Genomic DNA, 72,089 nt, shown 5'->3' with positions numbered 1-72,089 from the left:
GGGGGTAGAGGGAGAGAGAGAGTACAAGTGTGAAGTCTTTTATCTGCTGGTTCACTTCCCAGATGGCTGCAATGGCCTGGGCTGGGCCAGGCTGAAGCCTGGTGCCCAGATCTTCATCTGGAGCTCCCATGTGAGTGAGAAGGACACAAACATTTGGTCCATTTTCAGCTGCTTTTCCAGGCCATTAGCAGGAAGCTGTATTGGAAGTGGAGCAGATGGGACTTGAACTGGCACCCATATGGGATGCTGGCATTGTAGGTGGTGGCTTTACCTGCTATGCTACAATGCTGATTCCTATAGTATTCCATTTTTTGTAAGAAAAGAGGTGAAATGATAATATACGTTCCTATTTTTCTTATATTTCCATAAGGAAATGTTGCAGAAAATAAATAAGCAATGGATAGAGGCTGCATGAAATGAGTGAATTGGGGCAAAATTGAGAAATAGACTTCTCCAATTTATGAACTGCAGCACTCAAATTGTAAAAGCATCAAAATATTAATAGTCTCATGAAAATCCTGCCTAAAGATATAATTCCTTTAGATGAAGCAGTATGGTTCAGGGACAGGAGATCTGGACTTAGAGACACAGTATCTATGAAGAGATGGATCGCTTTAAGAAATTACCAAGCAGTGCTGGCATGTACTGATGTTCAGCAAGGGCTTTGGAGATCAACTGCCTGGGATAAAATCCTAGTCCTCCAGGTACTGACTATGGAATAAATGAGATAATGTATCCAAAGAATCACCTGGCATAGAGTATTGTAAAATATATGATGTCCTTAAATTTCTAAAAGAATTATGGGGACTCTGGATCCTATGGAAGAACATAATAATAATTTTGGAAATTATTTTGAAATGAAAGTTCCTAAATATATGTAGCTTCAAAAATTAAGGTTTTATATAAATTGTTAAAGATGCTATAAAACATAATAAAAGATGCCCAAGCTCATTCATACTCATGGAAATGCAAATTAACACAAACATGCATGTAAGCGATTTACTGCTGTTTCTGAGATGGATACTGTATACACAGTATTTCTAGACTACAAAATTGCACAGGGACTTTGTTCTCACTCTGGTATTCTATAGAGATAAATGATATTCTCTCTCTCTCTCTCTCTCTGTCAATAATTTTTTGAGGTGGATGTTTAGCCTCGTACTTTAGACGCCTGTATCCCATGTTGCAGGCACGGGTTCTATTTTTGGCTCCAGGTTCTGATCCTGCCTCCCCACCAGTGAAAACCCTGAGAGGCAATAGTGAAGCCTCAAAGTGATTGGGTTCCCGCCCCCCACCTTGGGAGACCCAGATTGAGATTCAGGCTCTTGGATCTAGCCCCAGCCCAGCCCCAGCTGTTGCAGCATTTTGAGAGTGAACTAGCAGATGGGAGCTTTATCTCTCTCCAGGAAAAAAAGTTTCCAACATTTTTTCAATAGGTAAATGTCTTCTTCAGTAAACATAGAATGGCTTGTGTCTGAAAGTGCCATTGCTATTTTGACACATTTTAAAGATTAATTTCGATGTAGTTTACAAAAAGCCGGTATTAGTGTGAATAAGATCAGTTAATCAGTGGTAAGAAAGATAATTGCTGTAGTTCTCCAATAATAGTTTCCCTTTTGTAAGTGAATTTTTATTCAGGTATACCAGAAGTAATCTAAATATTGTCATTTACATTGGAAGATATGGATAAAACCATGATTTAAACAAATGGAAATCATTGAAATGGGGGAAAAATCTCATTAAACTAAAATAGTATCTACCAACTGTGGGAATATTTCCAAACATTCCCAAAGACTCAGAGAACATTTTCAAGTTAACAGCAGTCATAATAATAACAGCAATAAAATATACCTGGATTTAAGTTTAATTGAAATGCAAACTTTGAATAGGCATCTTTATACTTCTGATCTCCAGGATTTCATCCTCTGTATAGGAACCTGCTTTTTCTTCAGAGGAAATGTGAAAGTGTATATGGATGGCTATAATGAGAAGGACTCACTAGTTCTTGATGTCTGCTTGATTTTAATCTCCTTTCTCCCAGAGATGCTCAACCAAGGTCCTCCCACTTACTCTCCCTTTTTCACTTGTTTCTTAGGTAAAATCCCAGATACCTCATGAATGTTAAGTTGATAAGTGTCCCTTATGGCATCATTTGTAAAATTTTTGCATATACAACCTTATTACATATCCATAGGGTACAATATGATAATTCTATACATGTATACAATATGTAATGATCAAATAAGGATAATTAGCATTTACATCTCCTCAAACATTAATAATTTCTGTGTGCTAAAAAACTTTCAACTCTTCTATTTTGAAGTATAAACTGTTGTAGACTTCAGTTACCCTACTGTATTATAGAACATCAGAACCAACTACTCCTATCTAATGTATTTTGGCGACCTTTATCTAACTTCTTTTTTTTAAATAATAGGATGTTATATTTTCTAAGACTTGTTTATTTATATGAAAGATAGAATTATACAAAGAGAGGGAGATGGAGACAGAGATAGTGATAGAGCAAGAGAGAGAGACAGCCATCAGCTGGTTCACCCCCCAAATGGCGACAATAGTCAGGGCTGGGCCAGGTGGAAACCAAGAGCCAGGTCTCCAGTGTGGGTTCAGGGGCCCAAGCACTTGTGCCATCTTCCACTGCCTTCCCAGATACATTAGCAGGGAGCTGGATAGGAACTATAATAGCCAAGACACGAACTGGTGCCCATTTTGGATGCTGGCATCACAGGTGATGGCTTTACCTCCTATGCCACAATGCCGACTCCTTATTTAACTTCTTTCTGTTCTCCTTACCCCACAGTATTACTTCATTCTGTGTGTGATTGTGTGTGTGTGTGTGTGTGTGTGTGTATCTCAATTTGTCTTTGTCCATTCATCCAGGTCACCTGGATTTATTTCATAGCTTGGCTATTATGAATAGTATTGTAATAAAATTGGAGTACAGATATCTCTTTGATATTATTTCATTTTATTTAAAATTTTTTTTTATTATTCCATTTTCTTTGGATATATAGCCAGCAGTTGGATTACTGTATCATATGGAAGTTATATTTTTTATTTGTAAATGAATCTCTATGCTCTTTTCCATAGTGCTGATATGAATACACATTTTCACCTACAGTGTGTAAGAGTTCCCCTTTCTCTGCATCCTCATCAACATTTGATATTTTTTATCTTTTTAATAATAGCTGCCCTAACTGGGGTGAGATGATATCTCATTATAGTTTTGACCTGCATTTCCCTGATGATTAAGGATATTGAGTAGGTTTCATAATCTAATGATTCTATTCAGATTGTTTACATTATTAAAATATTTTTCTTTATTTAAAAATTTTCATTTATATGTAATACTTGTACATTTTATGGTATAGTGAAATATTTCTATATATGTGCACAACATAAATAAAGCTAGACGACTAGCCTTTCAATTAGCTTGTCCTTATTCCATGTTTGGAATCTGTCAGCTCTTCCTTCCAGTTCTTTATGCAATATATACATAGTTCATATTTTTTTAAACTATAGTCACTCCATTGTGTGTTTGGAATACCAGCACTTCTTACTTCTGTATGACTGTGCTTTGGCACCTGTTATCAGATATTGCTCTATCCTACCCTCAACCACTCTCAGCCTATAATAATCACTATTCTAAGTCCAGAACAAGTATTTTTAACTTCCACATGAGGGAGGGCATACAATATTTACCTTTCCTTTCTGTGTCTGGCTTATTTCATTTAAAATAATTATCTCCAGTTCCATCCATTTAGCTGCAAATTTCAGGATTTCATTCTTTTTATGACTGAATATTATTCCATTATATATATGTGTGTGTATATATATATATCAGATTTTTTATCCATCCATATTTTTATGAGCATCTAGATTGATTCATTATCTTAAGTTATGTGAATAGTACTACAAGGAAAATGGTAGTGCAGGTATGTCTTTCACATACTGATTTCAATTCTGTCAGATATATTCCCAGAAATAGGGTAGCTGGATCAAATAGATCTGTTATTAATTTTTTGAGGACCCTCCATACTGTTCTCCATAATGTCTGTACGAATTTTCATTGCCACCAACAGTTTATAAGGGTGCCCGTTTCTCCATATGCTTCGCTGCAACTGTTTTGTGTGTGTGTGTGCATGTTTGATATAGCCATTCTAACTGGAGTAAGATGATACCTACTTGTGGTTTTGATTTGAATTTTCCTGATAGCTAGTAATGTTGAGCATTTTTTCATGCATTTGTTGATCACTTGTATTTCATTTTTATTTTTTTTACTTTGATTTTTAAAGTACAGCTTATGGATTACAATGGCTTCCCCCCCATAACGTCCCTCCCACCCGCAACCCTCCCCTTTCCCACTGCCTCTCCCCTTCCATTTACATCAAGATTCATTTTCGATTCTCTTTATATACAGAAGATCAGTTTGGCATACATTAAGTAAAGATTTCAACAGTTTGCTCCCACACAGAAACATAAAGTGAAAAATACTGTTTGAGTACTAGTTATAGCATTAACTCTCAATGTACAGCACACTAAGGACAAAGATCCTACATGAGGAGTAAGTGCACAGTGACTCCTGTTGTTGACTTAACAAATTGACACTCTTGTTTATGGCCTCAGTAATCACCCTAGGCTCTTGTCATGAGCTGCCAAGGCTATGGAAGCCCCCTGAGTTCACTGACTCTGATCATATTTAGACAAGGCCATGGTCAAAGTGGAAGTTCTCTCCTCCCTTCAGAGAAAGGTACCTCCTTCTTTGATGACCCATTCTTTCCACTGGGATCTCACTCATGGAGATCTTTCATTTAGGTTTTTTTTTTCCCCCAGAGTGTCTTGGCTTTCCATGCCTGAAATAGTCTCATGGGCTTTTCAGCCGGATCTGCATGCCTTAAGGGCTGATTCTGAGGCCAGAGTGCTGTTTAGGACATCTGCCATTCTATGGGTCTGCTGTGTATCTCACTTCCCATGTTGGATCATTCTCTCCCTTTTTTATTCTATCAGCTAGTATTTGCAGACACTAACTGAGCACCAAAGGGGAAACTTGTTGAAATGAAGTGGACACTATGAGAAACAGTGACTTGATCAGCTCTTGTCCTGACGGTTGATGTAAAATGTATTTCATTTTTAAAGAAATGTCTATTCAGGTCTTTTGTCCATTTCTTAATTGTATTGTTTGTTTCTTTTTGTTGTTTTTTTGAGTTCCATAAGTATTCTGAATATTAATCTCTTTTATCAAACTTTATTGATTTTTATCTGAAAAGGCAGAGAAATAGAGAGATAGATGGATCTCCCTCCACTGGGTAATGCCTTAAGTTCTTGCAACAGCCAGGGCTGGATCAGACAAAAGTGAGGAGTCAGGAACAGGTCTCCCAGGTGATTGGCAAGGACTCAAGTACTTGAGTCATCATTTTCTGCCTTCCAGGATTCACATGAGCAGGAAGCTAGATTCGAAGGAGAGTGGGACTTAATCCCAGGCACTCTAATATGGGATGTGGGCATCCCAAATGGAGGCTTAACTCTTTGCACTATGACACCCTTGGTGTTCTTCCCACTATGTTGATTGTTTTACTGTGCAGAAGCTCCTTAATTTCATATAACCCTATTAGTTTATTTTTGCTTTTGTAGCCAGTATTTTCAGGATTTTATACAAAAAGTCATCACCTGTAGTGATGTCTTGAAGAGTTTCTTGTATATTGTCTTCTAGTAGTTCCATAGTTTCAGGTCTTATATTTAGATTTTTGATCTATTTTTAGTTGACTTTTACATAGAGTGAGAGGTAGAAGCATTGTTTTAATCTTCTGCACAAGGTTATCCAATTTTCTCAGCACCATTTATTGAAGATTATCCATTTAAAACCAGATTAATTGTTCTTTTGACAAATGTACCAAGAACATATATTGGAGAAAGGATTGTCTCTTCAAAAATAATGCTGGTGGGGTGAGCAATTTGGCCTAGAAGTTAAGATGCAAGTCAGGATGCCTGCTACCTCTATTGGATTCCCTAAGTCTGATACCATTCTCCAGTGCCTGGATCAAGCTTCCTGCTAATGCAGACCCTAGGAGGAAGCATTGATAGTCCAAGTAATTGGGTTGCTGCCACATCCCTGGTAGACCTAGATTTGATTCTTTGCACCTAGCTTTAGCCTGGCACAATTCAGGCTGTTGGAAACATTTGGAGAGTGAACAAAATCAGTTTTCTATCTCTCTGCTTCTAAAGTTAGTAAATAAATACATTTTTAAAAAGAAACAACAAAAAAATCTTTAAAAAGGGCTAGTGTTGGACAAATTGGATATACCTATACAGAAGAATGGTACTAGATTCCTACCTTTAACCATATTCAGAAATCAACTCAAAATCGACCAATGACCTAAATGTAAAACCTGAAACTCTGCAATTAGTAGAAAACATAGGGGAACCCCTTCAAGACATTGATGTAGGGAAAAGTTTTCTTTTTGCATGATATAAAATTAGTGTTTTGAATTCATTTTTGGTGGCAATTTTGAGAATCCAAATATAATCAATTGACTGATGACTTGATAGCAATTCATGAGCTCCGTGATTAGCACATAAATACTTTCCTAATACTTTCCTTCCGCAAAACTGCCACTTATTATCCTATCACTATAAGCCTTTGGCTGGTGAAGTCCATGGTGTAGTAATAGATTTCAATCTTTAATAGTTGATATTGGACACATAATTATTGCAACTATCCAGTAGTCTCCTGGATAGGTAAGGAGGTATTTTGGGAAAGTTGCTTTAGGGTCAATTAAAGCAGAAACTGTTCTTCCCCACATAACTAGAATAACTCCTTTATCCTAGAGGGGCAATGGTTGTTAATGGGCTCTAGAGCAGACTGCCAGCTTACCACCCTTTCAATCCTATATCAACCACTTATTATCATTTTATTAGCTCATATTTTTCTTCATCTGTAATGTAAAACAAGGATGTTGATATTAAAGTTTTTGTGAAGATAAATTAATTAGTGTGTCTGTAGGATTTAGAACAGTTTCTGGCATATGGCTAACACTATTTAGGTCTTAGTTACCATTGTCATTACCATTATCACCTGTATTAACATTTAGGGCTTCCTGTTTAAACAATGCTTGAGAAAGATTTTCCTATTAATGTCTTTGAAAAACATTAGACTAACTGATGGCCTAAGGCTCTTCTTAGACTATAATATTCTATCATCCTAGCTTACTTCTGGCCACATGTTTCTTTTATGTTGAGCTGGTAATTATATTAAGATGATGTGATTTGGTGTGAGCAGCTTTCAAGCACAATAGTATTAATATGAAAAGATGAATACTAAAGGTTTGTTGCCTTTTAATTAAATTGTATAAATGAAATCAACCACTGAGTCACCCTGATAGCACATTTTAAACTACCTTCAGTTGGAGAATATATCCTGTTGTAACTGTTCCCCTTTGACTGATCACAGCTCAATCTAATGAAAGTTGGCTAACAGATATCTGAAATCTCCTAAATTAAGTTTGTATGATCCTTACTTAAATTCGTTACTTCAAAACATTCTCCATCATATTGAAAGTAAAGTGATAGCAGAGCTGAAAAGTTAATGAAAAACCTCATTAACTTGGCTGGGTAGCTTTCTGTTAATTTTACCAATGTAAAGCACTTACAGAACATCAGATAATGAAAGTCTTGATTTGGACAGCAGCACTCAGACAGGGGAGCATTAAGAAATGTCATGAAATAAGTGCCTCAGAATTCATCTCTAAAGCTCATCTATGTCAACCCTTGTTCCTCAACTTTCTGAATGCCACTGTTGAGCATGATCTTTGTCCCCCATGTGATTCCTGTATTTTAAATGCTAGAGATGCAATTATAAAAAGTGCAAAACATACTTTTTTAAAGTAAGAATATGAATAAAAATGTAAATCTGTTTTGTGCATTTGGAAGCAAGTGGATGGTTAACTTAGAAAAAGTACTGGCTGTTTTTCTAAAACCAATTTAATAGATGATGTAAAATCAGACCATCTGAAACTTGTATAACTTAAATAAAATTTTAAAATTTTAAAATTCAGTTAAAAAATAGACTATTACAGCAATCAACTCTTTTAAGAGTCTCATTGCAAATGATTCCCTCTGATCTTGATTGAGTTATTTACGTGCTGCAGAAAATTCATTATTGTTTTTCTTATGAGAACTGGACAGAATCATGATCAGTGTAAAAATTAAATTATTTGAATAATAACTTCTACTGAGACTGTATTTTCATTCTTACATAGTTACTTTATGTGTGGTTAATCAATACACATATTATGTGTATTCATGAAACACAAATATTAATATGAACTAACTTGTTACTGCTTATTTTACTTATTAAATCTCTAGACATACGTTTATTGGATGCCTGTTATGTGACAGGTGAACAACTTAATGAAATTTCAGAATAGTATGACCAAATATTAAAAAATAAGGAGAAGTTAAAAAGCTATTATATATAACAGAGTACTTCAAAAATATTGATGCAAAAGAATATTTGAAATCCATGTATAAAATAGGTCTTAAATAATTCTTGGAAAAACTGTATTGTGAAAAAAAACATGCATAGTTTGCAAAATATTTTTGCTCCAAAGTAGACTTTTCTTTTGAATCAATTCCAAAAACTTTTTGAAGCATTCTAGCAGAAGATAGATGATCTACCAAACAACAACAACATAACAGCTGAATTTTTCATCAGTACAAGGAAGATGCCAGAAGTCTATGGAATAATATATCCAGCTCAGCTACCATCAAAATGCAAAAATAAATAAATATGTTACAAAATACAAAGATTAAGATGTATAACCACATATAAAAAACTCTTGTCAAAAGGATGTCTTCAGCAAGAAGAAAAGTGAAAATAAATGTGTAGAATGCAAGACACAATGCCAAGCCACAGATGTTATTCACTACTGAATGGAAAATACCATTTTGCTATTAAAATGAAATACGGAACTAAAATATTACAGACAACACTAGTAGCAATGGGTTTTGGGTTCCTGCTCTTCAGTGTGTTCACTAGTTACTGAAAGAAAGCCAGTATTTTTTTTTTAATTTCTTGTGAAGTTCAGGAGGGATCTACTGAGTAATGTTAGACACTACTAGAAACATTTGTGAGGTAAGGATGTATGCACAATTATAAAGCCTAATTATTAATAAAATGAAAATGCATTTGTAGGTTTCAGGATAAGGAAGAAAGAAAAAAAACATAAAGCCAGTCCTAAAAAGACAAATACTATATGTTCTCCCTGATATGTGGTAACTAATAGAGTACCTAAAAGGTAATCTATCAAAATTAAATTGACACTTTGAGATACAATGACTTTGAACAGCCTTTGTTTTGACTGTTGAGGAACAGTTTTTTCATCCTATTTGTTGAACTCTGTATTTAGTGTAGAGTTAATCATATGTGTATAAAGTTAATTGAAAAATAGATCTTAGTGAAAAATAAGAATGGGAATAGGAGAAGGAAGAGGAAGAAGGATGGGAGTGCAGATGGGAGGGATGGGAGGGTGTAAAGAATCACCATATTCCTAAATTTGTATTTATGAAGTGCATGCAGTTTGTACACCTTAAATAAAAAGGTTTCTGGGAAAAAGAACTTTATAAATTGAAAAAATGATAAAGAGGAAATGAAATATATAGTAAAAAGAGGGCCGGCGCCGTGGCTCAATAGGCTAATCCTCCACCTTGCGGCGCCGGCACACCGGGTTCTAGTCCCGGTTGGGGCGCCGGATTCTGTCCCGGTTGCCCCTCTTCCAGGCCAGCTCTCTGCTGTGGCCAGGGAGTGCAGTGGAGGATGGCCCAGGTGCTTGGGCCCTGCACCCCATGGGAGACCAGGAAAAGCACCTGGCTCCTGGCTCCTGCCATCGGATCAGCGCGGTGCGCCGGCTGCAGCGGCGGCCATTGGAGGGTGAACCAACGGCAAAAGGAAGACCTTTCTCTCTCTGTCTCTCTCTCTCACTGTCCACTCTGCCTGTCAAAAAAAAAATAAATAAATAAAAAAAATAAAAAATAAATAAATATAGTAAAAAGAAAACACAAAAGAAAATGGATGAAATACTAAAAATAATAATAAAGAGAGGTAAATAAGAGTATCTAACTGAATTTATAAAAGTCTGCTATATTCTGCATACAAGGAAGAAACTTAAAACAACATCAAATATAAAGTTGGAAAATTCTGATATTAGAAAACATATATAAAACTGTCCTTATTTACACTTCATATAATTGCCTATGTTTAAAAACTGAGAGCATCCTCAGAATTTCTTGTGGCACTTCTTTCTTATATATTGTGGAATTAATTTCTTATATAATTAATTAGACAGGTTGGCATGTTTATTGGATATAAAAATCCACCAAGTGCATTTAAATTCACCAGACCAATGGAATATATAAACAATGATAGTATGCATGTAGGATAAAATATTTTAATATTAAAATTAAATTTTAGGCCGGCGCCGCGGCTCACTAGGCTAATCCTCCGCCTAGCGGCGCCGGCACACCGGGTTCTAGTCCCGGTCGGGGCGCCGGATTCTGTCCCGGTTGCCCCTCTTCCAGGCCAGCCCTCTGCTGTGGCCAGGGAGTGCAGTGGAGGATGGCCCAGGTGCTTGGGCCCTGCACCCCATGGGAGACCAGGAAAAGCACCTGGCTCCTGGCTCCTGCCATCGGATCAGCGCGGTGCGCCGGCCGCAGCGCGCCGGCCGCGGCGGCCATTGGAGGGTGAACCAACGGCAAAGGAAGACCTTTCTCTCTGTCTCTCTCTCTCTCACTGTCCACTCTGCCTGTCAAAAAATAAAAAAAAAAATAAAATAAAATAAAAAAAAATTAAATTTTAAATTTACATAGAAGAGCAAATACCAAGAAGAGTCAATACACTGATAAAGAAGGTCAAGGTATAGTCCTTCCCATACCAGATATCAGTAATTATTATGAACCTAGATTAATTAAAACGGTGTGGTATTTGCAAGGGGATAGATAACCTGATCAGAAGACTAGCATAATTTTCCAGAAAAAACACACATATTTTGTAGTAAACTGTTATTTTTTAAAGATTTATTTATTTATTTGAAAGGCAGAGCTACACAGAGAAAGAAGGAGAGGCAGAGAGAGACAGAGAGAGGTCTTCACCCACTGGTTCACTTCCCAGTTGGCTTCAATGACCAGAGCTGCGCCAATCCGGAGCCAGGAGCCAGGAGCCAGGAGCTTCCTCCAGGTCTCCCATGCGGGTGCAGTGGCCCAAAGACTTGGGCCATCTTCCACTGCTTTCCCAGGCCATAGTAGAGAGCTGGATTGGAAATGGAGCAGTTGGAACTCAAACTGGCACCCACATGGGATGCCAGCACTGCAGGCTGTGGCTTTACATGCTGTGTCACAGCGCTGGCTCCGTAAACTGTTATTTTTACCGTAAGTTACTCCATTCCTTCTAGACAGTTATATATCCTTACTCATAGCCATATAACTTGGAATGTCTTCAAGTCAGATAAGTGTATGCCACATTCCCTCCCACCTCTGACCCTGTCTTTGACATTGTACTTTGCCCACTTTGATTTGACCAACATCATGTAAGCAGAGGTGACATGCAGCACACCTGACAGTCTTAAGTATGTTAACTATATGGTAACCACATAATGATAATAACAAGAATTTCTTTGCATGGTTTGACAGTTCTTTTCCTTATGCCAAACAAAAGCTGTGTCTCGCTTAAGAACTGCTCTTTTAGTTTGAATCCTGAAAAAATAAAGAAATGTAGGTGAGACCCAGTAGTGACTTGCTGCCAATATGTACTGTGAGCAAAAAATAAACCCTGGGAGCTGACACCGTGGCAGAGCAGGTAAAGCAGCCACCTGCAGTGTTGGCATCCCATATGCACGCCGGTTCAAGTCCTGGCTGCTCCACTTCCAATCCAGCTCTCTGTTATTGCCTGGGAAATCAGTACAAGATGCCCAAAATCCTTGTGTCCCTGCATCCGTGTGGGAGACCTGGAAGAACCTCCTGGCTCCTGGCTTCGTTTTGGCCCACCTTTGGCTGTTGAGGTCATCTGGGGAGTGAACCAGTGATGGAACACCTATCTCTCTCTCTCTCTCTCTCTCTCTCTGCCTCTGCCTCTGCCTCTCTGTAACTCTGCCTTTCAAATAAATAAATAAATAAATCTTTTAAAAAAATAAACCCTGAACACCACCGAAATTTGAGGATTGTTTGTTACTGCATCATCAAGAACTTAATGTCTAATAGAGTTCAGTAGGGAAAGGATGGACTTCACAGTAGAAAAATATGAAATTGTATATATCACATTGTACATAAAAATAGATTACAAGTGTCTGAGTCTTTTTTGCTGAAATAACATAATATCACACACTGAGTAATTTATGAACAATAAAAATTCATTTCTCTTGGCCAGCACTGTGGCATAGTGGGTAAAGCCGCTGCCTGCAGTGCTGGCATCCCATATGGGCCCTGGTTCGAGTCCCAGCTGCTCTACACCCTATCCAGCTCTCTACTATGGCCTGGGAAAGCAGTAGAAGATGGCCGAAGTCCTTGGCCCCTGCACCTACGTGGGCAACCTGGAAGAAGCTCCTGGCTCCTGGCTCCGGATCGGCGAAGCTCCAATCCTTCCGGCTAACTGGGGAGTGAACCAGCAGGTGGAAGACCTCTCTCTCTGCCTCTCCTTCTCTCTCTGTATAACTCTAAATTTTAAATAAATCTTAAAAAAAAACCACAGAGTCACAATTAAAGAAATCTATGAATGACTTGGATGAGAAATTTTGTCAGGAAATGAAAATATTAAAGAACAATCAAATTGAAATGCTAGAAATGAAGAATTCAGTATGTCAAATAAAATTATAGTGAAAGCCTAAACAGACTGGAAAGAAAGAATATTTGAGCCGGAAGATAATTCTTTAAAAAAAATTCATTTCTCAAAGTTCTGGAGGCTAGGAAGTCCAAGACCAGGGAGCCAGCATCTTGAGAGCACATTCTGCTGTATCATTCTGTGGCAGAAGGTGAAAAAGCAAGAGAGCACACAGTTGTGTGTATGTGTGTGTGCGTGTGTGTGTGTGTGAGAGAGAGAGAGCAAGAGAGCACATTGAACTCACCAACTCATCCTTTAATCAGGATCCTACTTCTGAAATAACTAATCCACTCCTTTGATAATGTTATAAATTCATTCAAGAGCGAGCCTTCATAGCCTAACCATCTGCCAAAAATGTTGCACTGGGGATTAAATTTCCATCACATGAAATTTAGGGAACATGTTCAATCATGGCACCAGGTGTATTCAATACTTAAGGACAATATTAGAAAAACTTCTAGATAATAACATAAGGTAAAGAAGTGCATACAATAAAAGAGGAGGCATATAAATTAGAATAAATTAAAAGTGTATGTTGAGCAATCAAGACACAAACTAAGAAAATATGTGCAACACATATAACACAGAAGAGAATACTGTGCAGGGCATAAGAGATCCACTTGCAAAATGAGCAAGAGTGTTGAATAGTTCTTTCACAGAAGAAATACAAGAAGCCATTAAATGTATTAAATAATATTTGACCACATTCAATTAAAATCACAATGAAATACCATGTCATATGCTCCATATTGGTAGGAAAAAGTTTAACAGCCCTTCTATTCCTGGCTGTTTTCTCTTCAGGGGTTCGTGCTATGGACCACAGCCAAGTTTGTCCTATAGCCTGTTTTTAAAATTTTTAAAGGGTTAAAGAAAAAAGGATATCTGACTGAGGTCATATGTGGTCCCAAAGCCTAAAACATTCACTGTTTAGCTCTTTGCAGAAATAGTTTACTAAACCCTGAGAGAAACTATGTGTATCAAAAATTTCTCTAATAACTCATTGTTTCCTCCTAAATATTATATTACACGTTCTTCTCACAAAATATATCATTCTTTATAAAGCAAAGAAGTTCAGATATTATCTACCAATATAGGTACATTGCTTGTGGAAATATCTTAAAATTGCTATATTCTGGTTCATGCATACATAAACAGTAAATGTTTTAGGTAGTTAAAATTAGGAATATGAATTATTATGTCAACTCATTAGTTCAAGTTACTCTTCAAAAGAATATCATGGTAATCAACCATCAGTGGGCTCCATCAGTATCACTTGGGAATTGGTCATCTTCAGTTTTGTCCCCAGTGTATGTGGGCAGCCTGGCACACTGAACAGTCCATTTGAGCCACATTACGTTTTCAAAGATTCATGAATTTCACATAAGTTTGTAGCTTCAAGTTATTTTGATGCTATGGATTCTTTAAAATATATTAAAATTCTAATTCCAAATAATTGTTTATAAAATGCTCATATGTGCACTGTTTATTAATGTCCCCAATCTGGAAACAATATGAATATGTATCCATTGTGAAATAAATGGTTATATTTTCATGCCTTGGCCTATACACAGCAATGAAAATGAATGAATAAGGGGCTGGTATTGTGGTGAAGTGGATAAATCCAAGCCTGCTACTCCAGCATCCCATATGGGTGCCAATTTGTGTCCCAGCTGCTCTGCTTCCAATTCAGCTCCCTGCCACTGGCCTGGGAAAAGCAGCTGAAGGTGGCCCAAATTTGGGCTCCTGTTACTCATGTGGGAGACCTGGATGAATCTCCTGATTTTGGCCTGGCCTGGTGCTGGCCATTGTGGCCATCCAGGGAGTGAACCAGCAGCTGGAAGATCTCTTTCTTTCTCTCTCCCTCTCTGTAACTCTGAATTTCAAATAAATAAATATGTTTTTTAAAAAATCAACTAGGCTGTGCAACAATGTGGACGATTCTCCTTTTAATGTTAAATGATAGAATGAAGTTACAAAATTACGTAAAATGTGATTTTATTAATCTAACATTCCTGATCCATAAAATTGCATAATATATTATTTGAGGATTCAAACACGGTTAAGCAAGTTAAAACATGACTTGGAATTGAGGCTTCCTACAAGAACAGAAAGGTGGGCTGGCGCTGTGGCGCAGTGGGTTAACGCCCTGGCCTGAAGCGCCGGCAACCCATATGGGCGCCAGTTCGAGACCTGGCTGCTCCACTTCCGATCCAGCTCTCTGCTATGGCCAGGGAAAGCAGTAGAAGATAGCTCAAGACCTTGGGCTCCTGCACCCGCATGGGAGACCCAGAAGAAGCTCCTGGTTTTGGATCTGTGCAGCTCCGACTGTTGCAGCCAATTGAGAAGTGAATCATCAGATGGAAGACCTCTCTCTCTGCCTCTTCTCTCTCTGTGTAACTCTTTCATATAAATAAATAAGTCTTTAAATAAAAAAGAACAGAAAGGAGGTGTGAGTAAGGCTACTTTTGATACAACATAAAGCACAAAGCAGTCACACATATAAAGCACATCACAAGGATCAAGCCACCAAGAACATTTAATTGATACGAATGTTTATGCACTAAATAGTGTAACTTCTTGTATAGTATGAAGGACATACATACTACAATATACTAGGTGAAGTATACATAGTATGATGTGACAAACTTACAAATACAAATCAATAAAAATACACTACAGGGACTGGTGCTGTGGCTCAGAAGGTTAAATCACTGCTTGCAAAGTCAGCATCCCATGTGAGCACTGGTTCAATTCCTGGCTGCTCCACCTCTGATCCAGCTCCCTGATAATGCAACTGGGAAAGCAGCAGAAGATGTCCCAATACTTGGGCCCCTGCCACACGCATAGGATACCTGGATGAAGCTCTTAGTTCCAGTTGTTGTGGCCATTTTGGTAGTGAACCAGTGGATGGAAGATTCTCTCTCTCTCTCTCTCTAACTGCCGTTCAGATAAATAAATCTTTTAAAAAACACTCTATTGAGAGATTTGCACATACTTATATCTGAAACCAATAGATTTAAGCAGATAGAAAATCAGTTAAGTTCAAAATCTCATGAAATGCAATTAATAAGCTTGATCTAACACAAATATTGTTTTCAGACAAAAAGAATATATATGGTTTTCAAGCTCATATATAACATTTAAAAATTGTTGTGTGTTATATCCTAAAAGAAATTTAAACAAATTTTAAAGAAGCAATATCATTTAGGCAAATTTCTTAGAACACACTGCACTTAAAGGGTGGATTTAAATATTTGAATGCATATATGTGTGTAATACAAACATATTTAAGGTTTATATAGTGTTAAAACCATATATAAATCATAGATAAAAATATGAATTACTAAATAAGGAATAAGAAGAAAATCATACAAACTTAATACTAAGTGACAAAAAATTTAAAAATTCCTAAATGATATGCTCGAGAAAGTACCACTTATGTAAATATAAAGGTGACACATTAGCACATATTTCTGAGATAACTGCATAGTGTATCCAATATATGGAAACAGATTAGAATTACACTTAACTAACCTCAGTTTTGAAGTGGGGAATGAGATTTGGGTGATACAGACAAGGAGATGAAACTTTTTTTAAGATAGAAAAGAAATGGAAATAGTTATGATTTATTTGAGCTTGGTGGTGATAAAACACATATCTGTCTTTTGGTGTGTTTGAAATATTTAATGACAGGCTGGCGCCGCAGCTCACTAGGCTAATCCTCTGCCTGCAGCACCAGCACCCCGGGTTCTAGGCCCAGTTGGGGTGCTGGATTCTGTCTCGGTTGCTCCTCTTCCAGTCCAGCTCTCTGCTGTGGCCCAGGAAGTCAGTGGAGGATGACCCAAGTGCTTGGGCCCTGCACCTGCATAGGAGACCAGGAGAAACACCTGGCTCCTGGCTTCAGATCAGCGCGATGCGCCGGCTGCAGTGCACTGGCCATAGCGGCCATTTGAGGGGAGAACCAACAAAAAAGAAGACCTTTCTCTCTGTCTCTCTCTCTCACTGTCTAACTCTGCCTGTCAAAACAAAATATATTTAATGATAAAAAGCATAGAGCTGGCCGGCGCCATGGCTCAATAGGCTAATCCTCCGCCTGCGGCGCCAGCACACCGAGTTCTAGTCCCATTCAGGGCACAGGATTCTGTCCCGGTTGCCCCTCTTCCAGGCCAGCTCTCTGCTATGGCCCAGGAGTGCAGTGGAGGATGGCCCAAGTCCTTGGGCCCTGCACCTGCATGGGAGACCAGGAGAAGCACCTGGCTCCTGGTTTCGGATCAGCATAGCTCCAGCCACTGTGGCCATTTGGGGAGTGAACCAACAGAAGGAAGACCTTTCTCTCGGTCTCTCTCTCTCACTGTCCACTCTGTCTGTCAAAAAAAAAAATAAAATAAAATAAAAAAAATAAAAAGCATAGAACTAAAATAAGATAGCAAAGAGGCATTATACACAAAGTACATGTATTGATTTCTGGTGAGAATTAAGAGGTAATAAATGCAATTATTAGGATTTTACTTTTTCTGGTAACAAGAGATTGCCTTTGAAAATAGAAGCAACTTTTAACTGATGCATACTGTAAGAAGACAGCAAATGTGAGACATATTATGTATTATAGCATTTGTTGCTTTTTTTCTGACCTATGTTTCATGACCTCTCCGTCCTCCTCCCCTCCCCCTCCCTCCCCTCTCCTCCCCCTTCCTCTCCTCCCCCTTATCCTACTCCTCTTCCTCCTCCCCCTTCTCCTCCCTTCTCCCTCTCACTAGGCTGGACAATTTAGCTGGATATAGTTGAATATTCCAAATAGAATGGAGGTATTTTCTTGGCTTAGTTTGTGGATAGCTTTAGGTAAAAGTAAAATCCTGGCTACAGTGGGTGCTATTGTAAAGAAGGCTGGAAACTGTGGTCATGGGGAAAGGGCACTTTGAGTGGGTTCACTCTCCCATGCCTCTTATTATTGGTGATCAAATGACAAGGGCATGGGTTTAGGGGGATCATGCCAAAGGACAGGGAATTCAGCATGCCTCTACCTCATCCCTGGGCTGTGGGTCTAAAGGAGGTCTTCACATTCTACAGGTTCAGTGTAGTTCTTTGGGCAGTTCTTTTGGGCAGTTCACAAGGTGGCATTGGGTAAAGTCTTAGGTAATAATAAACTGTAAAATTTTTCCCAATATTTTGGTAATATGTATATGTATGTAGCTTGTAAATACACTGTGACAACAGATGGCTGAGGATTCAAGGATATAAAATCTGATGAAACATCTCTTTCCTTCCTTAGTATGATGAAGGGGAATCACCATCCCTTTCTTCTCCGAAAGTTCTCTCCACTCTTGGATGTGGATCTCCTTATTTTCCAGGGTCTCCTGCACTCTGCCAGTTCTGTTTCTGTCTCTCCTATGATTCTTCTTCCTCTAATCCCTCTCTAAATATTTATGTCCTCTAAAGGCTTTCAACCTTCTTCTCTCTATATACTTTTTCTGTGAGTGGTCTCACTCCCACTTCTTTTGACTTTTAAATTCCCTATTATTAGGCTATCTCTAGCTCTGTATATCTAGTTGTATGTTGCATGAATTATTCCAAACAGAATTAATTACCCTCATACATCTGACACAATACTCTTACTTACTTTGATTTTGATGATAAAGACACAGTTATCTAGTAAGTAAATCAAGCTGACGGCAGAGGTGTTCTAGTTGCTTGATTTCTTTCCCTTATTCTCAATGTGAAATTATTCTCCAAGTCTTGTTTCTATTTCTTGAAACTTTTGTGTTCCTTGTTTTCCATCTATACTCCTTCACTAGTTCAGATTCTTAGCCCTTCCTGACAACTTTCTAATTGGTGTCCGTATTTCTATTTGTCACTATCCCCAGTCAATTCTCCCTTTTTTGGCAGAGTAATCCTTCTAAAACATGGCTGTTAGCACATGATTCATTTGATTAAATATTTTTATAGCCTCCTTATTGTCTATAATATAAAGTCTGTGTTTCTTTGGCTTTAAAAATGCACAATATGGCCCTATCCTACCCTTGATTCTTGAATTTTAGTTTGCTCTTGCTTCTTTATCATGTAACATACATTCTACTATACTAATTGCTCTTCATTGAATACTTAATATACTTGGATATTCCTTGGCATTTGCTCATAGTATTGCATATGCTTGAAATTCCCCTGTGATTCTACCCAAGGAATCTTTTGAAAATTTACTTGTCCTTCAAATTCCTTCTGCTGTTACTTTTTCTATGACATATACCTGTTCCTGATCCCAGTGTTGATAACTAATTGGTTCTTTTTTTTTTTTTTGATTTTGATAAGATTTTTTCTTTTGGCTGTACCACCATGCTCACTCTCAAAACCATGTTTTATTTGAGTAAGATGGTAACTCCTCTTATTTGTAATTAAATATTTTTGTTAGAAAATGTTTTTTGTAATGCATATTTGTCACTCAGGAAAGCATTTACATGATGTCTATACCACTGCTCTCAATTAACAATGAAGTAGATTTGTGCAAAGGAAAAATACATAAGCAGAATATGAAGGCTATGCAGACAACAGCTAAGTGGCTATCATTTTGTTAATAAGGACATCAATCTCTGAAGCTGATCACTAAAATGTGGATACACACACACACACACACACACAATAACCAAACCTGAAATTCAGGACAGTGAAGATTGAAAACTGTGATTTTTATTAGATACCATTCTAAATGGGCATTTCTTTTGGCTTTAGTCAGTGTGAGATAAGCTGAACTTCAAGCCATAATGATGTAAGGGATATGACCATAACCCATAAAGTTAGATAAGAAGCAAAGAGAAGCCACTATAAAGAGTGCTTCAGAAGTAACAACACATAATATGTGAGAGCTCTGAGAGATAATCTTGAGGTCCTTGCTTCAACCAGTTCTCTGGATTCAGTAGCCTTGGGCAGGTTGGTTCATATACTGTTTACTTTGTAACTTCATTAAGCACCTTCTAGGTACTTAATGGACTGAGTCTTTCCATCTCTCTCTTTTTTCAAACAAAATCTATTTTATTTATTTCTTATTTATTTATTTATTTGAAAGGTAGAGTGACACAGAAAGGGGTGAGACATACACAGGGAGACAGATATAAATAGAGATCGAGATGGAGAGACATCTTTCATCTGCTGTTTCACTCCCCAGATGCCCACAGTAGTTAGGATTGGGCCAGGGTAAAGGCAGAAGCCAGGAACTCCATTCCACGTTGGTGGCAATAACCCAAATACTTGGGCCATCATCTGATACCTCTAAGGTGCATTAGCAAGAAGCTACAATAAGGAGTGGAATTGGGAGTTTTAGTGTTTAAACCACTGCACAAAATGACTGCCCATATACTTGGATTTTATGTAGAAAGTCATAGCAATAAAAACAAAGTAATTTTTCTAATATATAATTTATTTTTAAAGATGACACATTTTTAATGAATTCTACATAGATGGAAAGAAAAAGTATCCCCCTTCTACAGTTTAAATAGGTCCCAATCCAATCTTTACCTTTCTAGATGGATGGAATCCTTATGGTCAGTTGAAGGAAGCTTTTCTTCCCCTTTGTTCTTAGTTCCCAAATAAAAGGTTACAAATGCAAATTTTTGAAAAAGTTTTATTTATTTGGAAGGCAGAACAACAGAGATAATGAGTCAGAGGTAGAGAGGGATCTTCTGTCCAGCGATTCACTCCCTGAATACCTGCAAGAGCCAGGGCTAAGCCAGACCAAAGACAGGAGTCCAGAAGTCAATCCATGGTGGTAGGGACCCAAGTACTCACACCATCATTTGCTGCTTCCCAGGGTGCTTATTAGTAGGAAGTTGAATCGGAAGTGGATCAGTGACTCTAATCCAGGTACTCCTGTATGGGATGTGGGTATCCCAATGACCTCTTAACTGCTATACCACAATGCCCAACCTCAAATTACATTTTTCACAAATCCAGAGGTAGCAATAATTGAGTACAAAAGACAATGAAATACAAAGTTAGCGGTGAGGACCATAGAGGACTAGAGAAACTATAGTTCTTTAATTTAAATGGAGCAATTGGTGCGTACATTTGAAATATAGGAGTCAGTGTGTTCAAATACTCCTTTAAAAAAAACCTGGAAATCTGGATCTTTAGTACACTGTCTTGACTTTTAACTTTCATGAAGGCCAAATAAAGCACATCTGTGAGCTAAATGTAACCTGAGGATCTGCCTGTTTGGAACCTCTATAATTTAACATCTTTGAATCTTTGTAATAACAATGGCCAAATTGATTTATGGGATATGTAGAATCAAGCCCTTGTATGCCAGACTTGTTCTGTGAGATTTCTCTTGGTCTACAGTAATGTCATCCATTTATGAAATCCTGTGACAGTGGTATGTGTTGTGCATGTAGTTTGGTGCATCATTAATGGGACATGAACTTTGGAGACAGACTTGGATTTGAATCTCTTCTCTGCTATGTGACTTGACATGCATTAATTAAACATTCTGAAACTCAGTTTATTGCTTCATAAAATGGGCATGATAAGGCCATTATCATGGTTTTTGTGGTCAAGATTTATTGTGATAATGGATATAAAATATCTGACACAAATATGCTGCCTTGTTTGGATGCTAACAACGCTGGGTAGGCTCAAAACCATTCTTTTCCTCTTAATCACTTTAATAGATTACTTTGTACTCTGTGTATCCTGTAACCTTTCAAAATTGTAAATCTCACTGAAAAGAGTGAACTTTTTTTGTTCTCAAGGCTCATTTTCAGATTTTGTCAAATGAGATTATTATTTTAATTTAAAAGAAGTATGATGAATCCTTATATGTCCAAAAATAAATGGGGAGCCACTTGAAGCAGAGGTAAGGATGGCACACATGCTTTACTCAGTCAATCTCGCTTCATATAATGCTGTCAATGGCTCCAAAGGTGATAAGTGAAATGCTAGCTCTCTATAGCTCAAGGTTGAGAATCTCTGTACTGGGGAATAATCTTTTGCACTGAAGCCCTCAACAGAAGTCTATGGTTTGACTCACCTATTGACAGAGTGAGGCCATTCCAGAAATAGAATACTACATCTACAGTAGCAGCTCAGAATCACTACTGTACATAAACCCATGTTTCTTATACGTAGCCTCTATACTAATGGAGGCTGAAGAAATTCACAAAGCAATGTCTTGAATTACCATGCACTGATGAAACCACTGATGGCATTTTAGTACTGTTTTTGTTAATTACTAAGTATTTAAATGCATATGCCCATGCCAAGATTGTAGCCCATATAGAAGTAAAATTAATTTTGAGGCAAGAGTTTGTTTATAACCGAAGTATTAAGAAATCATTTCTTTCCATTTCAAAGCTGTAACACCTATCGGGTAAGTAAGTTCTGTAACAATGATTGCTTCAGTGGGCTGATGTCTCTGAAAACATTTACAGAATATTTTTATTTTAATGCCCCATGTCAGGACTGGGGAAGCTTCACTTACATGGTGACAGCTCCCTGTCTGCTGTATATAAATTTCTTGCTGTGGAAGGAAAAATAGTTAAGGCAAGCTCACTAAATTTGGCCAGCAAAAGGAGAGGCCTTCTAGAAAAAGGGGTAGGTAGCTACCAGTGACTTTTGAGAATCTAGGAAGACTGTTGTTCCCCCTAAACACAACCCCTGTCCATTTGTTGAAGTCTAGAGTTTCTCTAAGAAGGAACAAAGGCTCTCTATTTTTAGAAATTATATATCTCATCTCTAAGAGTAATTATAGAAACAAAAACTCAAGTTAATCTTGATAGGAAGAGTAACTCAGTTTCCAAGTATATGGTTTCTGGAGACAGACATCACTAGCTGCACCATCTTAGGTAAGTCACTTTGTTTATCTGCCAGTTTTATCTTCTGTAAAATGAGAATAAAGTAATACTTATCTCAATTGCTTGTTGAGGATTCATTCATAATTACTTAAATAATTATGTTAATTGATTTGCTTATATTTTGGAATATTTTATTCTAGGCAAAGTGCTGAGAATTTTGTGTGCATTCCTTTATTTGATTTTCATTGTAACCCCGTGAGTTTGGAATTTTTCAAAAAGTATTTATTTATTTTTAATTTATTTCAAAGGCAGAGAGACTGAGAAAGATAAAACAACAGATGGAGAGGTCTTCTGTCCATTGATTCACTCCCTAATGCTGCAACACCTAGAGCTGGGCCAAGTCAAGGCCAGAAGGCCAGAACATAATCTAGTCTCCCACAGAGGTGGCAGGGACCTGGGTACTTGAGCAATCATTTGCTTCCTCCCTGGGTGCAGCTTAGCAGGAAACTTGGCAAAAGCAGAGGAACTGGGACACAAAACAGGCACTTTGGTGTCCCTGGGGAAGACTTAAGCACTGTGCCAAATTCCCACCCCTTTCAGCATTTCCTTTATAACAGATGAGGAGAGGGAAGCACAGAAATGGTGATAAACTGCCTCTAGTAACTTAGGAGCACATAATTCAAATCAGATCTGTCTAGCTTTACAGCTCATATACTTAACCCTTACTCCTCATATATCTTCTGTAAATGCCTTAGCAATTGAAATTTACTAAAAAAGATGCCATGTTTTTTACAAAGCTCTTGTATTATGTTTTCAATCAGATTTCATTTTTGAAAAAGTCATAATTCTTAGTAAGTTTTGTAAGAGCATCCCACAGTAACAGTTATGATCTTTCTTCACCAAGAGCTGTCCACCTAATTCTGGTGGTAAGGATGCAGCACACATCAAAATTAGAGAAAAAGTCTTATGAAGTAGCCAGGAATTTCCATTTTTTATTCCATAAAGGCAAGACAGATTTTTTCTTTTAAACCAATCTAGACATGGTTGAATTTTTTTAATCTTTCCTTTTGATTCCCTCCTCCCTGAGTCCAAGGTATAAGTATGGAGAAAATGAATTGTTAGCTATTTGTCCACAGTAAATTTTGAATTGTAAATTGCTGATAAGAATTGAACAGTGCATCCATTATTGTTTAACAAGGAAGCTAGACTCAATCAGTAGTATTTTACTGGACATAATTCAATGCCCATTTTTAGAAAATCTTATTTTCAAAACATATTTCCTTGAGAGGCAATATAGCTACAGAAGGCTGAATTCATGCTGTCTGGATTCAAATTCTGATCCTGTACTTGATAGCTATGTAACCATAAACAAGTTATTTGACTTCTCTATAATTCACCTTCTTCATCCATGGGAAGAGAGATGATAAAAATAATACTTGTACCACAGTGTGATTGTCAGGATTAAAAAAAAAAAAAAACTAAAACAAGTATGATAGTGCCAAGAACATAGTAATATTTCAAATAACATTATTGATGAAAGTGGTAATGACAAACAACAACAACAATGATATTGAAAGATTTCATTTGAAGAAGCATTTATGGATGTAATGGTTGATTTTATGTTTCAGATTGGCAGATGTATTTGGATAAGCCTAACATTTAAAGTGGTGTACTTGAAGTAAGCAGATTGCCCCCCTTCATGTGCAGTGGCCTCATCTAATCAGTAGAAGGCCTAAAAAGAACAAAAATACTGGCCTCCCAGCCTTCAGACTTCATCTGCACTACTCTCTAATTTGCTGGCTGGCACTGTAGATTTGGACTATCCAACCTCCATAATCACATGAGCCAATTCTTTTTTAAATAGCCTATTTTATTTAATTTGCTTATTTTCATGTTTTATTTGAAACAGAGACAAAGAAAGCAATAGAGAAGATCTTTTGTTTGCTTGTTCACTCCCCAAATGCCTGAAATAGCCAGGGTTGGGTCAGGGCAAAGTCAGGATCCAGGAATTCAGTTTGAATCTCCAACCTGGTTTGCAGAGACCCAACAACTTGAGCTATCATCTTCTGCCTCCCAGGGCATGCATTAGCAGGAAGCTGGAATTGAGAGTGGATCTAGGACTGGAACCCAGGCACTCCCGTATATCATATAGGCATTTTAACTGCTTTGCTAAATGCCTTCAATGAGCCAATTCTTCATCATGAATTGTTACATAGACACACACACACACACATACACACACATACATGCACACACACTACTGGTTCTGTTTCTTTGGAAGACTCTAATGCAATGAATAATATAAATTTTAAAGCCACTGTATTGAATTTTCTCTAAGGACTCCTTTTTTATAAAGATTCATTTATTTATTTATTTATTTGAGAGTCAGTGTTCACAGAGAGAGGAGAGGCAGAGAGAGAGAGAGAGAGAGAGAGAGAGAGGTCTTCCATCGACTGGTTCACTCCCCAAATGGCTGCAATGGCTGGAGCTGCGTCAATCCGAAGCCAGGAGCCAGGAGCTTCTTCCAGGTCTCCCACACGGGTGCAGGGGCCCAAGAACTTGGCCATCTTCTACTGATTTCCCAGGCTATAGCAGAAAGCTGGATCGGAAGAGGAGCAGCCAGGTCTCCAACCGGCGCCCATATGGGATGCCGACACTTCAGGCCAGGGCATTAACCTGCTGCGCCACAGTGCCAGCCCCAAGACTCCTTCTGTATTTACTTTCTAGGAATACAGTTTATTCAGTTATAAATCCTGAATGTACACAAATGGACAAAAGTTATTATTAACACAGGTGAGGTTAAGGCAAATTTCTTGGAAGAGGGTCATGAAGGAAATAATGGATAGGAATTGGGGGAAAAGCATTTTAGGTAGAAGAAAGTACGAGATAGGCATTGAAAAAACATGAGTGAAGTATGTGTATGTTTACGTGTGTGTTTTCTCTGTGGTTTTTATGGGAAGATTTCGTATGATGATAAACAAACTTAGAGAAGAGATTATTAGGCGTGGAGGCAGTGACAGCCATTGTTAAGAGCCATGCTTAAGTGCATATCTCCATTAAAAATGAGAGAAATGTCCATCTTTTTGATGAATGTTCAGAAGTAAAGTATTCTTGTCATTTTCATTTTGTTCAGGAGCTGCCAATAATGATAAAACGATGCTTACTTTCATATTTGGCTAAGTGACCCAGCACAGTGTTCAATTTGGTGTGTACTGATATTTATGCAAGACGTGGATATCAGCAATTATCGAAAAGTACATAAAATATTAAAGGATCACTTGAAATTCTTTCAGTTGTCCGATAAACATCATAAATTATTCTAAAGTACATTTTGATAATAGTGACTCTTTAAGCCCATGAATATGGGACTGATGTCACAAGGTGATGAAATGGGAAGCTCTGGACTCTCTTTCCCCCAACAAACACACTTATTAAACAACAAAACACAAATTCCCTCTATGGGGAAATAAGAATATAGTTGAGAGGCTACTACACCATAAGCAGGTCTGACTACAAACAAGTACTGATAAGGAAATTCATGCACCCTCTCACAGTAGTCTCTAACCCTGGCATATTAGCATATGTTTAGGAGAAAACTCCTTAGGTACCAGCTTCTATTTGAGAAAGGAAATAATTGGATGGTGGGTGTGTTTAATGCCCCAACTTTTCCTGGAGCTTCCCAGAAGATTGGCTTCTGTTTTCATGTCTCAGAAAAGTGACAGATCCTAGTGTACTTTAATTGCCTGGAAAGTAGGGAAGACAAAGACAGCAGTTTGGGCTGGTAGTTGTCGGAGCTAGTCCTTCTAGCTCAATAAAGAGTGAGTGATGAAAAACACCAGCTTTCAACTTCTCCCTGGGGAAGAAAAGAATTGAACTGTATGTCCAATGCCCCAACTTCTCCAGGGACTTCCTTGAAGACTGGCTTCTGCCTGGTTTGTTTTGCAACACTGATAGAATTTGGAATACTCTAGGCTGCCTGAGAACCAATGAGATCAGAGAAAGCTGTTTAGGCTGACAGTTTCTATAAATCCTCTCCTCAACTCAGCACAGAGAAAGTAGACAAAATTAAAAAAAAAAAAAAAAAAAAAAAAACAGGTTCTAGATTCTTCAAGAGGATGGAGGGATTTAGAATTCCCATTCAATGCTCCACTTTCTTTTTTTTTTTTATAAGATTTATTTATTGACTTGAAAGGCAAAGCGAGAGCAAGAGAGAGAGAGAGAGAGAGAGAGAGAGAATGAGAGAGAGATAATGAATGAGAATGAGATCTTCCATTGGCTGCTTCACTCCCCAAATGGCCACAACAGCTGAAGCCAGAAACCAGGAGCTTCTTCCAGGTGGCCCACGTGGATGCAGGGGCCCAAGGACTTGGGCCATCTTCCACTGTTTTCCCAGGCACATTAGCAGGGAGCTGGATTGGAAATGGAGCAGCCGGGACTTGAACTGGTGCCCATATGGGATGCCAGTACTGCAGGCAGCCACGGTGCTGGCCCCTCAATGCTCCAATTTCTCCAGGGGTTGCACAATAAAGCAGTTTTCTCTTCTCTGAAAACACCTAGCATAAACCTGATGCTTGGGAGGCATTAAGAAGAAAGAAAGTGGATTGGACTAGGTTGATTTATGTGGTTTTCATACAAGGTCATTTTGTGAAGATTGAGAGTTAGCTGTTTTCTTTACAGCACTGATACCAACACAAAGTCAGGAAAATGAAGAAACTGAGAAATAGTTACCAAATAAAGAAGTGAAATAAATCTGAAAACTACCATAATCAAGCAGAAATATATAATTTACCTTGAAGAGAATTTAAAATAATTGTGATAGATATTTATTGGGTTCTGGTGAATAATGTATTAAAAATGAAAATTTTAACAAGGAAATAGAAAATATAAATACATAAAAAATGTCAAACAGTAACCTTGCAGGTAAATAATGCAACAACTCAACTGAAAAGTTGACTAGAAAGTTGGGTTCAACAGCAAACTAGTTCAAGTAGAAAAAAGATGAGCAAAAATTCACAAAGAGTTATTCAAGTGCTTGTACAATTTCTATTTAGTCAAAATAAATAAGTTCTAGAAATGTGCTGTGCGATTATACCTGTATCTAACAATGTAGATACTTCTCAGCTTACAATAGTGTTACATCCCAATAAACTAATTGTAAGTCAAAAGCAATGTAAGTGCAAAATGCATTTACACTTAATCTATTGACAGTTATAGCTTAGCAACACAGCATACTGTGGCGTGTCAGTTGTTTACCTTTGTGGATGGCTGGGAGTTGTGGCTTGCTGTCACTGTTTCACAAGAGAGAATCATACTGCATATTGCTAACATAGGGAAAGATCAAAATTCAAAATTGGAAGTATGATTTCTAGGGTCGGTGTTTTGGCATAGCAGGTAAAGCTTCTACCTGTTCCAGATACTCCACTTCCAATTCAGCTCCCAGCGAGTGGCCTGGGAAGAGCAGAGGCAAAAGATCCAGGTGATTGGACCCCAGACACCTACATGGAAGACCGGGATGAACTCCTGGATCCTGGCTTGCTCCAAGCCCCGTGCTGGCTATTGTGGCCACCTGGGGATTGTACCAGGGGATAGAGAATCTCTCTCTGTCTCTCCCTCTATCTGTAACTCTGACTTCCAAAATAATTAAATAAATCTAAGAATAAAGTATGGTTTCTACTGTGCATGTATTGCATTTCTACATTGTAAAGTTGAAAACTTTGTTAGTCAAACCATTCTAAGACATGAACCATCTGTATGGCATTGTATACTTAAAATTTTGTTAAAATGGTAGATATCATGTTAAATGACAGCAATAAAAAATAAAAGCAGATTAATTTTTACTAAAAATTTTTAAAAATTATAAGTACTTTTAATTGTCCAAGAGTTATTCTATTCTATAAATTATCTTTGAAGAATCAACATTAATATGAAGACATATTCAGATACCAGTTGAAAGACTTAATCACCACTAGACCTACAGTGCAGCAAATGTTAATGGAAGGTTTCTTGGCAGAAGGAAAACAATAATAGATGGAAATATGGATTTACCTATCTCTCAGGATAGTGAGGATTAAATGAGATAAAACATGCAGACTATTTGGATGTTGTTTTGCATACTGGCAGTGATTGATAGACATAATCTATACTGATAAATAGTAGTTATTAATGAGGGAATACAAACTAACTAGAAAGACCAGACAGTACAACTGGTCATGATGTATAGGTGAAGAACTCCTAGTTAAGATCTCACCAATTATGTAAATGAAAACTTGTAAACAAAGACAGTATCAGGATTTCTGTTATCTTGTTGTTTGGTACTAAACTTGTGAGGGATGGTAGTGGGAAATTCGTCACATTCTTTAAGAAGGATTTGGTTATCTATCACAATGAAAAAGAGGTCCAATTCACACAGTGAAAAAAATTGACATATTACAGCTGGCACAATGAAGCACAGAATTCTTTATTATGTAGCATATTAAGTTGATATTATTTAACCATACATTCAGATGAAGGGAAAATTGTTTGAGGAAAAGAATACTCCAAAATTTGGTACCCCAAAAGATATACCAGTTTATCCTATTACAATTGGTGATTAAATGTTCCAAGTGTATCTCCAAAATAAAAAATAGGCTTTTTTTCTTTTGATGTATCAACATTTTAATATAAAACATTTCAAACATACCAAAATGCTAAAAGGCTTGCAAAGGGAACACTCATTTTTCCACAACTTGGATTTTATAATTTACATATTACTATTAGAATTTATCATATATCTCCCTCTTTACCATCCTTCTTTATATCTGTAATCTGTGTTATGCTTTGAAGCATTTGAAAGAAAGTTTTCAATGTCTAATTGTGTATTTCTTTAAATGTAGCTAAGATTTCCTCTTTTGAAACAAGAAATTAATTGGTAAATTTCCCTAAAGTACAATAAATTAATGGTAACTACTAGGTTATTATCAGAGACATTGGACTTTAAAACACAAGGATGAAATTCATGAGCTGCATGTCCTACTCCTCTCCATCTTTATCAGTTCTATAATTAATGTTTGTGTTTTTCACTTCTATCATCAAGCACATCAAATCAGTGACACAGAAATGGGATCAGTGAAACTATTTGATTAAAGTAGACAACATGCTTAAAGTTAGCCTTGTTTTCATAATAAATCATAATTGTCATAAAATAAGAAAATTGTTACATTCTGGTTGCTGCTAACAAAGTTAGATTTTAGTCATTTGCATGACTTGGATGTTCTTTGGAGTAATTACTGATTACTCACTGCATTGTGAAACATGCTCTAGCTCACTGAAGGTTATGACATGCTCTTGCACTGAACAAGCACTTTATTATATTTATTCAGTCAACAATAACATTCCAATTCTAGGGGATCAAATAAGCATAAAGAATTTTAAAAAATATTGAATATAATTTAAGAATCAAGAAAAAAGACCAGTAGGGGGAAATAAGAGTAGGTGGCAATAAAACCAGACAGCAGTGAGGATGATATTGGTATTTTATTTTATTTTAAAGATTTATTTACTTATTTGAAAGGCAGAGTTGGGTGGGCAGAGAGAGAGAGAAGAAAGGAGAGAGGAGAGAGCAGAGAAGAGAGAGAGAATCTTTCGTCTGCTGGTTCATTCCCCAAATGGCCGAAATGGCCAGTGCTGGGACAATACAAAGACAGGAGCCAGGAACTTCTTCTCGGTCCCCCACATTGGTGCAAGGGCCCAAGCACTTGGGCCATCTTTTGCTACTTTCCCAGGCATATTAGCAGGGAGCTGGATCAGAAGTGGAGCAGCTGAGACTTGAACTGAACCGACGCCCATTTTAAAAATAATGATTCTTAAAAGTTTCCTTGGAGCCAGCGTTGTGGCATAGTAGGTAAAACTGCTGCCTACGAAGTAGGCATCCCGCTTAGATGCCAGTTCAAGTCCCAGCCACTTCTACTCCAGTTCTCTGCTAGTGTCCTAGGAAAGCAGCAGAGGATGGTCAAGTGCTTGGGACCCTGCACCCACTTGGGAGACCTGGAAGAAGCTTCTGGCTACTGGCTTCAGCCCAGGTCAGCCCCTAACCGTTGTGGCCATTTGGGGAGTGAATTAATGGATGGAAGTGCTCTCTCGCTCTCTCTCTCTCTTCCCTTCTAATACTGCCTTTCAAATAAATAAATAAATCTTAAAAAAATTAAATTTCTGTTCCTTGGCATTAGACCCCCATCTCTCACCACATATAAAAACAAACTTAAAATGGATTAAAGACTTAAATGTAAGACTTGAAATTAGGAAATTACTAGAAGAAAACACAGGGAAATGCTTTAGAACATTGGAATGGGCATGAATTTTTTTTATAGGACACCAAAAGCATGGGAAACTGAAGCAAAAATTAACAAATGGAATTACATCAAAATAAAAAAGCTTCTGTATAGTAAACAAAACAATCAACAGAATGAAGAAGCTTAACGAATAGGAGAAATATTTATAAACTATACATCTGACAAAGGATTAATACTTGGAAATTATCAGGAGCTCAAATCAATAGCAAATAAATATATAATCCATTTAAAATGGTTGATAGGCCTAAAAAGGGATTTCTCAACAGAAGACATCCAAATGGTCAACAGGCATATGAAAAAATGCTGACTTTAATCATTATGGAAACAAATCAAAACCACAATGAGAAATCACCTCATCTAGTTAGAATGGCTACTATCAAAAAACACAAAAGAAAATAAGTGCTAGTGAGAATGTGTAGAAATGAAAACTCTTGCACTCTGATGGTAACAGTGTAAATTAACACAACTATTATGGAAAGCAGCATGTAGGTTGCTTAAAAAATTAAAAAAAAAAATCTATCATATGATCCCAGAATCCCATTACTGCATATATATATCTAAAGGAAATGAAATCAGGAAGTCAAAGAGACATCTTTACTCTTTTATTGTAGCACTATTCATGATAGCCAGGAAATGAAAGCAACCTAAATGTCTATTAACTGATGGATAGATAAAGAAAATGTGGTATACAGTTCTATGCAGGCAGGAATACTATTCTGCCATAAAATGAAATCTTGTCATCTTCAAAAACATGGATGGAACTGGAGGTCATTACATTAACTGAAACAAGCTGGACACAGAAAGACAAGTACCACATGATCTCATTCATAAATGGAGTCTAAAAAAATCATTCTCAGAGAAGTTCAAAGTATAATGGTGGTTACCAGAGATTGGAAAGAGTACAGGTGAAGAAGGGCTTGGGTAAGGATGATCAACAGGTACTAAGTTATAGTTAAGGGGGAAATAAGTTCTGGTGTTATAATTTCTGCATAGTTAGACAACTATAGATTATGATAACGCACTGTATATTTCAAAAAAAAGCTAGGGGAAAGAATTTTGAATATTTTACCACAAAGAAATGGTCGTTTTTAAACACCATCTCTATATTAACATCCATGTATAAGAGAAAACAAGTCATATTTCTCTATGTATGCCTTATTTCACTTAGCATAATGATCTCCAGTTCCATCAATTTTGTTGCAAATATCAGTATTTCATTCTTTTTAATGACTAGGTAATATTCTGTCATGTACATTTTCTTTTTCCTGTTAGTTAATGGATGTCTAGGTTGATTCCATATATTTTCTATTGTAAATTGGGCTGCTATAAACACAGGAGTGCAGGTATCTCTTTCATTTGCTGATTTCACTTCCTTTGGATATATTCCCAGAATTGGGCATGATACATTTTTGAGGAGAAAGATATGCTTACCCTAAAGGATATTACACAATCTATACACTTATCAAAGACTACATAGCACCCCATAAATATGTACAGTTTTATGTGTCAATTAAAATGAAATAGTTATAAGTAGATTTCTATTCATTTGAATTTGGTTTGCAATTTTGGGGAGTGGACATGTAATCTGAGAGAGGAAACACAGTCAAAGATAAAAGAGGCCACATTATCAAGAAAGCACATGATTCATTTTTGAAACAAAAAATATTTCTGGTAGTAGCTAATTATCTTTCTGACATTTCAGTAATTTGTGAAAGTCAAAACATGTTGCTATGTCTCCTGATCTCTGTTCTTTTCATCAACAACTATGAAAAATGTATAACAAAAATGTTGCTATTGTTGTTGTTGTTGATACCTTAAAATCTAAAAACAAATTTTGTTACAGTGACCTTTTGGGGAGAAAAATAGCCGTGGGTTGTTCATGGTGGTGTTGAGTATTATATCAGTCTGCCATCCTCGGCATACATGATTGGAAGAGGGATTGAAGCATGATTGGAAGTGGGTTGTGGTTATGGCAAGAAAACTCTGTCTATCATGGATACCCTAAATTGGAGAGTCACCAACTGGTGAAAATAGAGCTCTCCTATGGAGAGTTTTAATATAAACCATGTGGTAAAATACAGTAGAAGCAAAAATGAAAAGAGAGAGATGCTGAGTTCCAAAAATGTTAAAATGCTGGAGATTTTCTTGGTTGATTATGATTGCTAGATACTTTAAGCCTCTGCAATACTAATTATTAGGTCACTGATATTATTTCCTATGTAACCTCACAGCGAATCCTCGTAGCCTAGCTTAATCAATTATTTTGTTCTTTATAGCAGAAAATTATCTTTTTAAGTTTTATTTATTTATTTGAGAGACAGAGTCAGAGAGAGAGAGAGAGGTACTCTATCTGCTGATCCAGATTCTCCAAATGGCCAGAGCTGGGCCTATCCAAAGCCAGGAGCCAGGAGCATCTCCCAGGGCCTCCCATGTGAATGCAGGGGTCCAAGCACTTGGGCCGTTTTCCACTCCCTCCAGGCCACCAGTGGGAAGCTGGTTCAGAAGTGGAGCAGCTGGAACCTGAGCTGGTGCCCACATGGGATGCTGGTGCCACAGGTGGAGGCCTGACCTACAATGGCACAGTACCAGCCCCAGCAGAAAATTTCTTAATAACAGATTCTTCATTTTGAATCTAGTATGTCAAGCAATTTTTATTTTTAAAGCTGACTCATTGTCATGGATTCATTTCCTATTTTCTGCTAAGGAACGTTTTCCTAATGTCACATTTGGTTCAATAGCCTTATTGGAAAAAGAGAGCAAGTGAGGGAGAGAGATAGACACTGCAGTTCTAGTCCCTATGCCCTGTTTCCTAGATTAACTATGATGCTTCTTATTATTCTTGGAGGTCCCTTTATGAGATCTGAGAAGTGTCTGGGCAGGGAGAGCAATTATATCTAAGAATTCTTGCTGGTTACTTGCTTTCAAATTGTAGTTCATGACTCTAAAGTGGTTATTCCTTAAATTAAGAAAATACTTTGATTTCCTCTCTCAGTTCCTCAGAAGGCTGAGACTAATATTTATTAGAAAATTCTCATTGGTTTTTTCAAACTACAAGTATCTTAAGATGAAAAATCTATGATAATGAAGAATTTGATTGTCAATAACTCTTATTTAAAAGGATATAATACTTTAATCAAAATAATGAAGGAATGGGAGTAGATAAAATAGATTTGCATTCTTTTCCCCAACTGAAGTAATTATTCAATTTTTTTCTTCATAGGTTTTTTTAAATCCCCCCAAAATGTCTGAGGTTCCTTTTCCTGGGACTAATTTTGTTTCTTTGATCCTTGAGGATGTTATATCATTTTATTTTTCCATAATCATTGCCTGGGACAGAAAACTAGAAAACAGATAGATGTAGGGTGTTTCTAGTACATAGTGTTGAAGAAATAGCTTTTTGTAAGTGAAAATTGCAGTTCCTGATTTGAAACTATCTTTTGATCTAAACTGTTTGCCTAAATGTATATCTAGCAAAATGAAAGCTGATTAAATTTAGTAATTATGGGGCTGAATATCTTTTCCAAAGTAATAGCGTTATTCCTCCTACTCCATGCTTAACAAAATGAACATAATATCCTGTTTGTCCAGAAAGGGGGAATCAGCTGTCAGAAAAAGAATATAAATCAGTTTTGTAAATAAATCCCTGTTCAATTTGTACTGCTGTAGAATAAAGACTACAGTCTATTAAAAAAAAAGAAATCAAATGTAAACTCTGACACATTCTGTTACTCATTTATATTCACCTAATACCACTAATCCTGATTGATGGAGAAGTAAGAGTGGCTTTTGAATAGTTTTAAGTCATAGAAGATAGATAAAATGGCTTTTATTTTACATATAATGCCTAATGATTTTTAGAAAAATGTTACAGCTACCAACAGCTAATTCCAAGAGATTTGCAAGTCCTAAAATCATCATTGCAATGCCTGATCTTGAGTTTCTTCATTCCTGTTATTGCCACACCTGCTTCCTGACATTACAGAGATCATGATACTGAACTACTGAGCTGAATGAACATGTCCTACAAGGACTTAGAAAAGTTGATATCCCCAAGGTGTATTATATTGAGGAGTTTGTGACTCAGCGAGACATTAAGGAAATCTCATTGTTTTTGTTCCCTCATCTGTAAAATGAGGAGAGAATTGGCTGACCTGAAAAACATTTTAGAGGAATTAATTCATTAACTAAGGTGACTGGGAAAATAAAATAATTACACAGAAGTTAAATTTAGCACTGAAAACGGTACATTAACAATGGACCATGAACAGGTCTACTGATATGAGTTATATGCTGAGAGAACTGATAGAAGTTTTGATTCACTTTTTCTTAATCACTGGAACATAGTGTGGTGCTTGGCGATATTTTATACTGCATTGTAGTCTGATATCATATTGAGAAAGAGACAGAAAAAGACACATTGTTTTTATATGCCTGAAATTTTCTAGCTGAGAAGATTCAATGAGATAATGCACATAAAGTGCCAAGCATAGACCCTGACACAAACTGATTGCTCGATAACTTCAAATCTCTTCTTTTGACCACGAAAGCAGAACCTTGTCTTCTCTGACAGCACCATCCACAAAAGATCATGTTCACTCAAACTAGCATAGCTCCCTTTATCACATACCTCCACAAGCACTTGACATCACTTAATGTATTAGTAGGCTAATATTATTAGTCATTGTCCACATCTACCTTTTACAGATGAACAAATTGTAGAAAAGTTAGGAGTGTGTAAGTGACTTCTTCAAGGTAACATAAACCAAGTAGTAGTATTGTTTACAGCCATCAAGTACATGTCAGGTAGTACATTAGAATGTGGGGACACAATAATAAGCAAAAAATGATATAGTTTTTGCCTTTGTAAAACTCACAACCTGGTTGTGGAAGGCTTATCTGGGAAAAACCAATTGATGAGAATAATGGTGATGGTGTTACAGAAGAGTGACAGTAGAATGTACACAAAATTCTTATAGGGATATAAACATAGAAAATGTACATACATATTGATTTAGTGTGCCTGGAGCAGGGAAACTGTAGGGACATTTAGTGTCAAGAATATTTGGCAGATGTAGTCATGAAGGAGCTGAAACAGTGGCTAGAGGCTATATTAAGAAAATTTATATTTCTACTAAGCAATGAGAAGTCACTGAAAATTCTTAAGCATGGCAGAGACTGGGAAGGAGTAGAGGCATAACAAGACACAGTTTCTGTTTCCAAGAGATCATTCTTGCAGAAGTATAGAGAGTAGGGTTCAGCCACCGCCTGCAGTGCTAGTTAGAGTTCCAGCTGCTCCATTTCTGATCCAGCTCTCTGCTAATGCTCCCAGGAGAGCCCCTGCACGTACGTGGGAGACCTGGAAGATGCCCCTGGCTTCAGCCTGGCCCAGCCCTGGCTGTTGCTGCCATTTGGGAAGTGAACTTAGCAGATAGAAGACCTCTCTCTTTCTGTCTCTCTCTCTTCCTCTCTTTCTCTGTAACTCTGCCTTTCAAATAAAAAAAAAGTATAGAGAGTAGATGGAAAGGAGGCATAGTAGAGAACAGGTGGCCTATTTGGAGGCCATTGTCATGTAGTCCAGACAAGAGGTGGTCTAAACTCCATCAAATGTCATTGGTAGTGCAGGTGCTAAGAAGTGAAGGAACCCGAGACCTGCAAAATTGGTAAAATGAATAGAGCTTAATAACTGATACAATATGGAAGTGAATGGAAGAAATTAATGAACTTTGTAGTAAATAAGAAAAAAAACCCGCAATTCCTTAACAAAATGGTTTGCATTGATGCTATAAACTTTGACAGTACAAATGAAATTTGCGTGTTTCTGATTTTCCTTTTGCTCTTAATCCTCCCTTTGACTCTTCCAGCTATGTTTGAGCTGCTGCAATCAGCCTCCAGCTTCCAGCTATTGTTCCCAATGTGCTTGGCAAGAGTGTCCTTTTGTACTTATTCACAAAAAGCCTTAGAGTGAAAAGTTAGGTTAAATAAGCCTCCTGGCATAAAATCTGTGGATGACAGATGGAACATTGCACCCTACCCAACAAAGGATTCCAGAATCTTAGACCAAAGTGATTTGAAAAGAAAAGAAAATGAAATTCTATTCAGAGACTGCAAAAGATAAGAAATGGCAACATCTATAAAAACAGTTAGACTACTTCCTATATTGCCTAGATATAAGCTTTCAAAATTTACTTATTTTCAGTTGGTCAAGGCAAGAGCTTTCTGCCACTGCTTTGGAGGGGTTTATTCCTGATCAAGGTGGTTGTGGACATGGCATAAAATATAATTCAGTTGAAATAACTATTTATTTATTTATTTATTTATTTGATAAAGTATAGTAGCCTGCCCCAGGATGTCTCCATCACAGAATTTTGAGACAAATGGGAGCTTTTAATGAGTTGCAAGTAACACAAACTTTCAGTCCTTACTTTGCTGCTATCAAGAATTTACTTGGAGACCAGCACTGTGGCATGGCAGGTGGGGCTACCACCTGCTGCGCCAACATCCCATGTGGGCGGTAGTTGGGGTCCAGGCTGCTCCATTTCTGATCTGGCTCTCTGCTGTGGCCTGGGAAGGCAGTGGAGGGTGGCCCTGGTCCTTGGGCCCCTGTACTCATCTGGCTCCTTGCTTCAGATCAGCCTGTTGTGGCCCTTTGGGGGATGAGCTGGCAGATGGAGCTCGCTCTCTCACTGTCTCTCTCTCTCTCTCTCTCTCCCCCTCTCTGCCTCTATGTGGCTCTGCCCTTCAGATAAATAAATAAATCTTTTTAAAAAAGAATTTACTTTGTTTAGTTCCTCAATAAAAGGAATGGGCAAACTATTCAATGTAGGGAACCTGAAAATTATCATTTGTTTCTTTATTTATCAGAAGGAGATAACAATCTCTATCTCTTTGCCCTGTTATTAAGACCAAAGAAAATATCTTGTGTGACATGACTTTGCCACATAGAAAATAATCATGAGAATATCTGTTATTATAGTGAACATTTTTGAAGTGATAGTTGATGATTTACTATCTTTCCATTCAGTTTGCTTACCAAATTTGAAATAATGTCTCCCAAAATTGAGATAATGAAAAGTTCCTTCTGTATGCAAGTACCTTCTCTCCAGAGTAATGATAAACTATTGGTTAATTATTCTACTTATTGCAAATGTTCCCTTTCTCCACCAGCATTTTCAGAGCCCTATTGTCCTATTGATGGCAATATAAATGGACATTTTTCTCATTTGGAAACCAAGAATCCATGGTCAAAAAAGTAATCTATGGCATTCTCCAATATTCCAAATAGATTTTAATAGACCTTACTAGTATAGTTCCAATTTAACATTTAATTAATTTATTTTTTTTTGACAGGCAGAGTGGACAGTGAGAGAGAGAGAGAGAGAGAGAGAGAGAGAAAGGTCTTCCTTTTGCCGTTGGTTCACCCTCCAATGGCCGCCACAGCTGGCGCGCTGCGGCTGGCGCACTGCGCTGATCCGAAGGCAGGAGCCAGGTGCTTCCCCTGGTCTCCCATGGGGTGCAGGGCCCAAGCACTTGGGCCATCCTCCACTGCCTTCCCGGGCCACAGCAGAGAGCTGGCCTGGAAGAGGGGCAACTGGGACAGAATCCGGCGCCCCAACCGGGACTAGAACCCGGTATGCCGGTGCCGCTAGGTGGAGGATTAGCCTATTGAGCTGCGGCGCTGGCTACCTTTAATTTATTAGTATCATTGTAGCTTAATAACACATTTAGATTTCCTTATTAGCAACCTGGGTGAAGAATAGGGTAGTCAGTGAAAGGGGTAGTGAAATGGCATACCCTTTGCTTCTCTTTCTCTCTCTTTTTATATATTTATGTTTATACTTTATGTATTATAATATTTTCCAACATTTTTCAAAATCCTACTGCTATTAACACTGATGCATGTTGAATTCATGGCCATATGGATATTTAATCATGTAAATTAACACAAAGGAAAGTTCCAGACATGGAACTATAAACAGAACTCTATGATTATATGCATTCTTTTCTCATCAGAAAAAACATACCTTGATAATAAACTTACTGTCTACCTCTAACCAATCTGGCTTTAGTGTAAACATTATTTTGTTTATACTAGATTGCAATTTGTGTAATGTAAGCTAATTTTTTCTACAAATAATTTTTTCTCAAGTAAAAATCCTTTATTTTTACTAGTTCTTAAAATACTACTCTACTTGTTGAAAAACTCTAATACAAAATATCTTGTTTATGTTTATTCTCATACTGTTTTTAATTTAAAATATCTGCAGTACTATATTCAGGATCATTATTTCTCTGTTTTGCATTTCTTCTGTTCTCATGTACCAGTTTTGTGAAATGAGACTTGATCACATCTTACTGAGTCACTATAGCTAGACTAATTAAAATCTTAGAAAGAAACAAGGATTAAAAGTTCAAATAAAACCATTAAACCAAATGAATAATTAGGATTACTGAATGAGATTGCAAAATTGGACTCAAATGGATGGAAATCAAGATCAAAGATGAAAATGAAATAACTATCCATTTCTTGAACATTTGTCATCTGCAAGATAATGTTAAGCACTGAGGAAACAAAGATGAACAGGTCCTAGCCATGACCTCAAGGAGCTCACAGCTTCAGAAGGAAGTTTGTCAAGGAAAAGTCAGAGAGGTTAGCCATCAGATGAGAAATATTAGAACATATTTTTTAGGTATATTCTATATGCTAAACACATAGTATATGTGCTAAAGGATGTAATTATATATGTATTAAATGGAACTATATATATATAAAGCATTGGATTCACTAATGATTTGGATATTTTGGAAACCTGGACAGAAATAAGAGAAGGGTCAGGTATGTCAAACTCCCCTGAATACTGGTGGCCTCAATTAAATAAATATGGCAGCGATTAAGATCCATGTACACAGAAATCATTTGGACAAGCTGAACTTAGAAAGGTCATCATTAAAAGTGATTTTTTTTATTATTTTTTTGAAAGATTTTATTTATTTACTTGAAAGGCAGAGTTTCAGAGAGGCAGAGGCAGAGAGGGAGAGGTGGGGGGGGAGTCCTTCATCCGCTGGTTCACTCCCAAAATGGCTGCAATGGCCAGAGCTGGGCTGATCTGAAGCCAGGATCCAGGAGCTTTCTCCAGGTCTCCCACAGAGGTGCAGAGGACCAAGAATTTGGGCCTTCCTCTACTGCCTTCCCAGGCAACAACAGAGAGCTGGATCAAAAGTGGAGCAGCCAGGACTCACATGGGATGCTGGCACTGCAGGTGGCAGCTTTACCCACTACGCCACAGCGTCGGCCCCAGTTTCTTTTAATTATTCCCCACATCTGCAAACAATGACTAAATCAATGCTAGCAAAACATGTTGTATCTATTCATATTAGCCAGTTACTCAAGCTTTATTAATGAATGTGCTTCATTGTGAGCAGTTAAATATTGATTTGTTATTTGATGTAATTGAGCACGCACTGATTTTCAAACAGGAACTGGGTGATGATGATCATTATTGTCATTTTTTGAGAGGAACCAGTGTGCATGGCCCATGAATCCAAAATGCAGTTTCTTTGTAGTCTTGGTAAATTACTATGTGTAAATAGTTTTCAAATGTAATTCATGTTTTAAAAATCTGCCAGGTACATTGCTTGTGTTGTAATCATTATTTTAATTTTGCAAATACAGGTTGGTATTTGGCTCTTAAAATTGGGCAGCTGTTGAAGTCTTCTCATTTTAAGACAGTTATACTGGCACTTTTTTTTATTCCACTTCCAGGAAAAGCATACACATAGATTTCATTGAAGAAACCAGGAGGCTCCATTAGATGACTTTTATTCAGCTTTTGAATTCAGAAATCAGATGATTGTCAGTCACTTGAAAATTGTCATCCACAGCTCATTACATGAAAGTTCTTCACTGTGATTTAGAAACGTTGAACTCAAAGTTCATTAAAAAATACAAAAGTTCCTGTTGTACAGATGTCAAAATCAAATTTTCAATGTTCTTTTATGTGTAAGTTAATAATTTCCATTGTTTTTTCATAAAATTTTTATTACTCAAAGTATTTTCCCTGAAATGTAGCTATCTTGTTTCTCTAAATGCAAGATGAGCCTTTAGAAATCCATGATTGAGTCTAATGAGAAATCTGACTAGTAAATTGTATAAGAAAAACAGCTACAGAAACACATATAGTATAGGGCTGATGGGGAAAATACGTTTTTAATGCTTAAAAACAATTACAGAAACTAACTCGGAGCATTTAAAGCTTGAAGTATACCCTATTGAATGAAAACACTTTTCTGCAGTTGGTATCAGAAGATATCTATGGTTGGTAATTAGGTCAAGACACAGACGAGGTGCCACTAATTCAGAGTTCAGTTTTATATGAACCATCACATGTAGATTTATCTAATTTGATTTGCTGATAGAGCCACTTGATAGGATCTGAGCAGGAGGGAAAATGTTAACATAGCTACTGCTGAAACTAATGGATATAATACAACAAACACAAGAAAAATCTTTGAGGATCTCTTTTCACTATAATGGTTGTCACAGATCATGCTTCAGGCAACTGGACTTGATATTTCCTCTTGATCAGTATAGTTGTGTTTGTGGTTTGCATTTTGAAATTAACTTGGTAACTAGTTCAGTAATTTCCTGCCTGAGTTTCAGGTCTCAGTATTAGCTAATGTGTGTATTAGGACACAGAGTTAGTGAAGTCATATAATTACAGTGAAGCCTAAGGCCCTCTGGGAGCCTGGGAGATTCCCTTCTGGTAAAACCAGAAATGACACTGCTAGGCAGGTCAGGCTCAGCAAGGAAGTAAAATCACAAGGACATATTCAGGAATTGAGATGCAGAAAATAGTAAAATCGTTGTAGGCAGCCACAAAAAATGTTCATGACAGGAATCCTAACTCAATTTGATCTTAAGACAAGGCTAATAGGCTAATAATGGTAATGCCATTTTATTCATCACTTGTGTACTTAGTTTATTCCCAAGTGCAGTACCTGGTGCCATATAATAAATAAGGATCATGCATAGTCTGGGTTACTGTTTTCTGTTTTGCTGTAAATCACGCAGAGTAGGTATTTTCCTATTAGCTCAAGTCTTAGTTCCTCCATGAAGCCTTTTCTAAATACTCCAGCCTCTCAATTGAATTACTGTAATTCCCACTATCTATACTATTCATTGTGCCCTTTTCTTCTGACATTCACTGTTGTATAGTTCTGTGTTCCACATAAATACTCATATATTTTATTTGTCTGATATGACTGTTGATTTCTTGAAGCATCTCATTTGATACATAGTTTATATCTTTCACAGTGCACAAAACAATGATGTGTACATATCAGACAATCTTGATTTGTGTCCATTGTTCCAGAATATTGTACATTCAGCATTTGTTACAAGTTTCTTTTTTCAATGGACTGTCACTATTAATAATTATATGAAATTTAGACATGATGGGATTAGCAAATCTCTACTATGTATCTCCAGGTTCTAATGTGATCTTACTATATATCCTGTGTAGTAAGCAGAATTCTCAATTTAACACAAGGTAAAAGAGGAAAATTGGCTGGCTAGAGCCTAGTTCTTGGTTTGTCCTAACCCTTTTCACATGCACCATAGCTAATGCTACCTTTCAAGAATAATATGTAAAGGTCCTCACTAGTAAAGAAAAATATGATCCTAAAGGAATATCTGTGGACAGTGAAATCATTCTGGGGTTCAATGGTGCTGGGAGATGAATTCATTGTGTTTTTTTTCCTGCCACCCACTTTATGTACCTGAGAGTTGCCCTATGGGCGAGAACCCAGACAGAAAATTCCTGGGGCCCTCAAGCTTCTAGTCAGTAAAATCTATAGAAATAATAGCTTAGATATATGTCAAATATTTATTGGAAGGCAAATAGTCCTGCTATGGAGTGTATAAATATACAAGTCTTATTTTTTTTCCTACAATTTGTTAACTCCTAATTACTGAAAGACTACAAATATGTAATCGCATTATTGTTTACAGCAGTTTAATACATGAAGAGGTATAAATTGTTGCCCATTCTAGCAGTAATTTTATGCATCCTAGTAGTATGTGTTATATGCTCTGTTAACATTGGAGAGGGAAAGAAAAGCGGTGCCAGGAATGGGAGCATGTTTCAGTTTGAAAAAGTCACAGAGACCATATTGTTGATCTAATTCTTGAATGATGAGTGTGAGTTTAACAAGAAGGCTAGAGGGGCAAATGCATATAAATATGAAAGAAAACAGTGTGTTCTGAGAAATTAGTTATATTCTTGGAGTATGGGATGCCTGTGGAGAACTTGCAGATGAGGCATGAAAGGTAAAGCTGTGGTTCAATTTCAGATGTCTTTTTATGTCATGTCTGGTTGTTTGTTCTACTGAAATACTTCATGTAGTAAATTTCTGCAGCTGCAAATGATGTTGATAGCCTGAATTATGTATGATAGTAACAACTGATATGGAGAGGAGATAATGAATTTATGATATATTTAGGAGGTAAAATTTACAAAAGGTGAAACACTCATTGTAGGATAAAGGAAAGAGAAAAATAAAAACAACCCACTAAAGTTTGTGGCTTAGGCAGCAGAGCAAGTGGAAAAGTTTTGAGTGAAACAGAACTGAAGCAAAGGGGCACTTTAAGAGACATGGAGGAATTTGATTGTCTCTGTACTTTTGAGATTTAGGTTAGCAGGACATCTAGTAGAGATATGTTGTCATTGAAAATATCAGTCTGATGTTCCAAAGGGGACTCATGGATGGAGATAGTAGAGTGAGAACAGTAGTGTACTGTGCTTGGATTCTGAAGATCAACTAATTTCTTTTTAGATTTTATTTATTTGACACACAGAGAGTGCCAATCTACTGGCTCACTCCCCAAATGCCTCCAATGGCTGGGATTGGGCCAAGGACAAAGCCAGAAGCTGAGAAGCCAATCCTGGTCTCCCATGTGGGTGGCAGAGAATCAACTGCTTGAGTCATCATCTGAGCCTGGTCTGCATTAGAAGGAAGCTAAAATTGGGAGCAGACCCTGGACTCAGATCTAGGCTCTCCTATATGGGATGTGTGTGTCCTAACCTATAGGTTAACCACTGCACCAAATGCCCGCCACAAGAGTACTAAAATTTAAGAGGATGGTGGAAAAGAAAATGTTTTAAATGTTTAAATTATCTATGATAATATTAGATGGGGATAAATATATATGTTGAAGTTCCAAAACATAGTCAATCTGAACTTCAATTAGTGATTACTGGAGACTAGGAATGGCTCATGGACGTTGGGTGAGGAGGCTGATAGAGGATGTTGGATAGCAAGTACCAAAACACAGCCAAAAAGAAGTAACAAGTTCTAGCGACCCACAGCATACTGGGGTGACTGTATTCACAATAATCTATTGGATTTTGTGCAAAGAAATGGAGGAGAGGAGCTGCTAGGTTCCAAACACAAAGAAATGACAAGGAAGTATTAAAGCTAACTGCTGGTTTGATTAGTTTATGTTGAGTATACATTGAAAGATTGCACTGTACCCCATAAAATATACAAATATTACATGTTAATTAAAATACTTTTAATTAAAATACTAAAAAAAGAGAACAATAAATGTACAAGCTTTCCTTTTCTCCCCTGACTCTGTTGGAATAGAGGTGATTTGATAAGATATAGTCCATCAAATGATCAAATGGGCCAAATGTTCAGATTAAGTGTAGCTATAGTTATCCTACACAATCTTCAAGTAGGGCTGTTTAATTGAAATTTCAAGAATGAAGATTAGTTTGAAATATCATGGGTAAACTACAGGCATGTTTACTAAGTAGGTGAGTTTATAATCTCAACATCTATTATCATCATGTGGAAATTCTCTTCACTGGCCATGATAATCAGTTATTAATGGGGCAGGGGATAACAGGGTAAGAATCATATAGTTCTCTTCTTGTCTCATTTCCCCTCTTCCTTTTCTTTATATATGCTTTTTTGTATGCGTGTTACAGGAGCTTTTGGACTCTGTGTGCAATTTAATCAATGTCCCATCCTGTTATTAAACTTATTATGTAATAATGTATTGTACTATTCATCTTCTTTGAAAATAATTACAAAAGTCTTCTTAGTTTTCATGACCCTTTGCACTGTCAAATATTTCTGAATCCCTGTGTACCTTCTCCTTCTAGTAGACTGTGGTAGTGCCCTGTGGTAAAACTCTAGTATTTTTCTGTTACTATAGCCATCTACTGCTTTCATCTGCCCTCAGCTTGCTAATGCCTCTTCTCATGTGCTGTTCATGCTGTGCTTTTACTGAGCTTCTCCTACCTGTCTGTGCTTACGTCACCTTGTCATTTTGTGCTGCCTGTGTCCCTGGTAATTGCCACAGAGCTTTCTTCACTTTGCAGTTCATTCTGGAATATTCTGCATTGTTTGTGAAGAGAAATGATGGGTTTTCGTACAGATAATCATCAAATGACCACCTCTCAAGTAGGAAATCCACATACATAATGATCATACTAGACAAATACACACACAAGTAACAATTTGTAGAATTTTATGACATACTCACGTGTTAAAAACATTCTAAATCTGTAAAATAAACCTCAGTTCACTTTATATTTTGACTTTATATTGCCTCTTATATGTGAGCTAAATGAGCATTTTTGTGACACTGAGTATGCAGATGGAAGCTAAGAAAGGATTAAGTTGAGGAATGTAAACCAAAATATTTATAATTTTAAAATTTGTCACAGTAAATCTCACTTCATGAATCAGAATGATCGATGACATCTCATGCATCAAAAATGTGGATGAAGGAAGGCTTTTAGAATAGATACCAGAAATCTCAAAGTTAGAAATATGGAAGAAGCATAAAAATGCAAATTTCCCATTACTTTGTCACCGTAGAGTGCCTGCTCTGTAGGAATTAATCATTTCTGTCACCCCATTGCAGTGCCCTGATATCCCTGTGTCATTGAGAAAGGCGTATAAATTTTGGTACACAGTATTATGTGGTATAAAGTTGTTATAAACTGTATCTCTACATAATGCCAAACAACTGGTCCCTTCATTGGGAAATCAATCAATATGACTCGTTTAGTGTAGGTAAAAATTAGCTTTAATAAGAATGCCTTGCATATTTATAGGTAACATTTTATTCTTTTTAAAGTCCTTTCATAAATCTCTCCTTTGCTTCTAATCAAACCTATGAAAATGCAGGATAGGTAATACTTACATCAATTCAAAGACAAAACAATTACATCCACAGGTCATTTAGGTGATTTAGACAAAGTTCATGTTTTCTTACTTGTAACTTGATGGTTAATTTTTCAGAACCTGAATCGTAAGTTGGAGCATAGAACAATTCTGTTATACAACCATGAATTACATAAGGGTATAGGTAAAACTGGGGAGTATAACAACTATGTTAAATTTCAGAATTAGGAAGCAAAGGGCAAAACTAAGAGATCGATGTTTCTTAGAGAAAAGTGAAAATTTTAATGCTTAAGATCATAGAAAAAAATACAATTTTACCAGTATTGAAATAAAACACAAAGCTGAACTTCATGCAACCTCTTCCTGCCAAAAAAGAAAAAAAGAAACAAGGAAACATAGTTACTAGTTTCAGTGAAATTCAGTAAATTCATAATAAATCAACAGAGCATAGAAAGTGGTCAGAAAACCTAATGTAATATAAAACTTCACCTGAAGAATTAAAAAAAAAAAACTGTAGGATGAGCAATGTCAAGGACTTGTCCTATTCTGTCCTGATGGACACACATGGAAATAACTCCTTTCATTTCTAGACTATGTTTTTCAGAGAGGGGAAATCAATATGTGTTCAGAAAAAAGCAATGGGGATTTTAAATATTCATAAATATATTAGTTGAAGGAACTGGGAAGTTCTTCACATATTTAGAAGGCTATAATGTGCAAGAAGGATTAAAAGTGTTCTGTTTTGCCAGAGGATGCAATCAGGTTTAATAGGGGGAAAATGACACAAAGACAGATTTCAGCTAAACATAAAAAAATTATAATAAGTAAAGATCTTCAAAAAGCACATGACTTACATGTTACAAGTTTGTGCATGGGATTGACCACTAGTAAGGAATGTATACGGGATATGAAACTATTCTTTAGTAGAGTGGACAAGAAAAACCAATTCCTTTAAGATTATATGTTTCTTTAAGAGAATGATTTTAAAAGATCTGACCTATTTCTCCGAATGTGTCAAATTTTGATTGAAAGAAGGGACTAGCCTAGGAAATATTGTAAGAAATCCATAAAGAACTAACTATTTATAAATCTGATCTATTTCCTAAGAAATTTGAGAGCTGAACACCAATTCAATCCACAAATGTCTAGGAGGCATCTCTTCCGGGGTTGTAATGAGCTTACTCTCTGATCTGACTAGGAGGCTGGGAAAATGAGCTAATGAAGTGTATTTTTATTTTTTTTAGCTTTAATAATACATTTTCCCCCCAGGGCTATGGTTAATCACTGACAGAGAAAACCAACTAAGGAGGCCTTGAATAGAGCTAGGTAATGATATAATTTTTACTTCCTTCATTAAATATTTATATACTTTAAAACAATGGCTTGGAAAGTGAATAATTTCTTTATTTTAATGATTTAAAAATCCATTGGAGCAAGCCAATATATGACAATTATATAGCATTTTAAGTGCTTTTAAAATATATCTCATTCTAATAATCTAGTTACTTATATTAGATTTCAATCAGGGTTAATGAATTCTCTACAGATTGCTTCCTGATTAAAGATATTGTGAGGATCAGTAATGATGATCTCTTACAACTTCATTTATGCTCATTCTAAGAAATGTTGTCATGCAAGCAAGTGAAATTATTGGCTCTGTGTTTTAGGTTAAAGAAGAAGTATCCTGATTATTTTGTTAGTAGAATATGTACAATTTACATCACACTGAATATATCATACAACATTTTAAAACCATGAATATAAGCTTTAAAAATTGAATATTTAAATTAACTACTTTTAATGTTCATTCTTTGATAAGTATTTACATGCAAGAGAAATGATAGTGAATCTCTAACTAGTGGAGAGATACCGACAACTTCCATATATTCAAATTAGCATAACAAAATTAGTTAAATTCCAGTAACCACAAATTTTAAAAATTTATATTTATTCCAATAACCAAATATGTTAAAGATACTTGTTAAGACCAACACACTAGTTATAGACCCTGTCTCTACTTCCTGTATATGTATGTCCAAACATATAAAAGAAGAATAAATTACTATATATAATATGTGTATATATATACATAAATACAATATTAAATATCTAAGCTTCTTCAAAATTTTATTTTTTGTGCATACTCTGTATGGGCCATTGTTTGTCAGCTGCAGTTCAACTCCATGTACCTTCTCATTTTGAAATCTAAGCTAAAGGAAACTACCTATGATATGTGTTGTTTTTGGAACATATTGTAATTGGTACAAATCTTGGTACTTGTATGTTCTAAAATGAACAGATATGATTATTTTTAAATTGATGATGATTAAGAAAGCTGTGTTTTCCCCAAGAAAACACAATGAGAGAGTGATAAAGAGACAGAGACAGAGAAAGAGAGCCTTCCATTCACTCCTTTATTTCTCAAATGCCAGCATCAGGCTGAAACCAGGACCCTAGAACTCCATCTGGGCTTCCCACATGTACATTACAATTTGCATAGTGTTTATGTTTGCTTAAGATATTTTTGGTGGCCAACGTCACTGCTCAATAGGCTAATCCTCCGCCTGCGGCGCCAGCACCCGAGGTTCTAGTCCCGGTCGGGGCACCCGATTCTGTCCCGGTTGCCCCTCTTCCAGGCCAGCTCTCTGCTATGGCCCAGGAGTGCAGTGGAGGATGGCCCAAGTGCTTGGGCCCTGCACCCCATGGGAGACCAGGAGAAGCACCTGGCTCCTGGCTTCAGATCAGCACGATGCGCTGGCCACAGCGCGCCAACCGCGGCGGCCATTGGAGGGTGAACCAACGGCAAAGGGAAGACCTTTCTCTCTCTCTCTCTCTCTCTCTCTCTCTCTCTCACTCTGTCCACTCTGCCTGTCAAAAAAAAAAAAAAGGTATTTTTGGTTGCTGCTATTTATCACATTGGTTATTTTCCCTTCTAATTCTGGTTTACCAAATATCACCATTATGCTAGCCTCCAAAAAGGAGTTGTAAAATCGTCTTCTTTATACTCTAAGAATTTTGTTTAGGGCTGTTTTGTGTAGCTATAACAAAATAGCTGAGTCTAGGTAGTTTATAATGATAATACTTTCTTGTTTTCATTGTTAATTATCTTTATATACAGAAGATCAACTTAGTATATACTAAGTAAAGATTTTAACAGTTTATACCCACACAGACACACAAAGTATAAAGTACTGTTTGAAGACTAGTTTTACCATTAATTCTCATAGTACAACACATTAAGGACAGAGATCCTACATGGGGAGTAAGTGCACAGTGACTCTTGTTGTTGATTTAACAATTGACATTTTATTTATGACGTCAGTAATCACCCAAGGCTCTTGTCATGAGCTCCCAAGACTATGGAAGGAAGCCTCTTGAGTTCACAAACTCCGACCTTATTTAGATAAGGCTTCCATCAAAGTGGAAGTTCTCTCCTGCTTTCAGAGAAAGGTACCTCCTTCTTTGATGGCCTGTTCTTTCTGCTGGGATCTTACTCACAGAGATCTTTCATTTAGGTCATTTTTTTTTTTTGCCACAGTATCTTGGCTTTCCATGCCTGAAATACTCTCATGGGATTTTAGCCAGATCCGAATCCCTGAGGGCTGATTCTGAGGCCAGAGTACTGTTTAGGGCATTTGCCATTCTATGAGTCTGCTGTGTATCCCGCTTCCCATGTTGGATCATTCTCTCCTTTTTAATTCTATCAATTATTATTAGCAGATACTGGCCTTATTTATGTGATCCCTTTGACCTTTAATCCTATCTTTATGATCAATTATGCACTTATACTGATAACTTTAGCTAGTAAGATGGCAATGGTACCTGCCAACTTAATGGGATTTGGAGTCCCATGGCACGTTTCTAGCTTTACTCTTAGGGGTAAGTCCAGGTGAGCATGTGCAGAACTGTACATCTCCTCCCTCTCTTATTCCCACTCTTATTTTTAATAGGGATCAATTTAGTGTTGGATTTAAACTCCTAAGAATAATTGCATGTAAGTTAAAAGAGTTCAACTAATGGTATTAAGTAGAAAAAGAAAATGCTGAAAAAGAATCATGTAGTAAGCTGTTCCTGGACAGTCAGGACAAGGGCTTATCAAGTCATAGTTTCTCATAGTGTCCATTTCACTTCTACAGGTTTCCTGTTAGGTGCTCAGTTAGTTGTCACAGGTCAGAGAGAACATATGATATTTGTCCTTTTGGGACTGGCTTATTTCACTCACAATGATGTTTTCCAGATTCCACCATTTTGTTGCAAATGACCGGATTTCATTTTTTTTTACTGTTGTACAGAATTCTATAGAGTACATATCCCATAATTTCTTTATCCAGTTTTCTCTTGATGGGCGTTTAGGTTGATTCCAGGTCTTAGCTATTGTGAATTGAGCTGCAATAAACATTGAGGTGCAGATACCTATTTTATTTGATAATTTAATTTCCTTTGTGTAAATTCCAAGGAGTGGGATGGCTGGGTGGTGTGGTAGGGCTATATTCAGGTTTCTGAGGAATCTCAAAACTGTCTTCCATAGTGGCTTTATCAGTTTGCATTCCCACCAACAGAGGATTAGTGCATTTTTTCCCCACATCCTCGCCAGCACCTGTTGTTAGTTGATTTCTGTATGTAAGCCATTCTAACTGGGATAAGGAGAAACCTCATTGTGGTTTTGATTTGCATTTTCCTGATGGCTAGTGATCCTGAACATTTTTTCATGTGTCTGTTGACTGCTTGGATTTCCTCTTTTGAAAAATATCTATTTAGGTCCTTGCCCCATCTCTTAAAGTGGGTTGTTTGCTTTGTTGTTTTGGAGTTTCTTGATATCTTTGTGGATTCTGGTTATTAATTCTTTATCAGTTGCACAATTTACAAATATTTCTCCCATTCTGTTGGTTGCCTCTTCACTTTCCTGACTGTTTCTTTTGCAGTACAGAAACTTCTCAATTTGATGTTATCCCAGATGTTTATTTTGGCTTTGACTGCCTGTGCCTCTGGGGTCTTTGTAGTAATTTTGATGACTCCTTTTATTTCTGTGGTGTCATTGTTACACTCCCTTTTTCATCTCTAATTTTATTGATTTGGGTCTTCTCTCTCTTTTTTTGGTTAGTTGAACCAATGTTGTGTCAATTTTTTTTTTTTCAAAAAAACCAGCTCTTTGTTTTGCTGATCTTTTTTAATGTTTTATTTTGGATTCAATTCTGTTAATTTCTTCTCCAATTTTAATTATTTCTCTTCTACTAGTTTTGGGTTTGATTTGCTGTAGTTTTTCTAGATTCTTGAGATGCATTGATAGCTCATTATGTGGTGCCCCAGTAATAGCCCCCCAATCCTGTTGTATTAGAGTCTAAGTCTCCCTTTAAGTCCATTAACATCTCTTTAAAATAGTCCGGTGCCCTGAAATTAGGTGAATATACATTTATAGTAGTTAAATTTTCCTATTGAATGGATCCTTTAATCATTATATAGTGCCCCTCTTTGTCTCTTTTAATAGTTTTTGTGTTAAAAACTATTTTGTCTGATATTAAAATGGCTATGCCAGCTCTTTTTTTCTTTCTGTTGGAATGGAATACCTTTTTCCAACCTTTCCTTTCAGTCTGCATGCACCTTTGTTAGAAAGATGTGTTTCTTGTAAGCAGCAAATAGATAGGTTTTGTTTTTTAATCCATTCAGCCAGTCTATGTCCTTTTTTTTTTTTTTTTTTTTTTTTGATAGGCAGAGTTAGACAGTGGGAGAGAGAGAGACAGAGAGGAACATATTCCTTCCATTGGTACACCCCCCAAATGGCCGCTATGGCAAGCGCGCTGCGCCGATCCGAAGCCAGGAGCCAGGTGCTTCTTTTGGTCTCCCATGCAGGTGCAGGGCCCAAGCACTTGGGCCATCCTCCACTGCCTTACCTGGCCACAGCAGAGAGCTGGACTGGAAGAGGAGCAACTGGGACAGAATCCGGCGCCCCAACCGGGACTAGAACCTGGGGTGCCAGTGCCGCAGGTGGAGGATTAGCCAAGTGAGCAGGGGCGCTGGCCAGATATTTCTAATATATACCTTGAACTTCCTGTGATCTTTTACTGAGAGATTTTCTTCCTTTACCTTCTTTCATATTGATGGCCGTGTTGCTGCATTTCTGTGTGTAACACAACTTTAAAAAATTTTTTGCAGGGCTGGATAAATGTTGACAAATTATTTCAATTTCTGTTTGCTATGAAAGGTCTTTATTTCACCTTCATTCACAATTGAGAGTTTTGCAGATATAATATTCTGGAATGGCAGTTTTTTCTCTTAGTCCTTGGGGTATATCTTGCAATTCTCTCCTAGACTGTAGGGTTTCTGATGAGAAGTCTGTTGTGAGTCTGATTGGAGATCCTCTGAGAGTAATCTGATGTTTCTCTCTTGCACATTTTAGAATCTTCATGTTTCATTGTGGTGAGTTTGATTACAATGTGTTGTGGTGAGGATCTTTTCTTGTCATGTTTATTGAGAGTTCTATGTGCTTCCTGTACTTGGATGTATCTTTCTCCAAACCCAGGAAATTTTCTGCTAGTATCTCACTAAAAAGGCCTTCTAATCTTTTCTCCCTCTGCATCCCTTCAGGAACTCACTCTACTCGGTGGATACCAGTGCCTGAGCAGTAGCCCCAGTGGGTATAATATATATATATTCTCTGTCCCAAGGATCACACAAATGATCTGTGTATTCCTCAGTGTAAGTTCAGATTCCCCAGCAATGTCTTTCACCAAGTAACCCGGACTGCCTGAGCTTGTGGGGTCTCCAGCCAAGACTACAAGACTACTCAAAGTGTTAGCCACACCATGAGTTCTCCCACACACCCTCAGTTTTTTTTTTTTTTTTTTTCACAGTCCCAGTTCAGAAGCTCCACACAGTCACAAGGTCTTAGCCTCCTATTATTACTCCCCACCAGAGTCAGGTTTCTCCACTTGGCTGATTGTTGTGAGCAGACATGAGCAGACATAAGTCCAAAATGGTGCTTACTGTATCGGCTTCTAAGTCTTTGCAATGTGATTGGAGAGCAAGAAATGTGTCCGTACTGTCCCTTTTATTTATTCTCTCCTCTAGTTAGGCTGGTGTACTTTCCCCCACGGAGCTTCAAGCCTCGCTCTCTCTAGGCTCTTCCTGCCACTTTTTCACCAATGTCTCTGGCTACTGCAGTCTCATCTCACCTCACTTTCCAGCACTGGTATGTAGGCTATAAGCTGCTGAGTCCCAAGCCGTGGGCGTCCATGCCCTCCATGTAAGTCCACCATGTCCCTCTAATTATGGAAGAGTTTCCTCTGTTGTTTTTCCCTCTAACTCTTCCTTGAGACTACACTATCTCCACATTTATTAAACTATCTTCTCCTGGACTAGATCAGTAAGCTCCCTCCCTATTCTGCCATCTTGGAACCTCTCACAATAATACTTTCATTTGACTTATGATTCTGCTAGGTGAAATGTCCAAATACCATGCTGATGTGTCTTGTGAGGGCTCATTAAGCTGATACTGATCTGGAGAACAAATTAATTCACTTTTCACCTAGGCTGTTTTATCCTGCAGAGATAGAAATACTAAGTGGAGACTGATATTTTGTATTAAAAAAACAGTTTATTTGACAGGGAATAAACATACATTCTTGTGTGATTGTGGGCAGCCTTACACAAAGAAATAAACAACATGAATAGGCTAAAATTGCCCATAAACTAGGGAAGAAAGGGAAACTGAAAACAATACCTGAAATAGGGAAGGTCTGCTAAGAATAGAAAGGAGAGTGAAAACATTCTGTTTATGTGTGAAAGTTCATGTGTTGACAAGTCAATCACCAAAAAGATGGATGCAGTGCCTTGAATCAAGGTCCATGGTGGAAAAAAAAAGACCACTCTCCTGTGTTCCACTCCTTTTATATCCTTTGTATTCAGGTCCTGAATGTAACAAGTGTATTAAGGGCAGGCAGGTATTTTGATTGACAGTTAAGGGGTGGGGAGACAGTAGAGGCTTATGACAACCAGCTCCACAGACATAACTAACTGCTTTCCTATCCAAATCTGCAGACCTAACTAAATGCCTGTCTATTTATCCCACATCAGCATGGACTCACTGTACCCCATTCTCATGAGGAATAACTTAGTCTTGTGAGAACTACAGTAATTCTATGAGTGCCCCCATGACATAATCACTTTCCACTAGGCCCCAATTTTTAAATGATCCAGTACCTTTAAATACTGTCATATTGGGGACTAAGCTTTTAGCAGGTGAATTTTCAGGGGACACTGTCAATCCATATCCAACTCATACCAAGGTTGCTATGTGTTAGGCAATATTTCTTTGTTAAATGTTTCAAAAGTGATGCCAGCAGAATAGTGGACTAGGAAGCTTCCGGCCTTCATCTCCCCATGGAAATAGTAAAAAAATTAAATAAAACCAAACAAGTAAAGAATGAATAAAATAACTGTAGGAGCACTAGAAACGAAAAACAAAAACAAACACACACAGAAAAATTAAGCTGCCAAGTGAACACCAAATCAAGAAAAGCTCCTTTCAAAAGAACAGGAAATTTCATGGCAATTTTAACCTCTTGTCCTAACTCCTCCCCACAGTTACACGACATGGTTGAAAAGAAGTGATCCAATTCTGAGACATAAATTTTTATCAGCAATGACTTGCATTACCAGAGAAAGAAAGTCTTAAATGACTAAACTTTAACTTAAAAATTTTAAAACCATAAGAATTATGAAATAAAATAACCAAAAAACAACTAAACTTTACAACTAAAGGATCTAGAGAAAGAATAAAGTAAACCCAAAACTAGCAGAGCAGGAAAACAATAAAGATTGGAAATGACAGAAATAATAAACAGATGAACGGTAGAGAAAATCAATGAAACCAATACTTGGTTTCTTTTATTTTTGAAAAGATCAAAAAATTGATAATTCTTAGGGATGGCATTTGGCCTAGTATTTAAGGTACTGGTTGGTCCACCTGTGTCCTACATAGAAATGCCTGGGTTCAAGTATTGACTCTACTTCCAATGCCAGATTCCTGTTAATGGTAGTCTTTTGGAGGCAGCAGAGTCTCCTAGCCACCTACATAGGAGAGATGAATTGAGCTTTTGGCTCCCAGCTTTGACCTGGCCTAGCCCTGGATGCTGAATTTGGGGAGTGAACTAGTGAACTGGCAGATGGAGGGTTTCTGTCTGTCTCTCTCACTCTTCCCCTTTATCTGTCTCTGCCACTCAAATAAATAAATAAATAATCTTTTAAATTAATAATTCCTTAGCTGAACTGTCTAAAGAAAAAACAGAGAAGTCTCAAAATCAGAAATCAAGGAGGAAATATTACTAATACTTTAAGAAAAAATTTAAAAATTCTAAGAGATTTCTATGAATAATTTTATCCCAACAAATAGGACACCTAAGTGAGAAGTTAAAATTCTTAGAAACAAAACTTAGTAAGACTTGATCATGAAGAAATAGAAATCTGAATAGAACTGAAACAAGAATATGGAATCAATGATCAAAAGCATGCCAACAAAACAAAATTCATGACCAAATGGCTTCACTGGTGAATTCTACCAAACGCTTCCAAAATATTGAGGATGAAAAAACACTTCCAAGCTCATTCTATCTTGCCATAATTACCCTTACTCAATAGAAAGACACTACAAGAAAATGACAAATACCCCTAAAAAGAAGCAGGATACACAGCAGACTCATTGAATGGCAGTTGTCCTAAACAGCACTCTGGCCTCAGAATTAGTCCTTATTGCATTCAGTTCTGGCTAAAAACCCCATAAGAGTATTTCAGGCATGGAAAGCCAAGATACTGTGGCAAAAAAAAAAAAATGACCTAAATGAAAGATCTCTGTGAGTAAGATCCCAGCAGAAAGAACAGGCCATCAAAGAAGGAGGTACCTTTCTCTGAAAGCAGGAGAGAACTTCCACTTTGATGGAAGCCTTGTCTAAATAAGGTCGGAGTTTGTGAACTCAAGAGGCTTCCATAGCCTTGGGAGCTCATGACAAGAGCCTTGGGTGATTACTGACGTCATAAATAAAATGTCAATTGTTAAATCAACAACAAGAGTCACTGTGCACTTACTCCCCATGTAGGATCTCTGTCCTTAATGTGTTGTGCTATGAGAATTAACGGTATAACTAGTACTCAAATAGTACTTTATACTTTGTGTTTCTGTGTGGATGCAAACTGTTGAAATCTTTATTTAGTATATACTAAGTTGATCTTCTGTATATAAAAATAATTGAAAATGAATCTTGATGAAGAATGAGATGGGAGAGGAAGTGGGAGAAGGGATGGTTGCGAGTGGGAGGCAGGTTATGGGGGGGAGGGAAGCCACTGTAATCCAAAACTTGTACTTTGGAAATTTATATTTATTAAATAAAAATTTTAAAAAATCCTAAGAATATTGCTGAAAAATTAGAAAATACCAGGAAATCAAATTCAACAGCATATTAAAAGACCAAACAGGATTCATTCCTAGAGTGTAAGTATGATTCAATCTATAAAAAAATCAGTCAATGTATCACATTAACATATGAAGGAAAAATACACATGATTATCTCAATATATACAGAAAAGTCATTTGGTATAATTCAACATCTTTTTTTAATTAATTTATTTGAAAGGCAGAGTTACAGAGAGGCAGAGGTAGAGAGATAAAGAGGTCTTCCATCAGTGGTTCACTCCCTGCATGGCCGCAATGGCCAGAGAGTTATGCCAATCCTAAGCCAGAAGCCAGGAACTTCTTCTGGGTCTCCCACACAGGTGCAGGGGCTCAAGGACTTGGGCCATCTTCTACTGCTTTCCCAGGCCATAGCAGAGAGCTGGATTGGAAGTGGAGAAGCCAGTACTTGAACCAGAGCCTATAGGGGATGTCAGAATTTTAGGTGGAGACTTTGCCCACTATGCCGCACCGCTGGCCCCTCAACATCTTTTCATGATGAAAAAACAAGCAACAAACTAGGAGTAGAAATTAACTGCCTTACCTAAGAAGGCTACATACTTAAAGGCACCTTCTTAGTCAGAGTTAAAAAAAATGCCTTCTAAGTTTAGGAAAAACATAAGAATGCCCACTTTTGGATCATTTTATTTATCATAGTTTGGGAAAAGCCAGCCAAACGAATTTAGTAAGAAAAAAAATAAAAGTCATTAAAAGTGGAAAGATGTAAATTACATGTTTTTGTAGATGACACAGTCTTATATGTGCAAAACCCTAAGGATTCCATAAATACATCATTAGAACTAATACAAACTTAGCAAAGTAGCAGAATAAAAAATCAACACAAAATATGTTTTGTTGCTGCACATTAACTAAGAGCATTACTGGTGGAAATAGAAACCAAAATAGCTGCCATGGAAAATAGCATGACTCTTCTTCAAAATATTAAACATAGAATTACACTTGAGTTAGAAATTCCATTGTATTCAATCCCATCAAGGTGGCATGTACCAATACCATCTCACTGGTCCCAGTGATCAATTTCTATTCACAATTGATCATAATGATAGGACTAAGAGCCAAAAGGAGCACATAAACAAGACTAGTGCCTGCAAATACTAGCTGACAGAATAAAAAAGGGAGAGAACGATCCAACATGGGAAGCGAGATACACAGCAGACCCATAGAATGGCAGATGTCCTAACAGCACTCTGGCCTCAGAATCAGCCCTTAAGGCACGCGGATCTGGCTGAAAAGCCCATGAGAGTATTTCAGGCATGGAAAGCCAAAACACTCTGGCAAAACAAACAAACAAACAAAACCTAAATGAAAGATCTCCGTGAGTGAGATCCCAGTGGAAAGAATAGGTCATCAAAGAAGGAGGTACCTTTCTCTGAAGGGAGGAGAGAACTTCCACTTTGACTACGACCTTGTCTAAATATGATCAGAGTTGTTGAACTCAAAAGGCTTCCATAGCCTTGGCAATGCATGACAAGAGCCTAGGGTGATTACTGACACCTTAAACAAGAGTGTCAATGTGTTAAGTCAACAACAGAAGTCATTGTGCACTTACTCCTCATGTAGGATCTCTGTCCTTAATGTGCTGTACATTGTGATTTAATGCTATAACTAGTACTCAAACAGTATTTTTCACTTTGTGTTTCTATGTGGGTGCAAACTGTTGAAATCTTTACTTAATATATGCTAAACTGATCTTCTGTATATAAAGAGAATTGAAAATGAATCTTGATGTGAATGGAAGGGGGGAGGGAGAAAGGGGAGGGTTGCAGGTGGGAGGGAAGTTATGGGGGTGGGAAGCCATTGTAATCCATAAGCTGTACTTTGGAAATTTATATTCATTAAATAAAAGTTAAAAAAAATTCCATTGTGTTTATATTCTCAATAGGATTGGAAGCAGGGTCTGAAATAGATATTTGCACATTCATATTCATAGTGATATTATTCATAATATCCAAAAGGTGTAATCAACCAAATCTCTATCAATACATTCATAAAATTAGATATTTAAATTGCAGTGAAATATTATTTAGCCCTTAAAAGAAATAAATGTAGGGAGGACCATTGAAGATATTATGCTGAATAAAATTTGCCAGTCACAAAAAGCCAGATACTGTATGACTGACTGATAAAGACAGAGCACAGCATAGCAGTTGCCAGTGAAATGGATTGAGATGAAAGAGGAGATGGATTGTTGTGATGTTGCACAAAAATGGAAATGTACTTGAAGTCACTGAATAGCACACTTAAAAAATAGCTAAAATGGTAAACTATGTTATATATAGTCTGCAACAATAAAAATATAAAAAAAATTCACAATCTGGGTTTGCAGTTATATTAATGAGAAGGTTTTTATTTGGGGAATTTAAATTTTTTTTCTAGGATGATTTTAATAGATACAAGAGTGCTCAAATCTTAAAATTATTCTTAGGCTAATTTCATTGCAAATTTCTAGGAGTTTATACATTTTCTGTAAAATTTCTCACTTACTGGCATAAAATTATCCTTCATATCTTGTAAATATTTATTATCATTACTATTTTCAATGGCATCTAATTTGTCATTGCTCTCTCTCTCTCACTCTCTCTCCCTCCCCCCCTCTTATTGAGTAATTCTATTCTTTTATAAGTTTATATGTTTTTTTTCAGAAATTCAAAATTGGCTAGGCTTCTCCTTATTAGATTTTTGCTTTATTTCATTAATATGTGCTTTTGCCCTCATTTTAAAAAGCATTCTTTGAATGTTTCTAAATTTTCTAAATGTATTGGTGGTTTTCAACAATATCTAGCCTTCAATATATGAACTTGAGGTTGTGTTTCTCTATGAAAATAATGTTTGATAAATACCACAGGATTTTGAAACTATGTTATTACATTATTACATTTTTCAAAGTATATTTTTTCACTGTAATTTCTTCCTTGTCCCATGTCTTCTTTAGAACCATATTGCCTGATTTTCAAATATTTGAAATGTGTAGAGTTCTAGCTTAATTCCACTCCATATAGAGAACATATTTTGTTGATTTGATACTATTGAAATATATTGAAGCAATTTATGACCTTGTATATCCTAAGTTTTGATAAATTCTCCCTGTGTTTTTCAAAGGAATGTGTTTTTGCAATGATTTGATGAAACATTCCATATGTTCAAATTGGTCATATTAATTAGTTTTGTTCAAAATTGTATATCTTATTGATTTTTGTCTGTGTAATTTTTAATTTCTGAGAAACTTTAAATAAATCTTTTAGCACAATTGTGGGTTTCTTTTTCTTTTTCAGTTTTGTTAATTTTGCTTCATTTTTTGGAAGTTAAATTATTTTTATATCTTCCTATTTGACTAGCCTTTTTGCAATTACTAAATATCTCCATTTATCACTGGTGATTTTTGTTTCTTAGGTTGAAGTCTTATAGTAAATTAATATATAATCAAAATATCTTAGAGTCTTTAAATATATATTTTTACTCTGTTTTAATTCTCATTTTGCATTTTTTTAAAACATTTATTTATTTATTTGAAAGTCAGAGTTACACAGAGAGGAGAGAGAGAGAGAGAGAGGTCTTCCATCTGATGGTTTACTCCCCAGATGGCTGCAACAGCCAGGGCTGCACTGAACTGAAGCCAGGAGCCAGGAGCTTCCCCCGGGTCTCCCACGCAGGTTCAGGGGCCCAAGGACTTGGGCCATCTTCCACTGCTCTCCCAGGCCATAACAGAGAGCCAGATTGGAAGTGGAGCATCCGGGTCTGAAACCGATGCCCATATGGGATGCTGGCGCCCCAGGCCAGGGCATTAACCTGCTGCGCCACAGTGCCAGCCCCTCATTTTGCATTCTTTAAAAATTATTTATTTATTTGAAAGGCAGTGCGTGTGTGTGTGTGTGAGAAAGAGAGAGAGAGAGAGAGAGAGAGAGAGAGAGAGAGAAAGAGAAAGAGAAAGAGAGAGAAAGGGGGGGAGGGAGGGAGGGAGGAAATGGCTGTAACTACTGGGACTCAGCCAGGCTGAAGCCAAGAGCCAGGAGGAACTTCATCCAGGTCTCCCACATGGGTGGCAGGGGATCAAGTACTTTAGCCATCTTCCTCTGCCTTCCCAGGCACATAAGCCGGGAGCTTGATCTGAAATGGAGCTGACTATGTGTGATGTTTTTTTGCAGGTGGCAGCTTAACCCACTAAGCCGCAACTCTGGCCTCAACCATTTTATATTATTATATTTAACATATCTCTTATTCTAACCATTTTTGAAAATAGTAAATATGTTCATTTATGTGAAAGGTCGGGTGACACACACACACACACAGAGAGAGAGAGAGAGAGAGAGAGAGAATCTTCCATATCTTCCACTCAGTGGTTAATTCCCCAAATGCCTCCAACAGCTAGATCTGGGGCAGGATTAAACCAGGAGCCAGGAACTCCATTCTGGTTTCTCACATGGATGGCAGGGATCTAAGTGCTTGGGCCATCTTCCACTCCTTTCTCTAGTGCATTAGCAGGAAACTGGATCAGAAGTAGAGCACCAAGGCCTTGAACCATTGCTCTGATATGGGATGCTGGTATTGCAAGCAGTGGCTTAACTTGTTGTTCCTTAACAACAGCCCCCAAAGTGTGTCTCTTTTAAGAAGCATATATTTTGTGTATTTATAAAAGATACATATGTTGATTGTAGTGTATAACACATATTTAGCATAAACCTTCATGTTTGTATTTAAAGATATATTCTTCCTTCTTTTCCATTTGTTCCAATATTTCTATGTTCCTTTTACTCTTTTTCCTTGATTTTTCTTTTATTAACTATTTTTTGTTATTCCTGTATTAGTTTGTTATTTATATAGATGCACATAATTTTATTCTTTTCTAATAATTATCATAGAAATTACAGCATATCTCAGTGATCTGTTACATTCTGATATCAACAAATACATTTATAATATGATAAGCATTTTAATTTCTGTGTAACAAATGAACTCTATTCTACTCCCCATCTTTAATTGCTTTTAAGTGTTTTAATTCTATACATATGGTATTCAAAACTTAACTAGTTATTGTTTTGTGTAGTCACACACATCTATTTTGGTGCATTTATTCTTTTTGTATTTTATTGCTTCCATTTCAGATGATACTTCTTCTGTGTGAAAAATTATATTTGGTATTTCCTTTAGCAAGTGCTGCTAAGGAAAAGTTTTCTAAGTTCTTTATCTAAAAATGTTTTTATTTCATCAATGTTTGTTTACATATTCTGTTATGAATTCCATCAGTCCATTCACTATTTTGAAGTACTGCTTCTGCAATTTTTGTGTCTTATAATGTATTGACCTTATGCTTATAATGAAAAAAATATCATTTTATCCTTAACGATAAATAATGCACACTTGTGTGCATGATACGTTGTTTTCCATTCTTTTGCTTTAAATTAATTTACTATTATTAAATGCATCTGTTAAAGACAGTATATAGTTGGATCTTAATTTTTTGTTCATTCTGTTAACCTATGCCTTTCAATTGGAGCATTGAATTCACTAATGTAATTATTGATGTGGTTGTATTTAGGTTCATTGTTTTTTTTTTCTATTTGTGTTTCTCTCTCTCTCTCTCTCTCTCTACCATTTTTCTTTCTTGTTTTCTTTTGGATAACTTGAATACTTTATAATTTTATTTAAGCTATTTATTGGATATTTATCAGTGCTTACTTGCATTTTTTCCAGTGTCTGCTCTGATGATGAGTTAATACTTCACTACTCTACATATATGGTAAAAATCTTGCAGCCATATAGATGTTGTAACCTTGCATACTATAAGTTTAATATGTATTGCATCTACAAATGTTATATAAATTACTATGAAATGTCATGACTTTGTTTTAAATAATTACATGTATTTTAGGAAATTCAACAAGAAAATGTAGATGGTTGTATTTACTTGGACATTGACACCAATTTCTAATGTCTTTTATTCTTCCCTGAAATTGGAATTTCTCTCAAATCCCTTCAGTTTAAAAATTTGCTTTAGTAATTTCTCTAATGTTCATTCACTGGCAATGAACCATCTAGACTTTTTTTATCTGAAGGTGTGTATATTTATTGTTTACTTTTGAGTAATAGATTCATTGTATATAGAAGACTTGGTTAAGAGTTTTCTTCTCTTGGGGCCGACGCTGTGGCTAGCGGGTTAACACCCTGGCCTGAAGTGCTGGCATCCCATATGGGTGCCGGTTTGAGACCTGGCTGCACCACTTCTAATCCAGCTCTCTGCCATGGCCTTGGAAAGCAGTAGAAGATGGCCCAACTCGAGCCCCTGCACCCACATGGGAGACCCTGAAGAAGCTCCCGGCTCCTGGCTTTGGATCTGTGCAGCTCCAGCCCTTGCAGCCAATTGGGGAGTGAACCATCCGATGGAAGACCTCTCTCTCTCTCTCTCTCTCTCTCTCTGCTCTCCTGTAATGCTGACTTTCAAATAAATAAATAAATAAATAAATCTTTTAAGAAAAAGAGTTTTCTTCTCTTCTTTTCACCAGGACTTTTAATGTGTTATTCAACTGTCTTCTGTCTATCAGTTTCTAGTGAATTGTTTCCCTGAATTTAATGATTCATTTTTTCTGGTTATCATATAAATTTTCTGTCATTGGTTTGGAGTGGAATGATTGCTGTGTACCTATGTATTGTTTTCTTTGTCTCTTAGCAAAGTGCTTCATGAGATTGTCAGGCTCACCTCTCTGTGTATTGTTTATTTCCCATGCTTTGGCCCTGGAAGTGTCATTATAATGGTAGCTTCTTGATTGCTTCTTTTATTAAAGATTATTATTTCTTTGAAAGGCAGAGTTGCAGAGAAAGAAGGAAAGAGACAGAGAGAAAGAGAGATCTTAACATCCGCTGGTTCACTTCCCAAATAGCCGCAGTGGCTGAGACTGGGCCAAGCCAAATCCAGGAGCCTGGAACTTCCCTTGGGTCTTCCATGTGGGTGCAGGGGCCCAAGGACTTGAGCCATCGCCGCTGCTTTCCCCAGTGAAGCAGCCAGATCCTGAACCAGCAAACCAGCATCGCAGGTGAAGGCTTAACCTGCTACACCACAATGCCGGCCCCCAATCGCTTAAATTAAAAAAAAATAACAGATTTTGCCCGGATTTTCAGGTTGTTCATATCAAAAAGTTTATTTTATTACAAATTAGTCCCCCACTACAGAAGTGGAAATCATCTCCTTTGTTATTATAGTAATCATGAAATTTTTTTCTTGTCTTTATAATGTTTCCCACAGAGATTATTCAGCAAGAAGCTGAATAATTGAAGAGTATAGGCTTTAGATTCTGACCACCGAGGACTAAATTCCAATTCTGACACTTAATAATATTGATTATCTTGGGAAAGCTACGTACCTACTTTAGGCCTCCTTTTCTCATCTACATAAATGAAATTAGAAAAACATATTTTTCGTGGTGTTGATATAAGAAATAAATTAATGGGGCTGGCACTATGGCATAGGCAGTAAAGCTGCTGCCTACAGTGTCAACATCCCATATGGGCACTGGTTCAAGCCCCAGCTGCTCCACTTCCAATGGAGCAGCTCTCTGCTATGGCCTGGGAATGCAGAGGAAGATGGCCCGAGTGCTTGGGCCACTGCATCTGCGTGGGAGACCCGGAGGACCTAGCTCCTGGCTTCAGATTGGCACAGCTCCGGCCATTGCAGTCATGTGGGGAATGAACTAGCAGATAGAAGACCTTTCTCTCTCTGCCTCTGCCTCTGCCTCTCCTCTCTCTGTGTAACTCTGACTTTCAAATAAATAAATAAATTTTTTTAAAAAAAGAAATAAATTAATTGATATTTACAAAGCATTTACACTGATACTTGGAAGCTAATAAGTACCATGAAAGTGTTTGTGAAACAAATTACCTTACATTGTAAGACCATCCTGAGGTAGCCAATTGACGTCTTTAAATCTTTTATAGATGTGGCAAGGACAAGTACATAATTGAGTGAAACAGACCCAGTAAAAATTTAGCACAGAATAACTTTTCTTTTTTTCAAGCAAAAGATAGTTGAAAGGAAAGAGAGAAGTTATTTCATTAAGAGAGTAACTAATCCTTCATGGAATATAGGATACATGAACTGCAGTTTTAATATTGGAATAATAGAGGTGGGTGTTGTGGTAGAGGATAAATTCTTCAGTTGGGGACACCCACATCCTGTATGGTAATGCCAAAAGTCTAGGATTTTCTGATCCTGAAAATAAACATTAAAAAATAGAAAAGACTGAACAGTAATTTATGTAGGTTTTCCATACGTGGACATTATAGTCAGGGACTTGTAGTATAGAGAAATGGAATAAATAAAATTTTGAGGAAATAAAATGATGTGAGAGACTGAAGGTACAGTATGCTTTGGCACGACCATGCAGCACAAGTAGAAAAGCAGATGTGGAGGAGGTGGGAAAGATAGTTTTAAATGTTTCAATGCTAGGGAATAAAACAAGTTGCTCTAAATTCAATAGCAAAATAGTCCTTCAGTGACATCAATATATAACAGTATGGGAACACTTAAATAAATTACAAAATATCAAATCAATGGCCCATTATGCAACTGTTAGATTAGGTAATTTGGAGATGATGTGGCAATACTCACAGATGATTAAGAAGTAATTGACCCAACCAGAATACAAAATTATATTTGTGCTATATTAGTAACTCAGAAAAGCTGTATATTGTGAAGAAGGAATTGAGGAAATATGATAAAATGTTATTTATAGAAGTGCTAAAATGTATTTTTCTCTTTTTATGCTTATATTTGTTAATAACTAAAGTAAATAATAATTATAATAATCATAACTTTGCTTTATGAGGATTGCCTTTGAGATATAAAATAAAGTACATAGCAGAGGTAAATAAAGAACCATTAAGAGCATAATTAGATAATCTAGAAGAAATTTCATGAGGATTTGAAGCAGAGTAGCAATAACAAAGGAAGAGAGATGGGCTTCAGTGCTATTGAAAATGAGCATTTCAAATCTATAGAATTTTTTTATTTTATTATTATTATTTTTTTAAACTTTTATTTAATGAATATAAATTTCCAAAGTACAGCTTATGGATTACAATGGCTTCCCCCCCATAACGTCCAAATCTATAGAATTCTAAAAGGGTATTAGATATGGGGAAAGGAGAAAGGCAAAGTAGAGGGAAAAGTCAAATTTGTTTCCAAGGGGGAATGGGCATTGTGACACAGTGGGTTAAGTTCTCTGCATCACATATTGGAATGCCTGGTATTGAGTCTTCACTCTCCTCTACTTCTGAAACAGCTTCCTACTAATTCATCATATGAGGCAGCAGATAATGGCTCAAGTACCTGGGTCCTGCCACCCATATGGGAGACCCAGATTGAGTTCTAGGCTCCTGGCTTTAGTCTGACCCATCTCTGGCTGTTGTGGGTATTTGGGGAGTAACCAGTGGATGGAAAATCTCTCCCTGTATCTCTGTCTTTGTCTATCTGTACTCCTGCCTTTAAGTAGAAGAAAATAAGTAAATTTTTTTTTTATTTTTTCATATTTTAAAGATTTGTTTATTTATTTGAAAGGCAGAGTTACAGAGAGGCAGAGACAGAGAGAGAGAGAAGCCAGGACTTGAATTGGTGCCCATATGGGATGTCAGCACTGCAGGTGGTGACTTTACCTATTATGCCAGATCACTGGCCCCAATAAATATTTTTTAAATTTTTTTATTTGACAGGTAGAGTTATAGACAGTGAGAGAGAGAGACAGAGAGAAAAGTCTTCCTTCCATTGGTTCACTCCCCAAATGGCCACCACCGCCAGCACTGTGCTGATCCGAAGCCAGGAACCAGGTGCTTTTTCCTGGTCTCCCATGCGGATGCAGGGGCCTAAGCACTTGGGCCATCCTCCACTGCCCTCCTGGGCCACAGCAGAGAGCTGGACAGGAAGAGGAGCAACCGGGACTAGAACCTGGGGTGCTGGCGCCACAGTTGGAGGATTAACCAAGTGAGCCACGGCGCAGGCCCCTCCAATTAAACATTTTTTAAAAGTTGCTTCTGGAGGCTGGTGCTGTGGCGTAGCAGGTTAAGCTGCCACCTGAAGTTCTGGTTATCCTATATGGGCACTGGTTCAAGTCCCGGTTGCTCCACTTCCAATCCAGCTTTCTGCTATGGCCTGGGAGAGCAGAAGATGGCCCAAGTCCTTGGGCCCCTGTAACCCCGTGGGAGACCCGGAAGAAGCTCCTGGCTCCCGTCTTCGGTTCAGCGCAGCTCCTGCCGTTGTGGCCATTTGGGGAGTGAACCCGTGGATGGAAGACTTTCTCTCTCTCTCTCTCTGCCTCTGCCACTCTATAACTCTGCTTTTCAAATAAATAAATAAATCTTTAAAAAATAGTTGCTTGTGGGGCCAGCATGGTGGTGTAGTAGATAAAGCACTATCTGTGATGCTTGCATCCCTTATGGGCACCGTTTTGTGTCTCATCTGCTTCACATCCTATCCAGCTTCCTGCTAATGGCCTGGGAAAATCAGTGGAAGATGGCCCAAGTGCTTGGTCCCCTGCCATCGGCATGGTAGACCTGGGTGAAGCTTCTGGCTCCTAGCTTTGGCCTGGCCCAGTCCTGGGTGTTGCAGCCATCTGGGGAGTGAACCAGTGGATGGAAGATCTCTCTCTCCCTCTCCCTCTTTCTCTCTGTAACTCTGACTTTCAAATAAATAAATACAACTTTTAATTTTTTAAAGGCTAGTTGCTTCCAAGGGCACATTTTCAGGATGGTAGAGGCAGAGGGCAGATTGTGAAGGATTTAAGAAGGAAGTGGTTGATGAAACAGGCCGCAAGTCAAAACCTCTTTCTTGAAAATTGGGTGATAAGGCAATGAGAGGATTACCACATTAGTTTGAGGTATATATAAGAGAAGGAAACTTGTTGTTAGACTGGGAAAAGACTAGAGGCCAGTCTTTTACACAGAGGGGAAATAACCAGGGAAAGACTGATACAATGAAGACATCAATGAAAAATTGACAATTGAAAAAATAAAATGACTTGGTATTGAAAGGAGCTAATCATAGTGATATCTTTTATGAATTTAGTTTATCTGTGCCCATATTATCTCATTGTTATGTATGTGTCGTGATTTATAAGACTTTTTATATAACCTGTTATACCCTCCTGACTTTTCTGATATCATCCCTACTATTTTACTCCTTCCCTCCTACTTACTCAGTTCTATCCACAGAGACTTCCTAGAAGCTCCCGAAACACATGAAGCAATCTTCTCTTTCAGGGCTGTCTTGATTGCTGCTCATTTCTCTGGAAGGCTCATCCATAAGATTTGCACACAGCTCAATTACTCCCTTCCTTCACATCTCTACTCAAATGTCATCTGGAGAAGAGTATTTCCCTAACTATAACTGATCGCTCTCTCACCTTAAACACTTAATTTTTACTAATAGCAAATTTCACTATCTGAAATTATGCCCTGAGTTGTTTATGTGTTTATTATTGTGCATCACTAGAAAATGAGTTCCATGAAAACAGTGCATTTAGAAATACAGTTCTAGAATCTATACAAGTGACTGGTACACAGTAGATGTAAATCAATACAAGTATTTGGCCGGCGCCGCGGCTCAACAGGCTAATCATCCGCCTGCGGCACCGGCACAATGGGTTTTAGTCCCTGTCGGGGCGCCGGATTCTGTGCCGGTCGCTCTTCCTGTCCAGCTCTCTGCTGTGGCCCAGGAGGGCAGTGGAGGATGGCCCAAGTGCTTGGGCCCTGAACCCGCATGGGAGACCAGGAGAAGCACCTGGCTCCTGGCTTTGAATCAGCGTGATGTGCCGGCCGCAGTGGCCATTGGGGGTGAACCAACGGAAAAGGAAGACCTTTCTCTCTCTCTCTCTCTCTCTCTCACTGTCCACTCTGCCTGTCCAAAAAAAAATAAATAAATACAAGTATGTATTTGATAAGTGAGAGAAGTGATGTTCATGACAACCCTGTGAGGTAGATAGGACAAATGATGGCCTAATTATTCCCACCTACCTATTTTAGGAACAGAGGTTAAAGTGGATTAAGTAACTTGTAGTGAGTCAAGGAGCTTTTAAGTGATGGCGTTCATAGCAGAACCAAATCTTTTCATTTGTTTTTGTCTTGGAGACAAGAACAAAAGGGCAGCAGGATGAAGACAGATTTTTTTGAGACTCATTTCTTTACCTGAAAGTAAAGAGTTACAGAGAGAGAGAGGGAGAGAGAGACAGACAGACTCTGGCTCACTCCCCAGTTGGCGGAACGGCTGGAGCCGCACCAATGGAAAACCAGGAGCTAGGAGCTTCCTCTGGGTCTCCCACGTAGGTGCAGGGGCCCAAGGACCTGGGCCATCCTCCACTGCTTCCCCAGGCCACAGCAGAGAGCTGGATCAGAAGTGGAGCGCCCGGGACTAGAACCGGTACCCACATGGGATGCCGGCACTGCAGGCGGCGGCCTTACCCGCTATGCCACAGCGCCAGCCCTGAAGACAGATTTTTTTTAAAGGAGATAAATCAAAAATCTTCCTAACAAAAAGGAGGAGAGTCTGTCTGAAGAGCCTAGAGAGCAAAAAAATTGGTATAATTTTTCATGAGAATGGGAAAGATGAATTATTAATAGGAGAGATGTTAACTGGAATAACTCAAGCTGGGGAGATGTAATTTAAGTAGTTTAAATATAACTGATAAAAATGGTTGGATATATACACAAAGATGGAGGAGCCTTCTCTGGTTTGGAATATACAGAGAATGATGGTTGTGCCATCAGGAAAAGCGAATTACATGCAGTTTGGCAGGAAGTGAGGTGATGGCAATTCCAGAAACAGAAATACAAGTAAACAAATATTGCAACAGATGAAGGAGCAAGATGAATGGCTGAAAGTTCACATCCTCAGGGTCCAAGAATGCATTGTTTATACTTTGAAGGCAGGGACGTTAACAAATAATTGCTCTTTCATGCACATTGTCACACTTCTGAGACTATTAGTAGTTATTCTGAGTATTAAATCTAACCACTAACATCGTAGTCAGAATTTTATAATATAAAATGTGAGCATGAAGTAGAAGAGAATCAGGTATGGATTCAGTCTTTGGACCACCACATAAGAATAATTTTGCGTCTCTAGTTTGTTTAAAAGGAATTACTGGAGTTATAAGTTTCAGTTATATTAACAACTTTATTCCTAACACATTGAATTTCAAACAGAAAACAAGATAGCAGTTCAGACTTAATATTCTCGGATGTTGTTAAGTTCAACCTAATTAAAAGATAACAAAATATTTGATAATGAGAAATTATCTATCAAATAAAGTCTTTATCTCTTTTTTCTGACAAGAGTTAATAGGAAGCAGACTCACACACATAAATATTGATAAAATTATATATTTTAGAACAATATAGCCTTCAGAAAACTCATCTGCATTCGTATAATTTAAAATGTCCTATTATTACTGTTTTCCAGAAATATTTACAAATCGAAGACTTTATATTTGTATCAATAAATAAAAGAAAGATAATTATACACTCCTTGAGATTTATTCATACTTAGAAACACAGTTTTATTATTTGTAGCATTCTCTGCAGGGAGGAGAGGTGACACATTCTGGGAAGAGGATAGCAATCAGTATATCCAATGAAAATAGTTTAGCCAATCATGGCTATTTAATTTCTTTGCAAATAGGATATTAAAATTTTCAAAGGACTAAGCTAGAACAAACAAATAACAGGTGAAGAAAAAGTGAATCTTTTCCATAGTCCAAAGGAACTGAGCAACCTCAGAGGGAGGTAACTATAGATGTGGCACTAGATAGAACAAATCACTGGCAGAAAACATTGCTCGCACGTGCTGTGGGAGTTGAAGATACTATCTGAAGCAAGTGGGGGTATTTCTTCTTTCATCTTTTTTTTAATTTATTTTATTTATTTGAAAGAATTACAGAGAGAGGTAGAGACACAGAGAGAGGTCTTCCATCCACTGGTTCACTCCCCAGATGGCTGCAACAGCTGGAGCTGCGCAGATCCAAAGCCAGGAGCTTCTTCCAGGTCTCCCACGGGGGTGCAGGGACCCAAGGACTTGGGCCATCTTGTACTGATTTCCCAGGCCATAGCAGAGAGCTGGATCAGAAGAGGAGCAGCTGGGACTAGAACCGGCACCCATATGGGATGCCAGGGCTTCAGGCCAGGGCTTTAACCCACTGTGCCACAGCGCTGGCCCCTCTTCTTTCATCTTTATAGTAAAGTCTAATCAACATACAAAAGAGTTAGAAAAAAAGTTCATAAAGTGGACACATGTGAGTAAAGAGTATGCAGATCAGCACATAGAACATTACCAGGACTGCTGAGTCCCTGCTCATAACCACATCTAATCCCCACCCCTGAGCTCCCATCGAGGGCAAACTCCAATTTGACTTCTAACAACTCACATATTTTTGTATTTTGGCTTTTTTCATCCCAAAGTTTACACATGATATTTATACTGATTTACATATATAGTTGTAGATAGTTTATTCTCATCATCATATGGCATTCATTGTGTGACTTTACAGCATTCTACCCATGATGGGCATTTAGTTTATTTGCAATCTGGGGTTATTATGGGTAGAGTTGTATGAAGATTTTTGTACATATATGGTGAATATTTGTGCTTATTTCTGTTAGATATATATTAGAGGATGCAATTACTGAGTCTTGGATTATGCATCCATTCAACTTTCAGAGTTATTGCCAGGTTACTTTTGTAACGATTTATTTATTTATTTGAAAAGTTGAGTGACAAAGAGAGGGGGAGACACAGAGAAAGATCTTCCATCCACTGGTTCACTCCCTGAATGATGGTAGAAGCTAGAGCTGGGCTAGGCTGAAGCCAGGAACCACATGGGTGGTACTGCTAATTATCCATAATGGATATTATTCAGTTTCAGGCCCACCAACAATATGCACATCCTAATTCCACATTCTGATCATTAGTATTAGCATTTTTGTGAAGTTTATGATTTTGGTGGCTCTATAATGATAGTTGCTGACTAATGTAGGAGTTGAGTTACTTTCAATATGTTTATCAGTCATGTGTATGCTTTCTTTTGTAACGTACCTATTCTAGTATTTTTTCCTCCTAGTTTGTTTGTCCTTTTTGTTGATATTCTACAATGTTCTGGATAGAAGTCATCCTTGGATATAAGTATCATGAAAAACTTGTTTCCTATGAGTTCACTTTCATTTTTTCAATGGTGATTTTTGATGATTAGGAGATTTTAATGTCAATATATTCTAAATTCTCATGTTATGATGAGCACTATTTTGTTTTGATTTCAGAAATGTTTGGCTACTCTAAGTTCACAAACTTGGGCTTATTTTATATTTAATATGTAGTATTTAGTGAAATGTAGAGAATCAAAATATTTGTTCTTATATGAACAATCAGTTGATGTAAAACTGTTTATTGCAATGGGCTTTCTTTACTCACTGCACACTGTTTT

This window comes from Oryctolagus cuniculus, chromosome X (genome assembly GCF_051225735.1).
Source record: "Oryctolagus cuniculus isolate XC-2025 breed Fujian yellow rabbit chromosome X, ASM5122573v1, whole genome shotgun sequence".
Lineage (NCBI taxonomy): Eukaryota > Metazoa > Chordata > Mammalia > Lagomorpha > Leporidae > Oryctolagus > Oryctolagus cuniculus.
The sequence above is the reverse complement of the archived record's forward strand: the minus strand, read 5'-3'. Positions refer to the sequence as shown.